Genomic DNA, 72,089 nt, shown 5'->3' on the forward strand with positions numbered 1-72,089 from the left:
CCTCTCCCCCGACCCGCAGTTCAGAGTACCTGAAAAAGAAAAAAATGGTTTCTCAGTGAGCCTGGTCTTTAATGTAGCTTCAAAGCATATGAATCACCTACAATTCCAGAAGCAGTGGTCAACTGTGAAGTGGATCATCTTTTTTCTAAGTCAATGGCAGAACACCTTTGCACACTATTCTAAAACCAAAGTGCGTTTTGGAAATGGACCCAACTATCAAGCGTTCATGGGCGTGTCCGTGGGAATTAAAGCAAATCCACTACTTTGGCTGGCAGAAAGGTATTTATGTGGGCAACGCTAACTACAGCCTCTGCTTTGCAACCAAGACCAAGGAGAAAGTAAGTCTTTATTTGAAAAGAGATTCATCTCTACATAGAAGGATGTTTAACACGTGCAAGAACAAATACGCTGTCAGCTCTCACTCTCACTATGAATAGACTGGACAGCTCCAGACCTTTTAAATGCTGTTTAAAATGTTGACAAGGAAAGAGCAGCAAAGGAAACGCTTGCACGGATGGTTGACTGAGCAGGTGTGTTGGGGGGAACAGATCCAGCATGTGATGTATGATTAAGAAGCTGGAGAAAGCCTGAGGAAATGGTGCCATTGAAGATAAATGTTGATGATAATTAAACTGATTTTAATTATTTATAACACCTAGGTATAGGATAATTGTAAAGGAGCATTATGTCTCTATATCTGGAGTAAAATAATGGAATAAAGTGTGAGTAGAAATCTTGTCAGAAGTGGATGGATTCAAACCTGTCACATAGTGCTCTGCAAAACCTCCTGTTCTATTTTAATAGCTGATTATTTGGAGTATTCCTTTTTTTTCCATTATTTCTTTAGAAGGAACACATAACTTCTCGGTCCTTACCGTGACATAATTCAGTTACGTCGACGCATGGCCCTTCTGCTGGCTGCTGCACTTTGGCTTTTTAAAGGACCTGATTTTTTTTTTGTGGCAAACCAAAAAAACGAGATATAAAAATACAATGATAACATTAACTGAAGTATTTAAAGATTTTGTAAGTGTGGATTACTAATATGAAAGCATTACTTGTCCTTCTGACACTTAGCACCGTACGAGGTGAATTCCTCATTTGAGAGCCACAGTATCACCAGAACTGCAGAGAAACAGAAAATAATGGTGAATTACGTGTCGTTACACTTGTAAATTGTCACTCTAAGCTTTTAAGAGAGAGCACAGTCCAGCTTACAGCGTAGTGCCTCACCTTCTGGCTCTGTTATCATTCTTTCATACTTTCAGTGTCACGTTTAAGTCATTGGGGGGGTCCATAAATAACATCGGGAGCTGCTGAGCTCTATTTTCAATTATTCTCTTCTTATTTCTGTGATCCAATTTTCTCCCCACTTGGAGCTAAGGAGCTTTTTGGTGAGACATAGTTTGCTGCAGCTTTACAAATCAAGCTATTCCACTGCTGTCCAATTCACCAGCAGACCCATAAATGGATCTGTGCAGCAACAAGGCTCCGCATGTTGAAACATGAGTGTGTCGTGCTCTTGTTGATGCAGTGGAAAGGCCCAACTGGCATTCTATTTTATTTTAAATAATAATTATAGCTTATGGTTAGCATTTATCTGCTTGCAGCATGCCTGTGATACAAGTTTGACGTCTGCCGTTTGTTGAGTCATTAGTTTGACTGAAATAGGTCATTAAAGCACCGCACCGACCTCACAAATCCCTACTGACATCAAGTCCAGAGGGGCTGGTTGGTGCACAAGTTGCCCTCACGCTGTAATTTCACTGCCACTCACGCATTAGCTTTACAAATCCTCGATCCACTGACGATTCACCTCTTTCTTTTCTCGAGGATTTTAGAGGCTAACACTAAGAACTGATGTCTGTATGGGACAACGGTGCTACTTTCAAAAATCTATTTCCTTCTCAGTGTGGGAAAACTCCTGCTGGAGCACCTTTTCATCATGTTTGAACATTTTTTTCATAGTACATGCAGCTAATTTCAATAAAACTGTAACACAGATGTTTGGTGAATGCTGTGGAAACAAGATGAAAGATCTGTTAAAAGGGGAAGAGAGGCATCCTGTTCCCTGCAAATCTGAACCCATCTCACTCATTTTAACACCGAGGCCCAGGAGCTGAACAATTCAACTGGACAACATTCTAAACATTCCCTGTAGGTCTCATGTTAAGTACTTTGAACCTCCTGCCTCTTCAGTGCTAACTAAGCTCTCATGGTAGCATTTTCTCACCATTATCCTGGTTTGTCCTCAGGGTGGGACTCCATTGACCAGGAGAGTCAGCCTTTGAGAGTTGTTCATCTCCATTGATGATGCCCTGTGAACGTGCTGGGGCCTGTGAACAGACAGTCTCCCAGCCCAGGAGGATGGGATGTCCTCTGGGGAAACAGAACCATGGAAGAGACAACTCAGTGTTAAAATGGGATTAAAAAAAAAGGACAAGAAGTCTTTGAGATATCACCGCACACACTGAACTGTGTATTCAGGAAGGTTTATGTGAAACTGCTTCTGCCATCACTTTCTATAGGTAATGTTTTTGGACTATAAAGCATATTTTTTAATGTTTTTGCATTTTAATGTTTCACTGCAGCAAATAAATTTCAGTATCGGCCAAATAAAATCTGAGAAAATGCAAAATGTTGGCAAAAATATCTCAAAAAGCAACACACACACAGTTGTAAAAATTTCAAAAAGAAAATAACTCTGAGCAATATCTTAGCACCACAGACCGCGTGGTTTGGGTTAAGGTCAGAGTTCACCTATAAAAATGGCATTGTGAGAAAGTCCCAAGACCAACATCTCTGCTGACCAACAAGAACTAAAAGGCTTGTCTCACTTGTGTGAAGACATTTCTTGATGATGACCAAAACCTTGGGGAGAATAGTCTGAGGAATGACGAGACAAGAGTGGAACAACTTGTAAGGTGTCGCAACAGTCAAACACGGTGGTGGTAGTGGGATGGTCTGGAACTGCTTTACTGTTTAAGGACTTTTGGTGATTTTCTGTCATTGAACCATGATTTTTGCTCTCCACCAGAAATGTTTGTCCGTTGGTCATGAACAGGTTGTTCATAGAGGAAATCGTTTCAGTTCAGATGCATTAAAACAATTATGCAAACAAGTGGGCCAAAAATCCTTCAAAGTGATTGGAGAGACTCATCATATCATCACAATTACTTCAGTTCATCTGTTGCTAATACTGTTGCAGCCTTCAGTTTGACTGGTTTACTTTTTCCAAGTCAGTTGTAGGATACAGCCTAATACCAGCTACCTTTAAAAGTACCACGTGTCCTTAAATCCTTGTTCATGACTAGTGATCAGACTTTCAAATTAAAAGTCCTTAGAAATGACAGCTGCATCTCTTTTATAATAAATGACCTGTACTTGTATAGCACCTTTAAGAGTCAAAGGACTCTAAAGTGCTTTCCACTACAGTGTATCATTCATCCATTCACACACACAGATTCACACCCTGGTGGGGGTGAACTACAATGTAGCCACAGCTGCCCTGGGACGCTGACAGGGACAAGACTGCCGAGCACAGGCACCACCAGTTCCTCCAGCCACCACCAGAAGGCAAGTTGGTGCCCAAGGACACAACTCTGATTACTGGGCGACCCTCTTTCCCCACTGAGCTACTGCTGCTCCTTATATATTCATGTCTCTGTGCTTCAATGCCTTTTTATCAATTCCAGCCTCATCTTGTTTCCAAATATGTTTTAATTTAAGCGTGATGTGCTGGATTTCCGGATAAAAGGATTCCACCTAGCTTTTGTAAACTGATATGATCACCATGTGTGTTAATCAAAACCTGGGACTTACTGCAGGAAAGTGAGAATGAAAGCAAATGTTTTAATTGGAGCACATCAGAGGGGTTTGATATGTGACCAGCACACTCTGCCTCTGATCCACTTTACAGCAATTATTATTCTTTTTTCAGAAACATTTACAAAACAAGTACAAGGTTCTGTTTTATTGGGATGAGGGGTGGCACACAGATAAACTTTAAAACACCAAAGTTGTCTTTAATAAAACGTCATTTCCCACGTCTTTTATTACACTATATACACCTTTTGCACAATAAGAAATGATATAAATCAGAACACTGAAAAAAAATCCAAACAGCATAATACTGATTACAACTGAAACCATCGTCAGCAAGAATCCTCAGCTGAAGGGTTTCATGGTCGATTTCAAGTCTTTCACCTCAGCCTGACGGACCCTAAACACAAAATTCTTCAGACTAGCACATCCAATGTGCTGGCGCCCCCTTCAGTTGTTGTGTAACGTTGTCCAGTGTTGCTTTTGCATTTGGTTGGAAAATGCCCTTGTGTGTGAGACATTGGACAGAATAAATCTTTTTAAAAAACACAAAGAAATCACTGTTGTGTTCCTGTTTTTTTTTTATTTCATGTTGCTCTGAATCCAGTCTTTGAAGTTGGAGACACGTGTGTAAACTGTGTAGAGGTCAGGATCGCACTCCCCTTGGTCATAGCCAAAGCTCACGAGTCCCAGGAGTCTCCACAAACCTTGGTCCTCCTGCCCTTGAGAAAGCTTTGAACCATAATTGTCCTGGTTCTCAGAGAGGGCAGGGAGGACCAGGATCCCCCCTGTATCAGAGGGACATATGTTGGATGGTCTGTAGTCTGGTTTTTGGCTAGCACACAGCATATTGTCTGTAACACTGACCCGCACACCGTTACGAGCATACTGCTGCTCACATGGGACTATGTCAGCAAGGTGAACCAGCCCAACCCTTGCCTTCTCATCAGGCCCTAAACCTAGATCAGGACGTAGAGACCAGCCCGTCACAAGCCCCTGACCAAACACCACCTCTTCTTCCTGGATCTCTGGCAAGCAGAGCGGCAGGATTTTTTCTCCAATTCTTGCTTTGTCCATTAACTTCATCACAGCAATGTCGGAATCAAGAATGTTAGGATCATAGTGGGGATGCACAGCAATGGAGGTCACCTGAAAGAGGAAGACATACATTAATCCCGAGTTACCTTAAAGAGGACGTACACTCATTATTTCAGTTCATCCTTCTAGTTTAATGAAGGCCTTGTGAGTCGTTCTCTGAGGGAGAAAAACGATCAGGAAAAAATACAAGTAAAAGTTATCCGGAGGGAGAAAAAGGCAGGATTCTGAGTCTTACTAATTAAAATTCACAATATTCTGACATCTTGCCTCTGACTGACTAATAACAAGGTCAAGGTCAAGGTCAATTTTACTTATAGAGCGCATTTACAGCAGCAAAGCTACACCCAAAGCGCTGTACAAGGTAAAACAAATCAAGATACACCAAATCAACAATAAAAACCTAAAATAAGATGAGCACACAACAGTCACAATCTATAATAAAAACTTAAAAACTATTAAGATGCTCAAGTCAGCCTGCATTAAAAGCCAAATCAAAAAAATCCGTCTTAAGAAGGGATTTAAAATGTTCTAGATTATGTGTGGTCCTGATGTTGAGAGGTAGCTTGTTCCACAGTTTGGGACCAACCACAGAGAAAGCTCTGTCGCCGCGAGTCCTGTGGCGGGTTTTTGGAACTGTTAAAAGAGCTTCAGAGCTGGACCTCATAGTTCTGGCAGGGACGTAAGCGGACATCAGCTCAGAGATATAAAATGGGGCCGCACATGGTGTGTGTGTGTGTGTGTGTGTGTGTGTGTGTGTGTGTGTGTGTGTGTGTGTGTGTGTGTGTGTGTGTGTGTGTGTGTGTGTGTGTGTGTGTGTGTGTGTGTGTGTGTGTGTGTGTCTGCTCTGTCTTCTCGATCCCCAGTGAGCCGTGGAGGATGGCTGCTTATACTGAGCCAGGATTCTCTGGAGGTTTCTTCCTGTTAAAAGGGAGTTTTCCTCTCCACTGTCGCTTTATGCTTGCTTGGTATGAGGATTGCTGTATAGTCACTGACACTAGTCAGTGACTTGATGCAATTTGCTGGGTTCCTTATATAGGAAACATTATTTCTGATTGGCTTAATGAACTGACCTGAATTGGAATGTTTATCATGTGAAGTGCCTTGAGACGACTCTTGTCGTGATTTGGCGCTATATAAATAAACTTGAATTGAATTGAATTGAAAGTTTGCATAACAACACGACTCTTTCACTGCCTCTGTTTGCTCTGCAACATGGATGTGCTATCTCAACAAATAACTCAAGCCTGAATGAGTTCTGCTATATTGTAGAGTTATTAATGCTAACAGTTAGCTTTTACTTTTTTTTTTTTTCCACCGTTAGCTATTAGAAGTTAATGGTTAGCTTATAATAGCCAAGATGTGCACTGCTCTCCCCTGGCTGCAAACATCAACATCAACATTCTTCCGTCACAAGCCAAGACAAGTGAGTCCATGAATGCTAATTTACAGTGTGATATAGATCTGAGTGGCTGTTCCTGACCCAAACGTTCCCTTGTTTATTTTCTGTCGAAGGCTAATGCAGGAGATAGGGGTCAATCCAACGCCCTCCATGCATGTGAAACTCAAAGTGATCATATTCCAAAAAGCACAAGTGTGATATGTTTCCCAGTGAACCTCACCTTTAAATAAAACAAAAATAAAACATGATGGATCTTACCCTCAGGTGTTGAAGACCTTTATTTTCTCTGCGATCATCGCGATAGTGCTTCCCCACAACCACTCTGATTGCAGCTGCATCCACAGGATACACTTTTCCCAGCTCTGTCACACAGTGAGCGGCTACCACCAAACTCCTCTGGTTAACCAGAGCCCCGCTGCAGACCAGCTGCCAGCCAGATCCCAGGTTTAGGATGCCACTCCACGTTCCATCGTCCTTCTTCACAGACTCTGCCTGGCTGTTTCCCTTTGTCATCTTAGCCTCTGTACCCTTACTGGTGCGGCGGTAGATGGCTGCCAGCCAGGGCCAGTGAGCCTCTTCTGGCCTCTCTGGGTCAAAGGTCAGATGCTTTCCACACACTGTCAAAAAGGAGATAACACGATGAAAGATAGAACTTTGATCATGTAATGTGGTGCAACAAAATCGCATGAAATAAGGTTTTTTGTTGAGATAATAATGAGAATTGACTGTTTTCTGTGGAGTTTCAGCTGTTTAGGGAAATCGGTGGTCCTGACAGTACATAAAACACAATTTTGTCTAACAATGTCTCTCAGGATGAAAACAATAAAGCAACTGCCTAAATGTACACTTTGCTGACAGTCCACCAATGAGGTCTAGCCCAATGAACCCTTGACTCATTCCTCTACCTTTCCAACACAAATAAATCACAAAGAGCCCCTCTGTGGTGATCCTGAGCAGAATTCAGTACATAAATACTGGCGTGTAGCCATCAGCAATCAGAAGAAAGTCAGTGATCCTCTGCTGCCCTCACCTGGTGAACATGACACATGACGCCCGCTCCATTTCCCAGTCTTCAAGCAAGTACGCCTAGGACTCCCAAAGTGATGGTAGAACTGAGACGCACACTCATACTCTATATGAGTGTAAAGGTGGTGGAAGCCCTGGGGCAACTGGGGAAGCACTGGAGGGGATATAGTGGCACCACCAGACAGAACCTTCTGACCTGCTGCAGAGTGGAAGAGCTTGTGCACCGGCGTCTTTCTGAAGGAAACAAAGGGCGCATCAGAGAGATGATCTGCATTTCCTGGATGGCATATCTTTATGGGACTTACACATTTTACTTGTTTACAATAAATTATTATTACCTGGATGGAGCCAGAGGTGGAAGAACGTTTTGTTTCACCAGTTCTGACACTTTAGGTGCACGGCACGCTGCAAATAAATGTACAACACTGAATTACACCTTTTTGCTATTTGTGTCGTTTTTGTGTGTTTGCTCTTTAGTTTTGGTCATTCTCTTCCATATCAGGTGGACACACCATTTTAAGGGTCAGACACTCTCATGGTGAATTGTTTGATGGTTCCGTCTGTGCAGATTCAATCAGAGTTTACACTCAGTGCAACACCTGGAAATTCACGGGTGCACGGTGAACTTTTGCTAACTGCAGTTTGAAGCAGGGGCGTGTCCAGGGAGTGGCCTGGGGTAGCACATGCCACACTTGGAATCTGATTGGCCACCCCAGGTGTCATCACACTAATTTACTTTTAAATAGGCTTTTCATTGTCCACAAAAGTAAAACAAAAAAAACATAACCATTGGTGCCACCCATGCACAAAGCTGTGCCTCACCTGGGCCACCCCATTTTAAAAGATCTGAACACGCCACTGGTTTGAAGAGCCCTCTGTTTTAACTACAGGAGTTGATGTGCTGAACTTTCATTCATAATGACATAATAACTTGGGTGATTGGTTCATTCCTTCTCCTATCTTGCCTTGGAAAGATTTATAACTCGGTCTGGTATTGTTATGTTTGTCATAAAAACATTAAGTTGGATTATTCAGCCTCTTTTTTGAGCCCTCTTCCACAATCCAACCACCATCAGTTTCTCTTTTCAAAATCAACCAAACAAAAATGTTAATTTAAATAATCCTATCATCTTGTAAGCGTATGCACAAAAATGACAGGAAGTGCTTTAATAGACAAATAAATAAGAGTACCTCTGACACACACGGGCTGTTTGCCACTCCAGGTCCCGCCAGGCTGACAGCTACGTCTCTTGTCGCCACTGAGGGCGTAGGAGTGGTTGCACATGAACTCCACTGTTTCTGGCTCCAGCCCCGACACCACCTGGTGGTAGCCATTAAGAAGGCGGGGCAGAGCTGGGCACTTCTTTTCTTAATGAGTAGAATAAACAGTTAGTGAGGATGAAGGGTAAAGTGTATTTGTTGTATCCTGTATTCTTCTCACCAGTGAAACTCTGGTTGACTTCTTTCTCCTTTTCCTCCTCTTCCCTGTTTTTCCCCATCTCCACCCCAGTCTCGTCTTTTTTACTGTTAAATGTTTCCTTTGATTTCCCATTCTCCCCTTCTGCTCTGTACAGGGTGTACTGTGTCACATTAACTCGAGTGGGAAAGATTTTCCTGCCCGTTGACCCAACAGTGTTATTTTCTTTCTTGGTGTCCTTTGAGCCTCGCGTAACCGTGACGTTCTTTGTCATTTCCTGTTCCAGTGTCTCCACGGTGTTGTTGCCCTCAGATATGACCGTTCTCTGCTTGGTTTCATTCGGCCCAAATTTGTCCGGATCTCTTTTTCCGTTCACCTGTTCATCTTTTCTTTCCTTTTCTTCTTGACCTTTGTCTTTCTTCACCACCATGTTGGTGATGTTCGTATTGCCTTTTTCCGTGTCTAAGCCTTCTGCTTCTTTTTCTAGTTGCTTTGGTGCTTCTGTTTGTTCATCTTCAAAGGTGTCCAGACTGTTATCGGCATCTTCGCTATCCACCTCGTTTTTCTCATCTTCCCCGGACTTCTCTGGTGGTGTTTTGTTTTCCTCTAATTCTCTTTCTTTCCCACCTTCTTCCACCGTGTTTTCTGGAGTGGTCCCAGTAAATGTGTCCTCCACGTCCACTGCTGTTGTGTTCTTTATGTCTCTCTCACCAACAGTTTCTGTTTTGTTTTGCTGATGTTTCTCTTCAGGTGTAGTGACATCTTTGTCATCATACACATCTTTGTGTTCCCCCTTTTCTGCGTCTTTGGCTTTGTTTATCTCCTTCTCAGCTTCAGTAAGTGTGTTATTAACTGTGTAAGAAAACAAAATCCTATTAAAAGCTTGATTTTTAGGATATTTTTCTTTTCTAATATTTTGACAGACCTTTAGTGCAAACAGGAGGTGTCCCACTCCAAGTGTTGTTAAGGCAGGTTCTTTGGGAGCTCCCAACGAGCTCATAGGGCTGGTGACACAAATACTGAAGAGCGATGAGGACATCGTTGGGCCCGTAAACTAAAAAGTGGTCTCCGTTGGAAGGTTTAGGTGGTAGAGTGCAAACTCTTTCCACTGGCACTGCGAGGAAAGAAAATTCAAGCAGTTGCCATGATCTGCACCAAGTGGCTCGCAAAAACAAGCAAGACTTTCTAACTCCCAAAATGTTGTAATTAAAAAGAAAAGAAAAAAAAAAACACATTATTTTATCTTACCACACTCTGGGGGAGGTGCACTCCAGGTGCCGTCACTCAAGCAAATGGCAGAACGATGTCCCCGCAGCTCAAAGCCGGGGTCACAACGGTAAGCAATGCGAGCTCCAGAATGGAGAAACAGGGCCTCCGTGGAGCCATGTGTGGGTACCAGAGGCCTGCGGCATCCCACCACTGAGCAAAGGGGAAAAAAGCAGGCATGCACAGTTAAATTACAGGCACATGCTGTGTTTCTGTTGGTTTTAATCAACCGAATGGCGGATTTTCACAAACACGTTGCACAAAGTTTTCAGAAGACATTTCCAGAGTGGAATTGTTTTACTGCAATTACACGCTGTAAAAAAAAACCCACACTGACAGATCATTCAGAGGACTTCGACACATGGAGGACAAGCTTCGGTTTTAACAAATGAAGCGTTCTAAGTCCAGCGATATAAACGTTTAGCCTGCTACCTCAGAAGCTTATTAACAGATCACTTCACCAATCACAAGGAGGTGTGAACAGCAAGACTTTAACACACGGCTTGTAAATGAGTTAGAAATAGATGCAATAAAAGTGTTGTAGTCAAACTGTTTCATTTTCCACCCTGAGAGGATTTTATGAAGTAGATTTCAACTAATTAGTCAAATGTTATTTAACCGTTAGACAACAAAACTCACTGCAGTTTTACTTTCACTAATGATGAAGAAAAAGTATGATTTTCTTATTAAAAATGAAAATCCTATAATTATCTTAAAGATTAAGTAAAAATTACATTTATGAAAGGTATTAAATCATAAAAAAATGAGTCCCCAAAACAAAAACTAAACATTAAACTTTACTGTTTCACTGTTCCCAGTTGAGAAAAGTGTTTGTGTAGTTGATGTCATTTGGCTCAGATCCATGACATGCATCATTTCTGCCTTTCATAACACCAAACTCTCTCTGTAAACCAAACATTTCCAACCTTTATGGGATGGAACACATTGGTCGACCAAAAACTTCTAAGTATTCAAAGTGTGTACATATAAATCTGAAGCTGCCTGACCATCTGCTTTTCCGTCCCTATCCACAGACTTAATGACACACGTCTGGAGTTATTAGAAAGGAATGCTGTTCATCTTTTCTTGCTTTGAAAACTTTGTCGAACATCACAACCCAGAAGTGATTGGGCTCTTAAAATATTTTATTTTTCCAGACCAAAAATAAAAATAAAAAAATAAAATAAATGAGGAACGTCTACATTTCCTTACAAAAGGTGAGAATAATGAACAATTAGATGTCATAATTGAGCTCAGATTTACAGTAGATGACATGTTCCTTATTAGAGGTTATAATCTAAGTCAGTTATATTCTAGAAATCCTCCTTCTGGCACCAGTGCAACCATTTAGAAACATTAACAGTATTAAATTGGAAACATTAATGCTAATCCAACTTTTTTATTACCAATGTGGAAAATCCAGAATAGATTATTGAGAAATATTGAATTAAATAACAGAAAAGCTTTCTATTGGCAAACTCTTTAATGGAAAAATCTAGCTACAGTTGTTAGTTTTATAAAGTGTTATGGTAACACTTTCTTTTACAGTCCCCTAATTACCAAGTACTTACATGGTAATTACGTTGTCAGTTAAAGTGTATTATTGTTTCTGAGTTCTTAAACCATTATTACCATGTAACTCAGGTTCAATTTTAGTCTTTACTTTTATTAATCATTCCCAGTAAATACTGCTTTACACAATAGTTACACTTTATTACAATTATACACTTTAATTACACAATAATACACTTTAACTTACTATGTAATTACCATGTAAATACAACTATGGCTTCCTTTTGTCCACACTCTCTACCATGCGCATCACCGAGAAAGCACATGCCTGGTTTGAATTGTACCTCACAGGACAATCATTCAGTGTATCTTGGCTTGGACAATCCTCTACCGTGCACCATCTCACAGCCTACACCTCGCTCAGGACAATCCAGACTCTTCTCATGCATCATTCCACAAATGTGGAATGACGTTCCAAGCACTACCAGAACAGGGGCTTCCTTTTCAATTTTCAAGAAACTCCTGAAGACCCTGCTCTTCAGAGAGCATCTTCCTATAGCACCTTGCCTGCACCCGTCCCCCCTCCTCTACCGTCCACTCCTTGTTCCCTCCTCTCCATGATTGATGTCATGTTGTTGTTATTGTTGTTGTTAGCCTCAAGAGCAACATGCCGATTATCACTTGTAAGTTGCTTTGGACAAAAGCGTCTGCTAAATACATAAACATTAACATAAGAAATAAATTCTTTATAAATATTCTGTTACTATGTGTTTCTATTGCTTTGGATGAAATGACTAAAATAGTTCACGTATTTCACTAGAGTCACTAAATCCTTTCAGATGCCTCGTGGGCCTTGATATGAAAATATATGAGCAAAACTTGTTTACATTTTCAAGAACCTGTAAATATTTTCTTTTCTTCTTTTTCACCATGAGTTTTGGTTCCATGACACACTCACCGTTTTCACACCTCTTGCCTGTGTAGCCAGCTAGACAGGCGCAGTGGTAAGTGTATGAAGTATCCAGGACGCAAGTCCCATCATGCAGGCACGGGGAGGAGCTGCAGGCTGTAAACACACAACACCACGCTAAAACACAAACAGAAACTCTGGTTTTATCAGTAGAGCAGGTTCACAGGAAAAACTCCTTGTATCGTTAGATCAAAGCGTTTAAATCAGAAAGCTTTTCTTTCAAAAGTTGTGTGGACGTTTTCATACAAAAAGCTCCTGTTTGCTTTTACGAGTTCTGGCTTGGCTGCTGGTAACCCGTGTGCACGTTTGTGTGTTTGCTTTTGGGTTTTAGACATTAAAAAGCCTGGAAAGAGAGGGTGTTTAGGTTTCTTAGCTGACTAATAACGAGCCTAACACCACGACGAAGGCTTGTCTGCAGCATGTAGGTGCCAGTCATGCTTTATTAAAGGCTTTTAAAATTGCAACTGGCCATGGAGCACCATGGAAACTTGTTTCTTGTTTGCATTTGTTGTGTTGCCACAGCTCCAAAGAGTCTCTTTTGTTCATTGAGTAGAACTTCCCAAGTGCCCTTTAAAAACTATCACAAACATTGGTTCTCTCGCATGGATGCTGCAGACATTGCAACAAAAAAATGAAAAACACTGTTTTTCATAAACTTTTTCAGGGGAACCCACCTGAGCTTTCCTGGAAAGTAGCAAAGAACCCGTCAAAATTTTTGTAACCGTCAGACACAAACAGAATGTGCAAACTGTTGCCGGAGCTCTGAAGTGGAGCTGGTCGGTTGTTTCCACAGAATCGACCAATAACACGAGAGTTAATGCTGTCTCCGTCTCGGACCTCCACGTAGTCGTAGCGGCAAGCATGATGGGATTCCAAGCTTAGCATCATAAACCTAAAAGGCCAAGAGAAAGAGACAGAAAATAACTAAAAATACACAACGTGAACAGCCATTTTCTTTGCTACAAATGTTTGAGGGCAGAAAATTACTGTTTCTTTTTTTTTTTGTTACATCTTTGAAGTCAGGAGAAAATTTATGTTTGAATGCACTAATTGATGGAGGCAGATGTTGGAGGCAGGAAAGCTTAGACTAGGAGAAATAAGGTAACGATAAAGGTTGTAATTAATTCCACCTGCAAATCAGTAAAAAATATTTGTTGCCTGTTATGGCTATATGATTTAAATAAACATTGAACAGAAAAAAAGCAATTCTCCATTCATTCATACTGTAAAACTACCATAATAATTTACAAACTATAAGGATAAGTTTTATTTAGTAAAATGTGACATGGCAGGGCTATTTAGTTCTGAGCTTTCATAATTACCACAACTTCAAATTTCACAATGAGCTGCATAAACACCAGGCAATCATATTTGAAACCACCGAATGTACTTTTCAGAATGAAAAAATAAATAAATAACATTTAAAAAAATAAAACAGAGCTATTAGACTGCATTAAGTTTTGTCTCTGCTGAACCTTTGCAAAAGCAATTTCCTATTAAAATCTGTAAGGATAAAGTCAAAAAGGGGCAGAAATAGAATGCACAGAAACTTGGAAAAAAAATTTCTGTTGTGCTGTAAATGTGCCGTTAGTCCACGAAGATTAATCTTGCAGAAAAACTTGAGCTGAATGGAAATTGTATTAAAGCTGACCACACTCTGATAGCTCTAACAGATGGACAGTGAACGTACAAACAGCTGATAGTTTGACTCCATGAAAATCTGACAGTGTGAATTTTTTTTATTTCCCCTCAGCAGATTGTCATCATTCCATCCATCCATCCATCCATCCTATCAACCATCCATTCATCCATCAATTTCATCATCCACCATTCTTCCTCCCATCCATCCATCCATGCATCCATTCCTCCATCCATCATCTATTTATCCATCCATTAATTCATCCATTCATCCATCATCCATTCATCTATTCATCACCCACCATTCTTCCATCCATCTGTCATCAGTTCCTCCATCCATCATCTATTCCTCCACCCATCCATCTATTCATTCATTCATTCATTCATTCATCTATTCATCATCCACCATTCTTCCATCCATCTATCCATCCATCCATCCATCCATCTGAGAATCAGTAAACTACAGAAGATGAAGCTTGTGATCTCACCTGAGTTTGATATTAAACGGCCTGTCCACCTGAATGGTCCACTCACACCGTGCATTGTTGGGGTAGCTTTCAAGAATCAAATGGCCCTGCTGTTTGCGGATTACTCCGCCACACTCTGCAAAATAAAATTAAAAATCTGCTGTGGAAAGACGGATATACTGTAGGTTGCAAGTTTGAATTTTGATTCAACTTTAAACCACGTTCAGTTTCTTTGTTCCAGTGACCAACAAAACGTAAGCAACACACACCCTTCAGCTATTTCTATCATACTGTATGTTTTAACTAACCATGTTCTGTGGGTGGTTTGTCTCTTGTTATATTTGCACAAAGGACATGGTCAGTGTTAAGGGTTTTAAAGGTTTCTTGATTGTTGATTGTGTGGAACCTCCTGGGTTTGTGGCAGCTTTCCCAAACGGCTTGGTATAACTAAGCAGGGAGGGAAGGGATAGTCCACTCACGCTCATGTGACTCAAAGGAAAACACTCCCCTTACAGTAAGTTATCTCGGTAACGGTGGTGAGATGAAAAGACTTACTCATGCAATCTCCACCAGACCAGCCGGGACGACACTCAGAGCAGTATTTGCCACTATTAAAGAAATTATCTTGAGGCCCCCACGTCCCATTGTTGCAACGCTTACAGTTCTCAAAAATGCTGCAACCTGAAAAGAGAAAAATAGAAGCTGGATGGCATGAAACTGTGTTTGTGTTTGGTTTGCAGTACATTATCAAGGTATACCGTCATGTTATGTAAGGAAAGGAAAAGCTTTTGTTCCCAGAAGGCCTGGGTTAAATCTCTGCTCCTGAACAGACCTCCATAAAATTTCTTTTGCATCAACTCTGCTAAACACATTAAGCTCACCCGTCTCTACAACAGAAAATGAAAACATACCGCTGCTTCCTGAAATAGAAAAGTATTGAAATTGTTTCCTTTAAATATGGATTTTCACTTAAGAGGCTGTGTGTTAGGAGGCGAACAGCAACGCAACCGGAGTGTGAGTTAAACTTTTAACAAAAGAGCCTGGCTGTAGATCTATAAATGTTTATTATTGCAAACTGTGCTTACAGAACATTTTTAAGGTTTACCAGTAAAAATTAGATGTACGTGTTTCCTTTTAATTTTGAACAGCTGTTCTTTTCCCCATAAAAGCAAATAAGAGCATGTTCAAACTTTGAAGGAAACATGGCACACTTGTACAGGCAGAAACAGTAGAACACAGGAGTTTAGAGCTGGGGTTCATGTATTTGGAAGTCTCAGATATGTTATGGACAGAATATGTAAGTGGAAACTACACCATTTACTCATTAAACCAAAAACAAACATCAAGATTTTCACAAAAACTCTTCCTAAATCAAAATTCCTGGAAAGTTTATTTGCTCCTGCGTCCTGACAATCTAAGAGGTCTCTACCAGGGAGTCAAAAGAGTTTGCTGAAAAAAATCTGGAACCACTTAAGATTGATGGCATGAATGTCTCCAGGTCAGTTTTTGTCTCTGCCAAATTTAACTTTTGCAGCTTTGGTCACTTTGCTAGACTTCTGGATCTGAAACAGTGACTAATCATGGGAATGGATTTATTTCTGTTTTTGACTATAAAATAAAGTGCAGCTTGCTCTTGTGTGAGGCTCCATAGAGCTGGTGCCTGTAATAATAAATGCGGGGACATGTACATAGGTTATGTGGTGCAACATGGTGATCATTTAAAGGGCCAATGTGTAGTTTTTATTGTTGATCTCTGGAAATATCCATTAAAATATTGTTGAAATCGAATGAAATGGTGCCCAGTTGTTGAGAAATATTGGCGGCTTCGTAACATATAAATCTGGTCTAAATTACATGGGAGCGGGTCTAAGTCTCTGGGTGACACCATATTAGATGCCATGTTTTCTTCTACGGGAGCCCATGAGAACAAAACACATTTACTGATTTGTAGTACGGTAACAAAACCTTCACCATTAATAAACATTGTTTTATACATTAACCCCTTCACTCATTGCCTGTGATGAAAGGCAGTCTAATGTGCTCGTCATTTTGCTGAAGTTTGCACCCCACAAGCCTTTTTGATCCTAATGAGCATCCGTTGGTAAGGTCTTACTCCAACACAAAAATACAGCTTGCTTGCAATTATTTAGGTATCTACTGCCCCATCGCCAGGAAAAATACACACTGTCACTTGAAGTCCTAACTGGTATGAATTTTCAACTAGTGCTTCATCCATGGATGAATTGATAAACAGAATATCTGTTAATACTTCATTTTACTTTTATTTTTTAAGATTTCAATATGGTGGTGGTTACTGGAGTACTAGCGCAGAGAGGTAGCAGCTGGTGTCATTTGTAAATGAACATATTACTTCTAAAAAACAGGGAAGCGATGAGTTTTATGTTTTTTTCAAAATAAATGAACGGAAACAGGCCAGAACCGGTGGGTACATATAACAAAATATGAATGAAAGGGAAACTGGGGTCTAGATCTACAGCAATTGCTGATAAGTAAATGAAAGCACCTGAGATATATGTGGATGCAAACATAAGGGACAATGATGGAACACAAAGGCTACGAGAAAAAATGCTTCAAATATAAGTAGAAAACTGAAACTATTACAGGAGTAATATGTGAGAATTCTACCATGAAATAATCACTAAAGAGCCTTATGTCTCACTCGCCTTTGTTTCCATTGCCTGAACTTCAGGGTAAATTCTGGCAGGGGAAAATTGATTGGGAGATACGATGTCCCAGTCCTCTCAGCTGTTGTGTCTCCATTCAAATTCAGCCTTTTCTGGATTTTGCACAAAGGTCATCATGTTGCAACTGATTCGGCAATGAGTGATGTCACTCAGCGCTATAAAGCACCCACAGTAACATTAATAACATTAAAAACATTTATTCTGTTGAATTTAATCCATTCAGAGCACGAGAACTGCTGTGTAATGTAAAATGTGTCGTTCAATGACCAGAAGAAGTGCAATTTTTTTACAGCACTCTGTAGCACAAAAGAGCCCCGTTAATTAAGTCATTGTGGGGGAATTCGGCTGTGTTTTCCGGTGTCAGGAGTTTAAATTTAAGTGCACTTGGTGCTTATTTCTTTTACTTTGTTTGCTTCACCGGCAACTCTTCTCATTCTACTAATGCTGGTTGTTTTGGACAACATCTGCTGATGTAATTTCCTACTGAGTTACAACCAATCAGCATGAGTTAACCAAAGTTCCACTCAGCTACTCCACTAGGCCATTCTGAGTACCTACCCCTCATCAGATACTCCAAAAATTCCCGAAAACAGCCCGGAAAATGGCCGTCCGGTCATATTGGGAAGTTCCTATAAATTTACCCCTAAGTTCTGATCATGGAAACAGGGCTAACAAGACACATTTAATACCCAGCCAGCTAGGTAGGTTCAGTTTTTCTGCTTACAAAACAACTAAAGAAGGGTGTAGTTACTGTTTACAACCTGTGAGCCCGTGAGGTGGCCGAATCTGCTTTGAACCAACGCTGTAGCACCGGCATTTGGAAATCAAAACTGGCAGGCGAAAAGTCAGCAAACAGGAGCAACCAAGAAGTTTTTTCTCATACCTCTAGGAAGCCACAACATCTTTTTGCTTTACTCTAATTTCAGGTGAAGAAGGCTTTAGGCTAACACTGAGCTAACAATGCTGACGATGATTTAAAAACAGTCAGGTCTAAAAATATCTCAAGCTACTTTTTCTATTACCAACAACTCAATATTACAGTGAAATGTGTGCGTGAAGTGAACAATGAGTCAACCGTGGCGTTTTACTTCCTTTAATGGGTCGTTCAGAACTATAACAGCAAGACGGCTAACAACCACACTTCCTCTAATGCTTGAAATATTACCATAATATGTGTAGTAATTGCTCTCTACCGTAAAACACCTAAGAGTGCTAACAACAGATATGACAATGTGTTTATCTACTTATCTAGTTACTGTGTGACTCATCTTTGCTTGTCATCTAGAATCATCTGGCGCAGATCAGCAACTGGCAACAGCCACGAAACTCACAGTAAACAGTAACTTTTTGCTTAGAAGAATGGGCTGCAGTAACAAAATTTGATCACATGGTTTCATTCTTGCATGTTGCACCTTAATGCAGTCAAGCATTTCATTAAAACTCACACAACCACGTCAAGGACAACACAAAACTACAGAAACAGTATCACAAATACTGAATTTGTGGATCCCTTCATTGCTAGTTAAACTAAAAGTGTATTATCAAAGCAAAACGGGTGGTCCAGTAGCCTGTGTGACTAAATTAAATGCAACCAACAGCTACTGAGTTGTTACCTGGGTGGATGATGCAGGGGTCACACTCATTGATGGCGTTGCGGCAGCAGGGTACAGCATAGCCCACCTGAGTCCCCTGGAGAGGACATTTACAGCGGATCACGTCATACTCACAGCAGCCCCTGCACATAACGTTCCACTCGGGGCCCGGACAATGGCTGGACAAGTACCTGTAATCTGAACACAGGGATACATCAGATTTTCAGCTGTGATCTTGATACACGTGAACAAATACTTGAGGATTTCAGTATTTTTTAAATCAGAGCTGCAGCTACTTCTTAAAAAAAAAGATAATTTAACTCCCAGTAGTTTACCTCCTCTGAATTTTATTACATCAGAAAACATGCAATGCTGTGAAGTTACTGTCATGGAAAACAGACTTGGGTCCTAATCAGAAAATGCTGCAAGAACTCAAGTGTAAAGACTGGCCTTCTTTGTAAGGTTTTAATCAAATAAACGTGACGTTTAATTGGAGCTGAAAACCAGCGATTCAAAGACCTTTGAGCCTGAGTGGTTATATTATGCAACAGTGGATTTTAAAAGCAAAAACAGACAAGAAGAAATGCTCTTGTGACAGATGGAGATTGAGAACAAAAAGAGGCGACTGGCAACATTTCAGCCCGACATTCAGTCCGTCCTCCTGGCCCTGCAAACATAATTACTCCTTTGCTCTTAGCCATGGATTTCTCTATTTACAAAGCCATAACTACACACTAGCTTTGTGTTTCCTTAATGTGGGTTTTGTTGAGTTATGTCTCTAACACACAGATGCAAGCACAAACACTGACACACAATGGCAACAACAGCTGATAAATCTCTCAGAGGATGATGGAGAGAACCACAGATGTCCTGGAATGTTGTGAAGCCACCCTACTACACGCGCCTCGTGATTTTTATCTTGAGAGGCGCTAAAGAAATGATGTTTTCTTCTTCTTCTCACACTGCTCTTCCACATAAATGATATCGTAAATTGTGTCTTGGCTTTGCAACAGTCTGGTTTTCCTCTCAGCTATCTGAGTTTTGACATTAGTCAGTGAAAGGTAAATTGTGTAAGGCTGCTGGCTCGATGTCAGCAGGTTTCCTGAGGACAGCTGCTGTGGGCTGGTTTCAGCACTCCACTGTTTTATGTTGTGTTGTTTTTTTTTTTTCTGAGATCAGTCCATTTTTAATTGCTGGGTCAGCTGCACTTGTGTGTAAACCATGACAGCATCCACACTAAAAATTTAGGGTACCCTGTGGGATATGTGTGTGTCAGTCTGGCTTCGCGGACCATTGAACTTCCATACACAAGTCTTTTTCACAAAGCTCATTCCACCACATTAACTCAAAGTCCCTCGTCATGGAACAAACTTATGTAATCTCAGCTACAAAACTTTAGTTTCAAAGCAAATATGATGTTCCTTTTTTCAATATTTTTCTTTTAGTTTTATTTTCACCTTCCCATGAAAATAAAACAAGAGATGACCACAGTTTCTCCTCAGATATTCATTTTTGTGGATTTCTTTCAGAACCACAAACATTCACATGCTTGGGCATGGCCTGCAAAGGGATGTTCTCTGAGACAGGGTGATATAGTGCACAGACGGGGGTTGTGCAAACCCTACTACACACCCAGCTGATCGCGGGGATCCCCGAGCACTACATTGGAACGAATTAGGTACATTTAAGGCCCTGTTTCCACAAACCATGTCCCCCAGTGGTTTACACAACAAAAATACATTTGTTATGGATGGAGAAGTTCTCATTGTAAGAGATGTTTTGGCAGCTCTTTTTGTGTTTGTTTTTTGTTTAAATAACACTTTATACAATGCATATATTAGAAAAATAGCTTAAAATTTGTTCCTTTTAGCTGATTTTTCCAGCTTTCTGGCGTGCCAAAGTCCCTCTGAAAATATGTTGTTTTCCTCATACTTTGGATGAGAGGCACTGCCGAGCTCTGCAACTTGGTACTCCGCCCTAACCTCTAAAATGGTCAAGAAAATAAAAATATGGAAATTTGAGGAGGAAAAAATGCAAAAATGCAGATTTTTGGGGGGCCAAAGATGAATTATATTCATGTAAATTAGATCAAAATAATCTTCTGACTGTTCGTTCTGTGTTTTGGTTCATAATCATCTTCTTTTTTTTTTATTTAACACAGTGTAGTTGTTTGACGATAAGCGGAAGTGACGCCACAAACAGCCAGCGGCTCTGACGAAGGCGGAAGCTCCGGCCAAAACATGTCAGCCAAAGGTAAAAGAACATCAAATTACTACACTGTTAAATAAGAAAAAAGAAGATCAAAATAATGTTTTTTGTTCTAACTGGATGATTTGTCCTTTTTCTCTACCCCTTCCTTGTGATAATTTGTTCCTACTGCATGTTGAACACTTCAACAGTGCAGGTTCAGTGCTTCCTAGCTGATGACACATGGACCGCAGGGACCGTGAAACCAGATTTACTGGACGTAAACATCAAACAGTTAAAAGGCTCTGAATGAGTAGAGCTGGTAATGCCGTTATGTTGTTTTGTCCTTTACTGTAGAGATGAAGTCCTGCTGAATTAGCACTCTTTAACAAAAGGATCCAGGTCAAAAAATATCTACAAGTTTTGTATTTTCTTCATCTGTTCACCAAATCTTTGCATTTATGGTAGGTTTAGTCTCCATAAGCTGTTTTCTTAGTGCTTATTTGGGTTTTAAATGATCACAGGCAGCATTTTCTGTTTATTTTCTCTAACCGGATTCAGTTTGCTGACCTCCAGTTTTGCTGATAAAGCTGTAATGGTTCTCTCTCGGGCGTCTCCCCCGGAGCTGCACACAAACAGGAATGCATCTCCATCTTTCTCAACTATTTCTTTGAAAAGCATTTACTAAAAGTAGTGTTTTAAACCTTTTTTCTTCTTTAATTCTCGATCATTTAATCTAGCTACCTTATAACATGTGAGGCTCATGGTTCCTTGTCTGCAGATATGTATAGATTAACGTTCATTTACAGCCGTTTTGTAAGGTTGGAACAGCTCTGCAAAAGTGACTGCACAACTTAAATGCACTAATACTTGTTTAAATCTGCAAAGTTCAATGATTTCTTATTTTCTTTTACATCTGATATTTTTTGACTAAATCTTATTGGGTCTGGGTTTTTTAAACAAACTCAGATGCAGGAAAAAAATTGCTATTAAATCACCCCAGTGTGAAGTTAGAAATGCTGAAAGTCATCAGAGAGGTGCCATAACTTTTGTTTTGTCTTCTCTGGCTAATATTTCTGTACTTTTATGTGCGTGAGGGTGTCTTATCTCTGCACACATGGAATTGCAAGTTTGTACAAAGTACATAAAAGCATTATAAAACATGGTGATCAGGATGGTTTATTTTACTGTAGATTTTTTTTTTAACTTTAGCTCAATTTTTTTGTACGGGAGCAGGGAGCTTTATCCACTCCAAGTGTTGCACTCCTCATTTATGTCAAGAGGAGGTCAATAAAACCTGTAAATGCTGCCATTTTGTTATTTAAGACTTGATTTAGAAGCTTGGTTTAAATTCTATGAACAGCTTGGATGGATCTAAACTCCACCGTGACCACTGATTCGAAATCTATGTGACTTTTTGACCTTCTTGGCCCTTTAACAACCCTGTCTGCCAAAAACCTGCTAAACAGAAAATGACTTTGATGTTAGTCTGAAGAAAAAAATAAACGCCTTGTAAATTTAACTCATCAAATGTGTTACAGGTGGTGATTTTGACCGTGTAAGTGACTTTAGAGGCCACATCTGCTCTGAATGAGAGCTATCGTTTTCTAGATTTAACCTAAGAAGCCCAAGGCTAGGATCTGATTTTTCTTTCATTTGGATTTGCCAACAAGATCGGTTTTCCCTTCAAATCTATTTACAATTTGGTGTGTTAGAGGCTGGAAATAGCTTAGAAAACTGAGCTTGAAATGGACACATAAATTAGACACACGAATGTTGATCTGTCTACAAAATTTAGATTGATCAATGTCAAATTGCTCAAAAATGAGTTTGGGAAGGCTTCATATGCTATTGTAAACTTTACTTGAATTAATTAAAAAAATAGCAGTAACATGGTTGTTATAGTACGGAAGTGTATTGCTGTCAGTGCGAGGAAAAAATATAGGTTCAGTATTACGTAACAACTAGAAAGTTTCTCACTTTAACATGCTTAAAGCTGTTATAGCAAATCTACAGAACAAGCTAGGTTTCCAACACAAACATCACCACAGAACATTAACCCCTCTCCCCAGGTATCGTCCCTAAGTGTCACGCTGGGATGTAGTTGGAGGCGGACCATGTGTAGTGGAGCTGACCAGGAGGCAAAAAAGGCAGGCATGGATAAAGTAAAAAAAAAATGATTTAATGGTAGAGCGGGAACGAACAGCACAAGACAACGATGTCAAACAAACCACAATGATCTGACACAGGACATACGAGACGGGAGGTATAAATACACAGGGGAAAATCAGGAACACATGGGCAGGTAACAAGGGGCAGGTGAAACCAATAGGGACTAATCAAGGGCAGGGGTAGATCATGACAGTACCCCCCCACCACCCCCCCCCCACCACCACCACACCCCCCAAAACCCCCAGGGGCAGATACCAGACGCCCACAAGATCCCCATGACTCGGAAACACACTGGAGACTCAGATTCGGGTACGCACTGGAGACTCTGACGAGGCTGCAACAGCCGAACCCAGACGAGGCTGCAACAGCAGAACCATGACAAGGCTGCAGCGCGGGACACTGGAGAGGCTGTTGCATGGAGGACCTGCAGGCGTGGACCAGGAAGTCGAAGAGATGAAGCTGAAGGAGCGACGCAAGGAATCCAGGATCGGCAGCAGGTACTCGACAGACAGTCCGAGCAGGTGCATAACAGGATCCACTGGGTCCACAGGCGGAGGCTCGGTTGAAGGGAAGCCGAAATGGAGCGTGAAGACCAGCCCTAGCACCCCGGAGACTGTTGGCGTGCGTAGGGGGGTTTTACTCCACATAAACTCCAGGATCCGCAGCTTCTGTGATAAAACAGGACGAGGCGAAAATAGCAGGAGAAGAGAAGGATGTAGACCACCCCGAGAACATGTAGGATGCGTCCAAACCCCTCAATGGGCTCGACCACCCCGAGAACAAAATAGGATGCGCCAATAACCCCTCAAGTCCGAAATCTCCCTCCGCTGAACAGGAGCAAAAGGAAAAAATTATCCTCCAGGCAGAATGGTTTGGAGCTAACCACAAGTCCAGGTTTGGTCAGATCATTCTGTCACGTTGGGATGTAGTTGGAGGCGGACCATGTGTGGTGGAGCTGACCAGGAGGCGAAAAAAGGCAGGCATGAATAAAGTTAAAAAAATGATTTAATGGTAGAGCGGGAACGAACAGCACGAGACAACGATGACAAACAAACCACAATGATCTGACACAGGACATACGAGATGGGAGGTATAAATACACTGGGGAAAATCAGGAACACATGGGCAGGTAACAAGGGGCAGGTGAAACCAATAGGGACTAATCAAGGGCAGGGGCAGATCATGACACTAAGGCCTAGTCCACACGTAGCCGGGGTTTTTTGAAAACGAATATCCGCCCCTCCAAAAACTTGCATCCATACCACCGCGTTTTAAAAACAAACTCTGTCCACACGTACCCGGATAAATACGTTGTTAAGGACATGCCAGACCTGTAGGCGGCAGTACTTCCCTCGTTCTTAACCTCGTCCTTCGTCTGTGGTCTTCCGCAAGGAGCAGTAATTCCGCTTGTAAAAACAAACAAGCAGAAAGCGCTTGGACAGTTGATGGATCGGGTAGTGACAGAGCGCAGCTCTGAAGGCTTCCATGATGCCGGCTAGTGTAAACACAGGTCGCACACGTGATGTCAGCATTTTTTTGTCGCGGAAAGTGACGCTGCGGACCTTAAAACTCCGGTTTTGTCTGTCCACACACAGACACCCAAAACGGAGAAAACGCAGATCTTCACTTTGGCCGGAGTTTTTAAAAAGATCAGTTTTCGTGTGAAAAAACTCCGTTTTCGTGTGGATGACAGGCCAAAACGTAGAAAAATATCTACGTTTTGGCAGATCCCCGGCTACGTGTGGACAGGGCCTAAGACACATCTGCCATAACCGGAAACTCTCATTTCCAGACAAAACAAGAGCGCTTAACTGAAGGTTTACTTTAAACTTTCATTTGAAATGTATAAAAGTTTTATAAAAACTTTAGTTTTGAGCTATGGGAAACATTTGCCTGATAATCCATCCATCCATACCCATCTGCTTAACCAGGAGCGGGTCGTGGGGACATCAGTCTAAGCAGAAAGGGCCAGACTTCCCTCACCCCAGCCACTCGAGTCCGTTCCTGCTGGGGAAGGTGTTCCCTGGCCATATTAGAAACATTGTCCCCACAGTGTCCCTTCTTCCAGTTGGATGTGCCCATATAATCTCACCAGTAAGGCATCCAGAAGGCATCCTAACCAGAAGCCTGAGCCACATCTGGCTCTCTAATTTCCTAACTCTAATTTCCCTCTGGGATTAATAACTCTAATTTCCCTCTGGGATTAAAGAAAGTATTTTTGAATTGAATTGAATCGACTGGCTCGTCCTGATGTAAAGGAGCAGCGGATCTACTCTGAGCCCCTCCTGTATGACTAAGTTTCTCACCCTATCTCTAAGGGAGAGCCCAACCTCCCTGTGGAGAAAATTAAATTCAGCTGCTTGTATCCGTGATCTCATTCTTTTGGTCACTACCCACAGCTTGTGACCATAAATGAGGGTAGGAGCTTAGATTGATAGATCATAGACCAATCACTTGAGAGCTTTGCCTTTCTGCTCAGTTCTCTGTTCATCCCCAACAGACTGGTACAATGCTCGCATCACAGCAGGCACAGCACCAATCCGCCTGTCGATCTTTCATCCATCTTTCCCTCACTTGTGAAAAAGACCTGGAGAAACTTAAACTCCTCCACTTTAGGCAGGACCTCATCCTTGACCTAGAGAAGGCATTCTACCCTTTTCCAGTGTCCAGTCTTCCACGGCCAGGACAAAAACCACATTGCTTTTCCTTGGTCAGAGTTTCCACTATCCGATGAACCCTCCTCTCCAAAACCCCCGAATAGACTCTACCAGGGAGGCTCAGAAGTGTGATCCCCCAGTTGGTGGACCGCACCATGTAGTCCCCCTTTTTTTAAACAGGAGGACCATCACCCCGGTCTGCCAGTCCAGTCTGCCCCTAATTTCCACACGGTATTTCTGAGCCGCATCAATCAACACTGCCCTACGACACCTCCAGGGCCTTGTCACCAAGGAGCTTTTTGACCACCTCAGTGACCTCAGCACCAGCACGCCAGGATAATAGGAAGTGTATTACTAACATGTCTACATCATTTCTTCAGTTATGTTATTGACATTGCATTGCGACTCCTCACCGTTCTCAGAGGAATTGTTGAGAAACATTTGGCTTGTTTTTCTAAAATGGCATCAAAGTACTGTTTAGAATCTAGGAGAGACAATAAGCCCTGTAGAGCTGAAATACACTTTATTTTTGGTACATTGGTTCAACAGTTGGTAGCTCTTATAAATAACTCTCAAGCTGTCTGTGTGTGAAATCTTAGCCATGTATATTCTCGACCCTAACGGTGGTCAAAGGTAAAAAAAAAAAGTTGTAGAAAGGATCTAATTCTATTCTGCTGTTGTTGCTCACACATTAAAGCTGATGCAAAATTAGATAACATGCTGGTAGGTGGTTTCCGTTATTTGTTTAATTTTTTTAATTTAGTTGTTATTTCTTCCCTTTGAGCCTAACTTTCCAAATTGGCAGCAAACGACAGAACTGCAGTTCTAAAGCACACCTAAATTTACTCACAAAAGCTACATTTTCCAAAATGTGTTTAACCAGAAGTTCACCTAAAGTCAGAAAAACATGTTTTTATGAGCATTTTTCTGACATCCATAAATAAAGACACTTTCCTTCTATTGGGGTTTGCTCGAGCATTGCAAAAATCACAAATCCCATTCTCTTCCATTATTAGGTGATAATTTGTGTCAGAAAATGACAGCTCCCTGCTGAAAATGCCAAGCATTTCAACTACTAACTAAATACTTTCCTGCTGACTTACTGATGTATCGCGGAAAAATAACTTTTTACAGCAGCTGTGAGTGGAGGTGCAGGGCATGCAGTGTGAGTGTACGATTTCTATTTGCTTGCTGCCCACAACAGCTGTCTGGTATTTTGAGGTCAAAGCCATCATGGAAAAGGGAAAGTCCGCGGGGAGCTTTGTGGTTACAGTATGTCTGAAGGTATCCAAATCCTCAATAACCGGTCCGACATGCCATCTTCTGGATTAATTTAAACAAGTTTTCTTGAACTAAAAACCACAAACGCTGAAATACCTCATCAGTTTATTATCCGGTGCGGTTACACAGTGTGATGGAATTTCTATAAGTGAGTTCAACAGTCTGAGGTTGGGTGCCAGCATTTTGTTTGGGCTCTTGACTCTGGGGATGAACTTTGTAAGGAATACCTGAAAGGCTACCCAAAAAAATAAAGGAAGATGATTTGTTTTTCTAAGTTTGAACATTTTCTTCTACTTTTCTTGACCTGTTGAATTATGAAGAGGTAAAACTGGAAGTAACTGAGTGGTCATCTTAAAGAAACATAATTTTTACCTTTAATCTCTGGAAATACCAATCGAAATGCTGTTGAAAATGAATAAAATGATGTCCAGTTGTTGAAAAATATTGGCGACGTCGTGACATATAACCATAAAAATCTAAAGGGTCTAAAGCAGCTGCACCCAATAGGCAGCCCATGGTCCAGGACCGGTCCTCGAGCCCCCTCTTTGTTGCCCCCGAACCGCATATCCCCACCCCCCACCCCACCCCCAAACCAGTCCGACCACTGAGCGGGAGGGGTAGGAACGGAGGTGGTATGCAGTTCTCATTATATTGTAAGCTTGTGTGTTGTGTGTAAAACCGCCAGCACCCCCCACCCCCCCCAGACCAGACCTCGCGATTCAAGTTCGTTTTGTGGAGTGGCCCTCGGACCACTACATTTGAGTAGCCCTGGTCTAAAGTACGTAGGGCGCGGGGTCTAGTGTTTTTGGCGACGCCATATTAGATGGCATGTTTCCTTCTGTCCAGTGGCCCATGCGCCTGCCGATGACATCACACTAGGTGATTGGCTGGGCGTACGACTTAGGACGTACAACTTACTGAAGTTACAAAACTATGTTCCAAAATAATCAGGCATTAAGAAATACAAATTTAATAACAACAACAAAAAACCTGCTAAACTATTTCCAAAGCTTTTGTCAAAGAGCAGGAATGGAAAGAGGTGCAATTTACTGTATTTTGGCTGAGCATTATTGCTGTGGTATGATGACGTCATCAACAGGCGCATGACCCCGAGCGGATCTGAAATCTTCGACAGAAAACTACAATCAGCATTGCGTTCTCTCGATGGAATTAAGTGAAGGACCATCAAAGTCTGAGGAGTCATGCTGATGTTACTGGTGACAACATTTACTGTAATGTTTTTTTTTTTAATGGAGACAGTCAGAATGACATGGAGTAAAACTAACCTGAAATGTATGTACGTACTGCCCCTAGCGCCAAGAAAATACACACTGCTACTTTGAAGTCTCCTCAACAGTTTCCTTTTTTTTTAGAGATAGGCATTTTTGAGACCTGAAATGTTAACAATATTTCTTCTTAAATGAGAAAAATCCAAATTTAACGTAGCCTACTTTCAATATTTTTCTTCTATATGTAAATAGTATTTTCCAAAAAATAGATAAATAAATAACTGTTTTGGGTTCTTGCATCACTAGTCCAAAACACTTTTTTTCATTTGCTTATAAGATGTAAAGAAACAAAATAAGGAATAAAAATGTTCACAATTTTAAAGTCCCTCACATTTCATATGTTTTCCTTAAATTGCCTTCCAGAGCTTCCATAAAGTTGAGAATTTTCTTTCTAAATGTTTCTCTGTTCAGATTTTCCTTATCCTCCCTGATATTACATCTGATGGACTGACTTTGTTTTCCAGTGATCAGGAGCTCAAAAACAAAAACCTTCTGTGTGGGCTTTTGCTAAACAAACCCTGAGGCAAGTGTCTGAGCAACAGGAGCCAAAATTACTGGAAATCCCAAACAGGAAGACTTGGACAGACCCGAGAACCTCAGAGGGACACCGAATCATGCTCAAACTAATGTCGACAAAATGGAATACATGTGTCTAAACAGACTTCAAAGACACGATTTACACACATGTGCTTTGGCTTAAAAACAAAAAATGTTTTATGTTGTGCGATAAAAAAATTCTATCATCAGCTGATTGTGAAACCAGACAAGCAGTGAGTGACTCAGCTGACATCAACATTTCAAGTTGGATCTGCCAAAGGGAACTCTCTGAGTCACAGCAGCTGCTCTGGCCAGCTCTCTACCACGCTCAGCCACATTACAAATTCAAGGTAATATTTTACTGCATGATAAACATCGGGGAAAGGAAGGGTAGAGGCTCAGTAGGGTGTCTTGGATGCAGTGTGAGGCACAGACATTACCACTGCCCAGTGATCGAGTCAAAACATGACTCATGTCTTCCAGTGGGTCGAAAAGTCACGGCAAGCAGGCAAAGTCAGTCTCACAGCATGCAGAGAGGATCTTAAACAATGGGGAAAGCGTGTCGAGATTCAAGAGCCTCATTAGGACTCCTAAGGTTAGGTCCACCTCCAGGAATGTGTGGCAACATCCAACTTTTGTTGTGTTGTTGATTGTTTCATCGTGTTTGTTCAAACAAAGACAAACCTTTGTGAGCGTTGGAATATTACTCCAGAGATGAATTAAGAAAAGCGCCTTTCTCTTTGCTGCTCTTATTTATCTTTTACCAGCATTGCCAGGATCTGTCGCGGACAGTGGGAATGCTGATGCCGGCTTCTTGAGAACAAAGAGCCAAGAGGCTGTGTCGAAGCCTAAGACATGAGGAGGAAGACAAACAAGTGCAGTAAAAGTAGAGTCTCTGCAAAGCTCTTACCGTAGGGCCAGGCTGTTCCCAAGGGCAGGGAGATGAAAATAAAAAGGGAGACTGAGAGGAGCCAGCTCCTTTCTCTAGAGATAAAGGTGCTGGTGCCCCCATGGGTTTGCCCCAGCTGTGGTCCCCGTCCCACAGACAGCATGCTGCAGTCTGGACCTCTGTTTACGTTCTGATCTCAGCTGACATTACCTTCTGCCTGCCTTTCATTCCTTCCTTCCCCCTTTCTTCCATTTCTCTTTTTTCTTACTCAATGTATTCCCCTCTCTCTCTCTCTCTCTCTCTCTCTCTCTCTCTCTCTCTCTCTCTCTCTCTCTCTCTCTCTCTCTCTCTCTCTCTCTCTCTCTCTCTCTCTCTCTCTCTCTCTCTCTCTCTCTCTCTCTCTCTCTCTCTCTCTCTCTCTCTCTCTCTCTCTCTCTCTCTCTCTCTCTCTCTCTCTCTCTCTCTCTCTCTCTCTCTCTCTCTCTCTCTCTCTCTCTCTCTCTCTCTCTCTCTCTCTCTCTCTCTCTCTCTCTCTCTCTCTCTCTCTCTCTCTCTCTCTCTCTCTCTCTCTCTCTCTCTCTCTGCTCCTCAGGGTTCAAGTTACAGCCCAGCCTCGCAAAAAAGGAGTTCCACACGCAGTGGTCTCCCAAAAAAATTCCCTTGCTCCGCTTAAATGACGACGTCACTGCTGCTGAGTGGAAAGCAGCTGCCAATGTTTTATGTTTAACTCATTATGATCACACACACACACACACACACACACACACACACACACACAGAGGGAGTGCACATCAGACAGTTTATGTTCCACGCTCTGCCTGTCACAGTCATGATCAATTATGAGGTGATAGAGTGTGCGTCTCCTTCAGCGCGCGTGTGTTCATGACTAAAAAATCCTGAGGTCAGGTTTGTTCAAGTTCACACAAGAGCAGCTGTGTTTAGTCTCACAAATCAGTTTAACAATAGCACAAAGTTATGAGATTAACTAAATGTCGTATGAGCAAGATCGTGATGAATCAGGAGATCATTACAGACTGAACTGTAAAAACAAGAATTATATATTAATAAAGGACAAGTTTAAAACCATTTGCTACTGGCCTCAGCTCCAAACCTGCAACACTGATAAAAATTTGTGGGATTTGATTCAAGATTTTTTTTCCTTTGCCAAATTCAAGCAATCATTTAAATGTGAGTTTGGTTTCAAGCACAATAAATTATTCATGATTTAAATATTCATGAACAATTCAAATGCTCTAAATGGCTTTTTCACTTTCTTGTCTGATAAAAGTAAATGTTTTTTTGTGATTTAAGCATCCAAGTTACCGTTTGTACTACTTTAGTCACTTCGGATGAAGGCATCTGTCAAATAAATGTAAACTTTATTGAATATAAGAGCTTTCGTTACCTTAAAAATTCCACATTAAAATTCAATCAGTTCTTAAGCACTTGTAAGAAATTTGTATTTTTTTATGTAAGAACAACAAATGAAATCTCCAAATTTGGCAGTTTTTTTATTTCCATTTCATTAAAAAATCCATTGGTTTTAGATTTTAATGTATTCCATTTTTGCAATGTTTTCAAGTTTTGTTTTCTATTTTATTTCTTTTGAGGAGGTGATTCATGCCAGAACATTTAGCTTTAAAGAGGTCCTTCACTCATATTTTTAATACATTTGCACTGTTCGATATTAAGAATGAATGTCTTAGAACTTGTACTCTGGGGAAAAAAAGCTCCGGTGCACCTGTTTGAGGAACTAGAAAATTGCCAGATCAGAGGAAAGCTTTAGGCCCAATCCCCATTCTCACCCTGTGCTCATCGACAAAGTGCACTTGGAGAAAGTGTGCAGTAAGGCTTTAAGTGTGTGGTACACAAGTGTGCAAATAATGTCTGAATTGAAAGAGGGAGTATTGCGTCATTGATCACATCACATGCTGGAGTGCTGGTCGCTGTGATACTTTTTAAAAATTTTACATTTACATTTGTTGCTGCTTTGTTTAAAAAATTTTGAGCATCAACTAATCATCTTAAAATTAACTACCTTCATCAGAAAATTTATATTGTCAGAAAAGGAACTTCCGCCTCTTCTCCCCCAGCAATAGATTGTGGGTAATACAGTTCGCACCAAGGGCACAAAGGGGAGTGATCAACTTCCACACTTGAGAATCGGGACACCCTGCGCACTTGCACCCCTGGGTCGGAATCGTGCAATTGAAAGGCGCAAGTGGGGAAGTGCGAGTATTGGGACTGGGCCTTCAACGGCAGGATTGGGAGTCTTATTTCCTGATATTTGGACATCTCGCCTCTGATTGGCTAACAGCAACGTGGCTCTACCACTGAATCTGTTTGCTTTGCAACATTGATGTTATGTCTGCACAAACAACTGAAGCCCGGAGGAGCTTTTGCTGTGATGTGGAGTTGCTAATGCTAACATTTAGCTTCTACTAGCTAAGATGCCCTCTGTTGTTTCCTGGATGCTAAACAAACAACAACCTTCTCCATCGTGAGCCAAGATGCATTGTGAACTCTCAACAACTCAATTCATGACATTTTCTTTCCTATTTTTAAAGAAATTATTATATAAGCACTTGTGATGAATTGGCATCCCACTCATACCTGCTGAGAGACATACAGAGTCTCTGCAGGTCAATACAGCACAAATTCCTTTGTGTGTTCTTTTGTGAAACAGACAGAAAGTGGTCTCATATCAAAAGTGATGTAATATGCAACAAGAACAACTGTAATGCAGTAAGTGTCTACAATCATTTCAACATGGAAAAAAAAAAGACAACTCTGGCATGTTTTGTAAACCCCCTGGGTTTAAAACTTTGTTTTCTTTGGGCCTGACTGGCCTGTCCCACCCCCAGATCAGAGTAAACACACCCTTCCTCCTCATCTTTATTATAACCCAACTTCAACCACAAATTATACATCATTCATTACACATTTTACATTAAACTTCCAGTTCAACTGAAGAGAAAAGGGCTTAAGTTTTGTTCTCACATATCTGATTAAAGGGTTCCTAATTGCAAGTGGCTTAAATCTCTTGAAGTGATTTAAAAGTTTGCTAAATCAGAAGAAAGAGAGAGAGAGAGGTTAAAATGGACTCCAAATTGTGATGCAAATAAATAAAGTCATAAATTTAAAACTGAGCTGAAAAATTATTTGACTAAAGTAAATCAAACTTTTGATTGAAGGTCCTAACGTATTTCTGCTTAGGAAACACACTGATGTTTTTGAATTTTATTGTTTGCATTCCTTAAACTACATAAAGACAGTAGAGGTCTACGTATGGCTGTGATTGTCTTGATGTCTTATCTAAGAACTCCACAGTGAAATTATCACAAAAGAGTCTAATGTCCTAATCACATTGAATGGAAGGTTACACTGAAACAGATTTCATTCTGGCTGTGGGGTTACCAGTTTTCCCATTTAAAGAAAGCTAAAAAGGGACGTAGTTGCTGTTAACAATCTGTGAGCCTGCACCGTTTAGTAAAATTCCTAAGGCAGTAATAGGGGCGACCCAGAAGTTATTTCCACAAGTTACCCCTAAGAAGCTACAACATCTTTCTCTTTACTCTAATATCAGGTAAAAAAAAGGCTCTTGGCTAACATTGAGCTAACAATGCTAATGGCGAATTAGAAGCAAATAGTCGACTCTAAGAATATCTCAAGCTACTTTGCTTGCCCAACAACTCGATATTACAGTGAAAGTCATTTATCTACTTACCAGCTTAATGTGTTTGACTAGTTGTCGTCGTCTTCCTCCGCTTATCCGGGTCCGGGTCGCGGGGGCAGCATCCCAACTAGGGAACCCCAGACCGTCCTCTCCCCGGCCTTCTCCACCAGCTCCTCCAGCAGGACCCCAAAGCGTTCCCGGACCAGATTGGAGATGTAACCTCTCCAACGTGTCCTGGGTCGACCCGGGAGCCTCCTGCCGGCAGGACATGCCCGAAACACCTCCCCGGGGAGGTGTCCAGGAGGCATCCTGATGAGATGCCCAAACCACCTCAACTGGCTCCTTTTGATCCGGAGGAGCAGCAGTTCTACACAGAGTCCCTCCAGAATATCCGAGCTCCTCACCCTATCTCTAAGAATGAGCCCGGCCACCCTACGGAGGAAACTCATTTCGGCCACTTGTATCCGCAATCTCGTTCTTTCGGTCATTACCCAAAGCTCATGACCATAGGTGAGGATTGGGACGTAGATCGACCGGTAAATCAAGAGCCTGGCTTTCTAGCTCAGCTTCCTCTTCACCACAACAGATCGGCTCAGCGTCCGCATCACTGCAGACGCTGAACCAATCCGCCTGTCGATCTCCCGATACCTCCTACCCTCACTCGTGAACAAGATACTTAAACTCCTTCACTTGAGGTAGGACCTCTCCCCCGACCCGGAGTTGGCAAGCCATCCTTTTCTCGTCGAGAACCATGGTCTCAGATTTGGAGGTGCTGATCCTCATCCCAGCCGCTTCACACTCTGCCGCGAGCCTACCCAGCAAGAGCTGAAGGTCAGAGCTGGATGAAGCTAGGAGGACCACATCATCCACAAAAAGCAGAGACGAGATTCTCCTGCCACCAAACTCGACACACTCTCCACTACGGCTGCGCCTAGAAATTCTGTCCATAAAGGTAATGAACAGAACCTGTGACAAAGGGCAGCCCTGGCAGAGTCCAACCCTCACTGGGAACAGGTCCGACTTACTGCCGGCTATGTGGACCAAACTCACGCTCCTCTGGTAAAGGGACTGAATGGCCCTTAACAAAAAGCCACCCACCCCATACTCCTGGAGCGTCCCCCACAGGTTGCCCCAGGGGACGCAGTCCTAAGCCTTCTCCAAATACACAAAACTCATGTGCATTGGTCGGGCAAACTCCCATGCCCCCTCCATCGCCCTTGCAAGGGTATAGAGCTGGTCCACAGTTCCACGGCCAGGACGAAAACCACATTGCTCCTCCTCAATCTGAGATTCAACTATCGATCGGACCCTCCTCTCCAGTACATTGGAGTAGACCTTTACAGGGAGGCTGAGGAGTGTGATCCCCCTATAGTTGGAACACACCCTCAGGTCACCCTTCTTAAAGATGGGGACCACCACCCCGGTCTGCCACTCCACGGGAACTGCCCCCGATGACCACGCAATGTTGCAGAGATGTGTCAACCATGACAGCCCTACAACATCCATAGCCTTGAGATACCCAGGACGAACTTCATCCGCCCCCGGGGCTCCGCCGCTGTGTAGTTGTTTGACTACCTCAGCAACTTCTGCCCCTGAGATTGGACAGTCCATCCCCAGGTCTCCCGGCTCTGGTTCCTCCTCAGAATGCGCATAGGTGGGATTGAGGAGCTCCTCAAATTATTCCTTTCACCGTCCGACTATAGCCCCAGTTGACGTCAGCAGCTCCCCATCTCCACTGTAAACAGTGTGAGCGAGTTGCTGCCTTCCTCTCCTGAGGCGCCGGACAGTTTGCCAGAACCTCTTTGGAGCCGATCGATAGACTTTTTCCATGGCCTCACCAAACTCCTCCAATGCCCAAGATTTTGCCTCGGCAACTGCCACTGCTGCACCCCACTTGGCTATCCGGTACCTGTCTGCTGCCTCCGGAGACCCACAGACCAGCCACGCCCTGTAGGCCTCCTTCTTCAGCCTGACGGCTCCCCGAACCTTTGGTGTCCACCAACGGGTACGGGGGTTGCCACCATGAATGGCACTGGCCACCTTGCGGCCACAGCTAGCAACAGCCGCCTCAACAATTGCAGAGTGGAACAAGGCCCACTCGGAGTCAATGTCCCCCACTGCTCTCGGGATGCGGTCAAAGCTCTGCCAGAGGTGGGAGTTGAAAACCATCTTAACAGGTTCTTCTGCCAGATGTTCCCAGCAGACCCTCACTATGCGTTTGGGTCTGCCAGGTCTACGCGGCATCTTCCCCTGCCATCTGATCCAACTCATCACCAGGTGGTGATCAGTTGACAGCTCCGCTCCTCTCTTCACTCGGGTGTCCAAAACATACGGCCGCAGGTCAGATGATACGACTACAAAGTCTATCATCAACCTGCGACCTAGGCTGCCCTGGTACCAAGTGTACCGATGGGCATCCTTATGTTCGAACATGGTGTTCGTTATGGCCAAACTGCGGCTTGCACAAAAGTCCAATAACGAAACACCACTTGAGTTCAGATCAGGCGGGCCTTTCCTCCCAATCACACCCCTCCAGGTCAAGCTGTCATTGCCCACGTGAGCATTGAAGCAGGACAATGGAGTCCCCTGATGGAACACTATCTAGCACTCGTCCCAGGTACTCCAAAAAGGGTGGGTACTCTGAACTGATATTTGGCCCATAAGCACAAACAACAGTCAGGACCCGTTCCCCGACCCGAAGGTGCAGGGAAGCTACCCTCTCGTCCCCCGGGGTAAACCCCAACACACAGGCAGAGAGTCTTGGGGCTAACAAAAAGCCAACCCCAGCCCTCCGCCTCTCACCCGGAGCAACTCCAGCAAAGGAGAGTGTCCAACCCCTCTCAAGGACTTGGGTTCCAGAGCCAATGCTATGTGTCGAGGTGAGTCCGACTATATCTATCCGGTACCGCTCAACCTCTGCCACAAGCTCCTGCTCCTTCCCCGCCAGAGAGGTGACGTTCAATTGTCCCAAAAACCAGTTTTCTTGTCCGGGGATCGGACCGCCAAGGCTCCCGCCTTGGTCTGCCACCCGATCCACATTGCACCGGACCCTTCATGTTCCTCCTGCGGGTGGTGGGTCCACAATTGGATGAGCCCATGTATCTGGTTCGGGCTGGGCCCGGCCGGGCCCCGACCCCAGGCCTAGCTCCAGGGTGGGACCCCGGTAACCCTCCAGGCCGGGTAGTCAGACTCTTTGAATTCACTTCCATGAAAGATCCTGTGAATCGCTCTTTGTCTCACCCTTCACCTAAGACCAATTTGTCATGGGAGTCCCTACCAGGGGCACAAAGTGCCCCAGACAACATAGCTCCTAGGATCATTAGGGCACTCAAACTCCTCCACCACGATAAGGTGACGGTTCAAGGAGGAGTGTATGACTAGTCATCACTCATAACCCACGTAATTGACACACCTTGTGTGAGCTCCCCAGTTAGTGGACTTTCCCCTTTTAGAGGAACCCAGACCTGCTAATGAGCCAGCTGTTGTTGCTCCAGGTGGAGTGCTGAAACATTAGTCACTGTTGCTTCAGTGTTCAGTCTTCTCTGTCAGTCTTCAGTGTTAACCTTGCTAAAAGACGTCACTTTAACTTATCTGATGGTGAAGTTGATCCACTGTTCTCTCAGTCAACCTGAGAGGAAGAAACTGAACTGTGCCATTTTACAGGGCGGTACTTTTCCAAGGTGCAGGAGTGTTGGTAAGCTGCACTTTGTTTTCCCTCAGTTGCCAATGGAGCCAAGTTACTGGTTTTATTTTCTAATGTTATACTTGGCATCATAGTTCCTTCCTTTTGCCTAACTGTGGACAGAGTTAGTGTTTGTGTATGTGTCTCTACGCATCGGTGAGTACATATTCATTGATCCACACTGATTAGCTGCATGATTCTGTGTTGCTTGGCATATTTTTTTGTGTGTGTTTTGAGAGATTAGACAGAATGTTGTTTGTTTTCCCATAATTCCTGTCTAAAGATGTTTGATTTAAGCACTTGTTTTCTGATGGGAAAAAAGTGTTTGGGGAACTCAGCTGAGCAGTTAATCAATTTGTGTGAAACAAAGATAACTGAGAATTATGTAGGCCTAATTAAGAAAAATGTGAATTGAAACCTCATTAAAATTCTGTAGAGAATTTAAATGATTTCAAAAGGTTTAGTATTAATTTGTATATATGTAAATAGTAGGATTAATAATTTCCCTTTCTGGCCTTGTTTTAGTTCAGTAGTTTTTTTGTGGATTTTTTTCTTCAGCTCATCCCATTCACCGTCTTGGATTTTCCTTGGATGGCGAGCCACCCATGAACCAATTGAATTGTGGAAAGGCACTGAATTGTTGTCACAAGGAAATGAGCCCTTATTAATGTGGATGAATCCTAAAACTTCAAGGAAACTGATGGATGGTTTATTGGTTGGTTGTATTTTTCTTGTAAATATATCACTGATTATTTTGAATGGAAGTCGTTTCACCTTGTGACTATTCATAATACACGTTTGAACCAAACTCTTTATCAGTTGAATTTTTGCCCACACATTTTATTGACTCCTCTGCTGAACTTGCTTCTGGTTACCATTCCATCTATTGATTAAAAGTCAGACTAGTGCACATCTCTTACAAAACAGTGTTACACTCATCATCTGGATCCATAGTTGGCAACAGCCATGAAACTCACTAAATGATAGTCACAAGTTTGTTTGGGAAATGGGCTACAGTAACAACATTTGACTACAGGATGTCATTCTTACATTATGCACCTTGAATGAAATGTAATAAACATGACATCTGAAAATGTATACTGTTATTCAAAATCATTTATAGACATTCATTTCTCCCCTGTGATGTAAAATGGGTGTAATCTTATCTGAGTTTGGCCCAGTGAGAAATCAGTTCCCCTCTTATGTGTTAAATGGTTATTTTGTACCGTCTCATAGGAGGGTTTCATTTCATCTGAACGCAGAATTGTTTTATTTTGGCTCGTTGGAATTTTAAGCTCCATGAAAAATCTGATCTTGAATACAGATCAAACGGCTCCAGGAAGGAGAATCAAATAACCTCAAGTTTTTAAAAGCAGCAGGATTTTGGGACCAAAGCAGAGCTGTCGTTCATGTATAGGAAAAAGTAGGAAGAACATACATAAAAACGGAAAACAAAACACAGCTAGGAAAAAAAGGGAAACCTCAGGAGGAAAGAGGGACGAGTAGGGAAAAGTAAATAATGGGCCTCAATCTATCCAGCTCTCCCTGTGTATTTGTTTTTTCAGATGCTAAATCGTTTGGTATGAGAAACTCAATGTTTTGAAGTCAATATGGACAGTGACTACAGCTGCTTCCTTGACTAAGTACACACCATGTACACGTTTTTATTTTATTTTTTTCTAAAAGACATCATGCTGTTGTGTTTTTATTTAATCAGTCAGACACTGGCTTAAAAACTAAAGCTAAAACCTTACAAAACACAAGATAATTGCTTTGTTCTGGATGTTTTATCTTTGAGGATCAATCAGCCAGGCAAAAGAAAAAAACACCAAAACTGCCTGAATTAATCTGAGATGCCCTTTAAAGATTTTCAGAAACACTGCAATCCCTTTTCTGGATGAAAAGCAATACATAATTCCCAACGAGGCTGTGCGCAATGTGTTAGGGTTAGAGCATTAGGGTTAACCTGGCCATCATCTTTTTACCCAAGCATAATCAAAAATGTTACAGTAAACAAAAAGAAAACTAAGCCATACCTGCAAATAAAAATGACTCTTAAATTGTATCAAATTGGAAGCTAACCTCTGCCTCATGACATTAAACATTATGGTTGAACCACCACTCTGTGTGGCTTTTATATTAAATGTTTGAACGGCAACATTTCAGATGTAGATCTTTTTCCAAACCATATTTCCCTTAAATTAGAGACTCAATTACAAGTTTTTTTTTTTTTTTTGTTGTTGTATGAACATGGTGTTCAAATGAGCAGCGGGCAAAAGCATTCATAAGGAATCCATCTTGGTTAGGGTTCCCTCTGGTATATATAACTTCAAATGAAATGGAAAAACAAAAGTAAATTATATATATAAATAAATGTATCACAGCCATTCACACAGTGCATGCATTACCACGGCTGCCCAGGTATTTATGAGTTAACACGTTTCTTTTTATTTTTACACTTTTATAAGTACACAATGACAAGGATAGTCAAGAAAGTGTGTTTACCATGTTTATGTCAAAACGGATCCCAAAGCATTCAAGTTTACTTCTTTTCCTTTATCTTACTTCTCTAATGCCCATAATCCCCAGCATGCTCTCAAACGACAAGCCTATGTCTTTGAAATCGAAGGTTTGACGTATTGTGTAAAAACGTGTTTAGCATATTTTTAGGTCCGATGTGTTGCTACTAGGGGTTGCATGACTTAATTTTTTTTAAAGTCGACAGTCAAGTAATGAAAATCGAGTCGACTTCGACTAGTCGTTGATGATGTCATACACCTGAAGCCGCACGAGGGGGGGGGGGGGGGGGGGGTTGGCAGGTTCGCTGGAGTTTTGGACAATTTAAATTGCGCCCACATTTTCTAAGTTAACACATCTCTTTTAACAACGGTAGTTTCTGCTTCAGTCCTCCCCCCCTCCCCCTGCACAGCAGCCGCAAACTCACTGATGCGCCTGCAGCCTTTCCTGCTGCTCTAAACATTAAAATAATTATTTCATTTTCTGTTCCTCACTTCTGATTACCTTCAATGGTGTCTGTTTGTTGCAACCACCAGGTACAAAAACTAACTTGTTTTTATTTGACTATTGTTCTGTCCTTTCTGTTTATTATCTTCCTGCATCTCCTCTCAATCCTAAAGAAAAACTGCTACCTGGGTTCATATATATTCACCTCATGAGTTACCTTTGAACTGCAGTTCTAAAAGATCTACCAACCGCAAAAACAGCGGAGTGCCGCTGCTCGCCGGCCGACTACAACAGGACCGTTTTTGCTGCAGAGTTCGTGCCGGAGCGGAGCGAAGCGGAGATAGTGGAATTTTGGGGGTGCGTCCCCGGAGGACAAAACAGGTGATGCGCCTCGCTCCGCAGCAGCAAAACACATCAGGCACAAATAACAGACAGAAAACATTAAAGGAAATGAGCCGACATCTGGGACGTAATTTGGGGGGGGGACGGGTGGGACATGTCCCCCCCACTTTTTCAAAAGGCAGTTTTGGTCCCCTGCACTTTTTTCTGTCCAAAAACAATGTTACGCTCCATTAAATGGATTTGGTTGAGCACTAGGATCGAAACGGAAACCGGTTTACTATTAGACCCGCCCAAAAGCTAATCTATTGGCTCTGCTGATACTTGCTAACGTATTATTGGCTGTTGCTGCTGTCACTCAAGTTGTAAACAGTCAGAACGTGCTCACGTTGTTTTGCTAGTTTGGAGCCGCTAGGGAACACCGGTACTGAGTCACATCGTCAACTAGACGCTGTGTAATATCAGAGCTCAGCTCAGCTTCCATTACATAACATTTGAATAAGTGTTCATTTGTGAGTCTTTGGTAGTTAGGCACAGCCAGGAGGCAGCATGTCAAGAAAACGAAAAGTGGATATAAGAGACTTCTTTCAAAGTCAAAACGTAAGTTGGACATGTGACACCCCTGCATTAAGCTCAGACTCACCTCCTCCTTCACACACATACTCAAAACTAACTTTTACAAACTCATCTCCTCCACATAACTGACTCCTCAGACACAATTTATTCGTATTATTATTATAATTATTTTTTTATTATTACTATTATCATCATAATTATTATTACTAGTAGTAGTAGAAGTGTAACTTCAAAACTTTTATCATTTAACTTTATTGTAAACTTATCTATTGCAATGTATATTTTCACATTAAAAAGCTCTGAAAAATGAACAGTATCATCATCGTCAACAGATTTTTTTAAGCTTAATGTCAAAGATGTACACTTTTCATTAGATTTATCTTATTTTTTCCATTTATTTTTTGTGTGTTGAAATGCAACAACTGTTTAAACACTTTTAAGGGAAAAACATATTTAATATGTTTTTATACACTCAAATGTTAGGGTGATGATCATGTGTAAAACATTAGTTCAGCATGTCCTCTAACACAGCAAATGAACAAACGGCCAGATCTCAGGAGGGACCGTTTATGTATAAATAATTTTTATACTTTTGACTAGGCCTGGGAATGTAACAAATTTTGCTGGACGATATTTTGTCCAACAAATTGTTGATGATAAGCGATATTGTGTACATTATCTAGACCAAAATAACCACTAATATAATGTTAATATATCATAATAATGCAAGTACACCCTTTAAAATGCAACAAATAAACCTTCATTTAACATTGAAATGTCCAGAACCAGAACTTCTAAATGAATAAAAATAACAAACAAAAATTGAATAAAAAAAATAATCTCACTCCCTGTTAGAAAATGTTGCACCAAAAACAATAAAAAAGACCCAAAACAATAAATACAATGGCCTATCCATTGTCAACAGCCAAAACTGCACTTCAATAATGATAATAAATAAAAATAATAATAGAGTTGTACATTTTTTAACTTTGATATATATATAGAGAGAGAGAGGATGGAAAAATTATTGAGATGGGCACGTGACGTGTCAAGGGGTCTTTACATAACACCCCCCACCCCAAATCCGCACAAGCCTGCTGTGTCCCCCCCACTTCTGAAATCAAAATTTCGTCCCTGGCCGACATGAATGATCGCGTGTTTAATTTGTTTTTGAGGTGGTGACACCTGATTTGGCGGTGCTCAGGACGCAGATGTCTGGAGCGCGATCAGAGCTTTGCATGCGCAAACTGGTTAAGATTATGATGGGGGTGAGGGGAAGGTAAAATTTCAAGAGAGAAAAGGTCACAGTTTGGTTAAATGTCCGTTTTACCGCCGGTGTCAGTACCGACGCTCTGGCACAGCGCGTCGCCTCCGCCTCCCGACGCGCAGGGGCTTATCACCTGCTGTCTTTTCCAAGGACTGCATCTTGTCAGTCATTATCACGTGACAGCCACTAGTCGATGACAGGCATAAAAAAATCACTACAGCGCCGTGAAGTCGACTAGTCGACCAGTCAACTAGTTCATACAACCCCTAGTTGCTACCACATGTACAATATGGAAAGTCAGGTTGCATCCAAGCATTGGATAGGTCGTACAGTGTGAGAACATGATTCATGAGCTTTGCTCTGCAAGGAAGTTGTATAAGGTGGAGCTAAATGATGCAAATGGATGCAGTGTACCCTTTAAGGTAAAGTAACTAATGGTTTAAATTTAGGAAAATTTGCCAAGAGTATTTGATTGTTAAATTTGACTGGTATTGACGTGGTGTAGTATTTTCTTATGAAGTACAAATTAAATATAAGAGGGCCAAGAAGTTATCCTTTAGGGACCCAATTGTGATAGAAAGGCAAAAATCCATAAGTAAGGCAGAAAAAAAGTCCATTTAAGAACATTTTCTTATAATCTAAAAATCATATCTAATTTTGAACAACATATAACAACGTGGTGTATTGGTCAAGTTGACACAGTCAAGTGACAGTTTCTATTTATGTGGGTTGTGTTTGAGCTCTCACGATTCTCAAAGTGATACATTTACATTCCTGTCCTTACAAACTTGTTACAGTCTTTATGGCCTTTTCTGGAGTTTTGTGGAGAAAAACTAGGCCATCCATTTCACAGGTAAGGCAGATGCTTCATGCCTATAAATCCACCTTTAAAAAACAATTTTTGTGAAGTCTGCATGAAACAGATTAGATTATTATGAACTGTCAAAGAGCTGAGTAACATACAAGTCTATCATTAAAATACTCACTGACCCACTTCAGATGAAGACCATGCTACTGCATATTAATTCTCTTTGTAACCTTTCAAACTTGCCTACAGGCATGCCATGCTAAATTTAATAAGACACTGCGGCTCATGAATTACATTTTTGTTGATGCAACTGTCTTTCTAGCTCTAGACACTTAAAATTAATTGTTTGAATTGAAACTCGTGTTATATTCAGGTACTCAATCTGCTCACATCCAACCTTGATTTATGTCCTTACACTTGCTTATTTTTCACACTTGAAACCATTGCAGTCTCTCTTTAATTTTTCATAATCAATAATTCAGGTCAAATACATTTAAATGTTACTTCCTGCAAGCCTAGACTAGACGGTCAGTTTGCTGAAGCTAAAGGATGTATAGTCATATGGGATGGCATGCCATCCTGAAACGGACGGACTTGGATTTCACCTCCCATTGAGCCATCTTACCTCAACAGAAAATGGTCAAACAGCAGTGAAAACATTAAAAAATTCTTCACTGAGAAACCATTTCTCAACATTTTTGAAAATCAGTTACTCTGAGTCATGCAGGCTGAATGTAAAAATTGTTTCCTACGTCTCTTTTCTGCATTATCTCTGCGGATTTGAAAGGCCTGACAGATCTACGTCACACTGTTACCTAACATTCATAGACTCACCCATCTTTACTCGTGACGGGGAAGGCTGTTGTTGGTTTAGAGTCCAGGAAACAGCAGCGAACATCTCGATTAGTAGAAGCTAACTGTTAGCATTAGCAACTCCACAAAATGGCAGAACTCCTCCAGACTTGTCTTATTTGTGGTGATAAAACATCGACATTGCAGAGTAGGGCTGCAACAACGAATCGATAAATTCGATGAAAATCGATTACTAAAAGCGTTGGCAACGAATTGCGTCATCGATTCGTTGTGTCGCACAACTCTTCCAAAAGCGCCCCCCCTTCCCGCCCGCCGTTGCGCGCAGACAGATCAGCGCGAAGGAGAGCCGGCAGGTGTTTGGAAGAGGAACATGGCAGAAGCAGCGAGAGTCAAAAAAGTAAAAACTTTTTAAGTTTGGGAGCATTTTCAGTTAAATCAGGCGAAGACATTCGTTACCTGCAACGTTTAGGTCAGACTTAGCATGGCACGGGATGATGCAGCGTCTTAAACGCAAGCTTGTCGGGATCATCAGCGAGGAAGGAGAGAACTCTGTGTCCGGGTAAATTAAAAACTTTTCAAAAGTGATTCATCCAAGTCCCGGATTATTACACAGGCTAGACATGCCCTAAGCTCGTAAAAAAAGAGTCTAAAGTCGTGAGCGCGACGCTTATTAGATGAGCGGGGGGACTCGCGCTGCTGTGAACCGGTTCCGCCCAAGGCCGAATTAACTGGGCAATTGCCCAGGGCCCACAAACTCTAAAGGGCCCAGGGCACGAGCACAATACTGTATCTATAATTTCCCGCTTTATGAGGACTATGGTGACCGTACGTTCTGTTTTCCCCGGACGTGTCCACTTTTCACTCTGTCCGGCGCGTCGGGACTGCGAGTTCTTGTATTGATGAAAATGTCCGGCTTTTCATCCAGGAGCAGGGATCGAATTATGGGGGAAATGGATATCCTACACATCCAGGGAGCCGGAAAAAAGTTTTCTATATTATATCATTTTTGGACTCTTTTGTGCAGAGAGCGGCACAGCGCATTGTTGTGCAGCGATCCAGGCAGCTGCTTCCGGCGCACGGTCCATTCTCAAAGTGGCGCAACCAAAAAACTATAATTAGCACACAATCGTTCATGTCTGCACATGTTGTCTATTTTCTGTCTTATTTGTGCCTGGCGCTCTGCTACTGCGGAGCTCATCACCTGTGCTGTGGTGATGTCACCTCACGCAGCATCGAAAACGCGCTCTGCGCTTTACAGTCAGGAGATCCCTTTGATCTGCTCAGAAGTAACTGATGAGGTGAAAAAGTAAGAATCCAGGCAGCAGTTTTTCTGGAGAATTAAGAGGAGATGCAGGAAGATGAGAGACAGACAGGACAGGAAAATAGTTAAATAAAAACAAGAAAACAAAACAAAGTGTTGAAAAGTAAAATGTAGGTAGATTTATCTCCACTACACGTTTTTACCTATAAAACAATAAGTTACACACATGTAATATTTATACATTTGATACTATTCAGATCACCTTCAACACTCAGTCACACACCCAGGGCCGTTTCAAGACATTTTGGGGGCCAAGGCAAAATGCCCCCCCCCCCCCCCCCCCATAACTGGGCTCCCCAGAAGCCTCTGTGTAATTCATACCCTCTCCAGTAGTGTTAGTTATACAGTGTTTATAAAAGCCCCTCAGACATTACTGACATGTTCTAATATTATCAGATGAAGAACTAAATTATCAGACATGCTGTCTCATCTGCTGCTTTTCTAAACTTGCAAAAAGTAACAAAACCATTTGAAAGCCACTATTTGTGGATTCTCTGAAAGTTTCCATGGAGTGTGTGACAACTTATTTTTTCAGTCATTTTTGGAAATAGTGATCAATTTTGATTAATTCACAGCCTATGTTTAATTACATTTAAAAATTAGTTGTTTGACATCCCCAGTTATAATAAATGTCTACAGATGAGATCAAACAAAACAGATGAGAATTGCCCTAAAGCTGTTTAACTTGGACCAAGCATTTTAGGTCACAGATAGATGTAGCTTAGGGTCTCTGTCTATACACCTTATAAGACAATTTAGGTGATGGCATGTTGTTTTTCTGCTATTGAACTGTTTTCTAATAATGTTGTGTTAAATAAAGTGAAGGAAGGAGAGAAATAACATTTCCCTAGCAGTTTTTAAAAATTTCCCCATGTGATCCGATTAATCGATTAATCGTGTCGAGACCCCATCCGATTAATCGATTATCCAAATAATCGTTTGTTGCAGCCCTATTGCAGAGCAAACAAAGTTAGTTGTAGAGTTGTGTTTTTGTTATCCAATCTGAAGAGAGAGGTCCAAATATCAGGAAATAAGACTCTAATCCTGCCGTCTGAAGTTACTTTCTCCTCTGGCTGAATTATTTGTGCTGAAACAGATGCACCAAAGCTTTTTTCCCCAGAGTCCGACTGACATTCCTACTAGAGACCACTGCAAATGTACTAGAAATAAAAGTGAAGAACCGCTTTATTGTTAACAGAATCATAGCGCAGAAAAGGGCATATGCTGTGAATGCAAGACGTGCACAGATATAAAGCACTTTTGAGCCACTGAGATCCAAACTCCTGCTGGATCCTTCCCAAAAATATGCCCAAGAGCCCTGTTAGTCTCCCCTGCATTAGGCCACTGTTGGAGCACAGTGCAAACTATCCCAATACCTGTATTCAGCCACTTTGAAGTCAATTGAGAGTATTTTTCCTTTTTTTTTCTGAGTGGCAACACAAGCTGGCAAAGCTTAAATGGCCTACAACCTCCTTTTTAAATGAGAAACAGCCTCGTCCAAATTACAGCATGCTTAAGTTATTTGAAAAACCTCAGGTTTTTCTGCTAACTTGGGCAAAACCACACGTAAAATTAGTGCTGGCAAACTTCAGAAAACATTGAAAACACACGCTCTCTCATTGTTTAACTGCTCAATAAAGATGTAAATGACTGAAAAAATGTGGTGTTTAAAGCCAAACAGGGGAAAATGTGACAAGGTTGGTTGTATTGAGCTATGGTTTTGGCTGGTTAATACTACTTTTACTTAAACAAAAATTATATACATACATTTCTATGGATTGAGGATCCATGCATGTCTTTTTGTAAATGCAAGAAATTGGTTGTCTTCATTACTTTTTGCTTTAATCTTTCTTCTTTTTAAATCTACAATCTACTAAAGATGTAGTTCGCATAGGTCTCTAGTAGTAATGAATGCACTGTCAATCGTATTTGGGGATAAAAAAGCTCAGGTTGGCCTGTTTCAAGAAGTACAAGGCCCAGTCCCAATACTTGTGGTGCACCCTACATTCCTCATCAAAATGCACTTGCAGTGTTGCCAACTCAGCAACTTTGTCACTGTTCCTAATGACTTTTTGACCCCCCTCAACGACTTTTTTTGCCAAAAAGCACCTAGCGACAAACCTAGCAACATTTCTCAGACGATGCACGTCTGCTGCTGCTGCAGACTCACGCTTCTACTGGAGACGGCGCAGGCGTCAACCTGCGACCTCTGGTTCAGATACTTTGGTTTTTCCTGCATTTGGCAAATAAAGTCAACGGGAATTTCAACTACCGTCCCGTTTACACACGCAGCCCTGTGGCTCATCTGAATTTCCTTCAGTGTCACAGGGATGGTTATACCATGAGACACCCGCTCCCTTCTGCTTGGTGCGCCGTTATTATCACGATTGAGAGAATACACAACAGAGAAGTTGAGAAACTATGAGGTGTAAAAAAAACTGCTCTTTCGGAAAATGTCTGTGAGAATGAGGAGAGCAGGAGGTCTGAGTTATATCCTACAACAGAACTGTTTGGATCACCACACCATATCTGTCTTAATGTAACTTTCTTGATAGTTTTGGAATTTATTGTACATATCAAAGCAATTTGGGCCATTTTAATCATACTAATTAATAACTTTAACTCAACATAGTTTTTATTTTCCTCCCTTTTATATGTATATATATGTATATATATATATATATATATATATATATATATATATATATATATATATATATATATATACATATATATATATACATATATATATCTTTTAGATGCTATGGGGAAAATGAACGGCAATGTGGCGTGATTACGTCAGCAATATGTAATTTAGCACATAACGTCATCTGGTGACATCTAGCGACTTTTGGGGGAACTTCAGCTACTTTCGGTCAAAAACAGTTGGCAACACTGTGCACTTGAAGAATGGCTTTGAGTGCAAATAATTGGCGAATTGGGACCGTGCGTATTGCATTATTACAATATTTTTCAACAGACATGGAAGGCATCTTTCCAACAGAGAAACATTTGATTGTAATCATATATACAATAATAAAATACTCAATATTTTTGACAATTATACTTGAAAATACGTATTTTAAGAAATGGCCCTTCTTCTCAAAATGTTCATGTAGCAATGGATTGTGGGTAATACACTTCAAGTGTGGACGGATGCAAAAGGGGTGTGGTCAACTTCCACACTTGAGAATCAGGAAGATGGTAGCTTTAGTCGGTAGAATTTTCTGTCTTATTCCTAATATTTTGGACATCTTTCCTCTGATTGGCTAACAGCAAAGCAACTCTGCCACTGACTCTGTTTGCTTCGCAATGTTGATGTTTTATCTCCACAAGTAACTGAAGGAGATCTGTGGCATTGTAGGGTTGCTAATGCTAACAGTTCTGCTATCGAGACGTCCTCTGCTGTTTCCTGGATGCTAAACCATCAACAGCCTTCCCCGTCGCGCATCAAGATGGGTGAGTCACATGTTAACTGACAGTGTGACATAGATCTGTCAGGCTTTTCAAATCCTAGAGTTTGACCATCTATTTTCTATCTGAAGCTAATACAGCAGATAGGTGTAGGAGACTATTTTAATGAAAAACTCAGAGTGACTTATTATAATCAGAAATAATAGTTTAAATATGGTTTCTGAGGTTTCCACACATTCAAATGAAACTACATTTGGTCGAGGTGACTTCCAGTTTTGGCAGGGATTTGAGTCAGAATAGACGCCTATTCAAGATCATAAATCTTATCAGCTCCAGCTGAGTTTAAACATGATCGTAGGCTCCTGCTTTGACATCTAAGACACAAGCTTAGCATCAAACTCGGACATTTAAATTGGTGGATATGGAAACAAGTCTCTCCCACAATGGAAACATCAGAAGGAACAGAAGTATTTGGAACAGTATGGCAGGAAGTAAAAGGTCTAGATTTCAGTCATGAATTCTTTGATTTGAAACCAAATATCTTGAAGACTTGGCTCTGCTTACTGTCTTCCCTTCATGTGTGTTTTCAGAAAGTGACTCTTATTGTGTCGTTGCCACTAGAATTCGCCACAAGGATAGTCAGGCAGACAGCTGTCTCACGCTATGATGACTTTGTTTGGGTGTGTCATGGAAACAGGCTTTCTCTACAGTTTTATCCTCACACCCTCTTCCTGTCGCTCTGCAGTGGATCAGCAAAGTTGTGTCACTGTGATGGAAATTATATAGTCGGAGAGACTCAATGGAAGCAAAGGACACTAAACAAACCATAAAAGGTTGGTCTGGATTAGGTTATTATTATAAACCACAACTAGAACAATTTAAGGACAGAATTCTGCCATTTAAAGATAAATTAACATTTCATGGGACATTTCACCATCGTCTTTCTCCTTTCTAGCAAAGCGTTTGGAGGCTTCTCCAGTTTTATTTAATGCATCCCTAAGAATGCCCAGTCCAGCCAGGAACCAATGATCTCAACATCTCCTCAGTGACCTAAGTGGCATTTTAGACTTGGAATGGAACGGATGACGGCAAAAGTTTTCACTTTTAACAAAGACAGGGCCCCTGATGAGGCGTGACATGGAAAACAACCGGAGAGGGATCATGGGCGATTGTGCTGGCTGTCAGGATGCAGGGTGTGGGTGTCAGGCTCCACCTTCACATCATTTGATCTGCTGTACATATTTATAGTTGTCTTTGGTCTGGATTGTGTGTCATTGGATGGTTTAGGAAGAGAAGACGGAGGAGATGCAAGATACCGGACTGGAGAAAAGAAGATATCATATGGGGGGGGGGGGGGGGGGGGGGGGGGGCACTAAATAAAATTGTACATTATTGATATTCATAGATAGATAGATAGATAGATAGATAGATAGATAAAAGGTGTGCACCACCCTCTAGTGGTAGAAATGATAAACACACACTGAGTCTGAAATTCTATAAGTGGAAACAAACTGAAATTGTCTCTACAAATTAAACCAAACTCCTCCTACCAACATTCGAAACTCAATATTTGCTATTTGAATCTAATTTACTATTTTTAGAACAGTTACCTTGAAATATGTGATCATTAAACAGGAGATTTCAGACCTTATTTACTAAAATATCAAGCAGAATATCACGTCTTTGATTTAGCAATAAAAGCGTGTCATCCTATTTTTTTCCAGACATTTCATCAGAACGAGTGTCGTAATCTCAAGTAGCTTTGGGTCACATCAAAATTTCTGTTGCCTCTGACATGTGTCATCCTTGCAAATGTGTCACACCACTGGTTTACTCGAACGGATATCTGAGTTCATCAAACACAACCAGTTGAAGGATTGAGAATGTGAGTGTTTAACATCAGGTTGACGAGGAAGCAGACATCTGTTAAATTAGTGAGCTGTCAGTTTAACATCTGATGTCTTGTTTCGGCTTCCTTTACTTTTGTAGATATGAAACGAGGTCACATATGAAAGTGTTTTCCTATCTAAAATGTATTCTGCATCATTGTTAGTTTTATTTTCTGAGTTCCGATCACAAACGCACAAGAAGACTGACTCACATGAGTCAGTGATGTGAACAATTACTGATTTTTATTAAGCTAGCAAACTATTTCCAGTCTTTTCATACAATAATTAATTTTTAGATTCAAATAAAATAAAAAACACCCCTTTTCTTCTTTTATTCCCTTTCATTTGCAGTTACTCTAGTTTTCCTCTAGAGGAAGTCAAAACACACAAATGTTTTTTATTTTCAGAGACATGAACTGAAAGGCCACTGGAATCCGATTTCTAGGAGAGACAGTTGGAATTTTTGCTAATTACTACATCGAAAACGAATCCAAAGGTAGCGCAAATCAAACCTTTTACCACCAATTACCTTTTAGATTACACATGAAGCACTTCTCAACCTCCTTGCTTGAAAACCTCATTCGGCTTTTACAAGCAGCAAGATGGAAACGATGCCCAGAGTCAGAATCTCTGTGGGAGAGGAAATTAAGTAGGAAGCACCAGCAGTGCATCACAACTAATCACTTTGATCCTACTTTATTATTTATACCATCATGGCTGGGTGAGGCCTGACTGTTTGATCAATCCTGCGCTTCTTTTATCAGCGTCCAGCCACTGCCACCGCTTTGCTAAATTATTCAATCGAGCACGCTTTGTTGTTAATGGCAGTGATCACTCTTGCTTAAACGGCATAATGTATGTGCTGACAGCCAACAGTGATACAAAACCTGTCCCATGGGACACAAATCTCTCAGCGGTGAGCGCCTATCTCCTGCATTAGTAATTCCAGGCACCAGCGAAGCAAGGGCAGGTAAAATATACTCAATCTCAAGGCCTGCGGAGAAGGCTTGCTCCATTAGGTGACAGCCATAAATGATCCGGCTTTAACTCTCAGGACAACTTTTGCAGATATAAAGCTGTTATCTGTGACACAAAACCCAGTTACGTTTGACTTCTGTTGTGGTTTTTCAAGCTTTGGTTGTTAATGCACAAATGCCCTTTGTTGTGTACGTCATTCTCTCATGTTCCACTTTAAATCAAATGTGCTCACCTAGCAGTGTAACACTTCTTTTTTAATTATAACATCAGGGTCAGAGAGTTCAACATCTTTAACATGTGGAGGTTGAACCGTTGATTTTCAGCGTGAGCAAAAACCACTCATTAATAACATATGAGGTTCAGCAATAAAAAAAATAAAACAACTAAATCCAGTTTACCTATTTGATAATTTCTTCTGATTTGTAGAAAAAGGCCACTTTAAAGGTGCAATATGTAAGAATGAAGTATGGCATCCTGTGGTCAAATTTGGTTACTGCGACCCATTTTTCTAAGCGAGAAGTAACTTTTTCACCATCGTTCTTTGAGGTTCATGTATGTTACCTATTATGGATCAGCGCCAGAAGATTCTAGATGAGAAGCAAAGATGAGTCATACACTGTAAGTTGATAAGTAGATAAACACATTGTTATATCTGGTGTTAGTACTCCTTAAATGTTTTACGGTAGGAAGCACTTAACTACACTTAATACAATAATATATCTCTGGCATTAGAGCAAGTGTGCTTGTTTGCTGTTATAGTTCTGAACGTTAAAGAAAGTAAAACGCCACAATTGACTCATTATTCACTTCACACACACACACACACACACACACACACACACACACACACACACACACACACACACACACACACACACATTTCACTGTAATGTCAAGTTGTTGTTAATCGAAAAAGTAGCTTGAGATACTTTTAGAGCTGACTATTGTAGGGGGGGGGCTCTTCATTTTGTGATGGGGAAAGTTTAGTAATGGCTATTTTAAAGAAATTAAAACTTTGCTAATTTGCTTGTGCTTCCATTCTGATTCACAAGCAACTTTTCTAATTTTGCTAACGTGAGTTATTTTGGACGACGTCTGCTGATGAGTTAACCAAAAGTTCTGCTCAGCTACTTATCCGGATCTTTTCGAGTAACTGCCCCTCCTCAGGTACTCCAAACGTTCCTGAAAATGGCCCTGTTAATGGCCCATTCAGCTGGCCTGGTGAAGAGGAGACACAAGCATATCGGGGAGTTTAGATAAAATTATCCTGAAGTTCCAACAGTGGAAACACAGCTGGCAACTACGTCCCTCTTATGCTTTTTTTGAAAAGAGAAAAACTGACAACTGATGAAATCTGTTTCAGAGTAACCTTCCTTCCAACACAATTGAAACTTTAGACTGTTTTGTGATTATTTCACTGTAGAATTCTTACATATTGCTCCTTTAAGTTTTTTTGTTGGCCTCAAAGCCGTTGCCTGGAAGTCCTTTCCATGTGGCCTGTTTGCTTACCCTCCCCCACCAGGAGTCCCATCAACACCCTCAGTCTCATGGGTTGGAAAGGGGGTGAAATTCCAAGGGGTCCTTTTTTTTTCATGATCCTTTGACCTTTTTGTCTTTGTTAGAGTCCCAACATGACTATTACTTCAGCTGAAAGGCCATATAAAAACACAGTGGAGCATAAATCTTATGCTAAAAAAAAAAGATCATGATAAATATACGTCATGTGAAGATTTTTCTAATGCATTTGTTTGGTTAACATTTATATTTAACACTGGCGGAGCTTTCAAGAGGTTTCTGTTCTCCATTGACATTTTTTATTTTGCTGCCAAGTTAAAATAGATGCCTATCAACTCAAGACTAAATGGTGCAACATGTTTTGTTGTTTTTCGTCAGCTAGCATGCGTTTACAGTTTGCTACATATGGCAAGAAATATTAACAAGGCCCACCACATACCCACAAATCCAACGTGAGACTTGTAATTTAGTCTTTTGAATTACTGACAGTGGTTTTCTCTTGTATCTTTTTTCTTCCCATCGAGCCCCCAGGAAATCTACCCCTGGTGAAGTGAATCATGTAAATCTTCTCATCCTCCTACATCTGTTCAAAATGTGACTGGATTCCCTTTTCCCTCCATGAGCCTGGGTCACATGCTGAAAACACTTTTTTTTTTACTTGTGGTTATTTAAACTGGTTGAAAATGTGGAAAGGGTGGGGAGAAGTTGAGCACGAAGATGCGAGTGAACCGCATCTCTCTTTGCTTACAGTTTGCCTGCAGGAGGTTCGCCCCATGATCTGTCTGCAAGTATCTATATGTCGGTTAAATTGATAAGTACCAAATTTCTCACAGCAGGAATCTCACTTCCATGCTTAATCTTGTCTCACATGAGCTGACTAAATGTCGTATCACATGGTGATAATTCATTTTACACAAAGATGCTGCGAGGCTTAAAAAGTCACGACTTTCCACACAAAGTTTAAACGTTCATAAGCTTTTTTAAAGGGAACCATCACCACATAGCACTGAGCAGACTTTAGTCAATAAGCCTGTTAGCAGAAAAGAAAGAAAAGAGAATTAAATTCCTGACTTATTTAATAAGGGATTTGGCGTGCCAGGTCAGGGGTTGTAATCCAGGAGATTGGACACTGATTCTTTAATCAAGTTGCTCCACAGTACATCTCCTTCCTCCCCTCCTGATTTCACTCTTGCAAGAGTCCCCCTTGTGTAGCACTGAATTTCAATAGCCCACCACTCTTCTGATACCACCCCCCTTCATCCACCCCAACACACACACACACACACACACACACACACACACACACACACACACACACACACACACACACACACACACACACACACACACACACACACACACACACACACACACACACACACACACACACACACACACATGCACACAGAGAGAGCCTCCCTGTGCTGCATTGGAACCAGATGGAGATGGGGAGTACAGTGCATCAATAAACCAAGCCGCCTGCTTTTCCTCTATGACTACGAGAGAAATCCAGCCTTTATTAACAATAACTCAATCATCAGGAAACTTTGGTCAGACTTCTAAAAACTTTGAGGAAATTGGTGAAGAGGGACCCAGGAAACCGCAGTGAGTGTTGGGAAAAGGAAGCCATATGGTGGCTAAGTACCACGCTCAGGTCTCAGCAGTGCACTGCTTCTCTTGTCGTAGCAACAGCGTTGACTTTTTTTGCAGGACGTTTTTCCCGTTCACGACTTAATTTTTGCCATTACAAAACCAGGAGTGAGGCAGTTTTGAAAACTGCATCGCATTTCTATTAACTGATGCCAAAAAATAAATGGCACACAGAACAAAAGGTCATTTTGGGGGTAATTTAAGCATTCCTAGGGATAATTACAGTGATTTTCAACTAAATTATCACTTTGTCAGCAGTAGCCTCTTCATTATTTATTGTGCTTGCAGTAGACACTTTATTAGGTACACTAACAAAAATAGCTAATCAGCCAATCATACGTCAGATACTCAAAGCACTATGGCATCTCGACGTAGTGAAGATAACAAGCTGAAGTTCAAATTCAGCATCGGAATAAAAAAATACAAATAAACAATGGTAAATGGTAAATGGCCTGTATTTGATATAGTGCCTTCTAAAGTCCTGGAACCCCCCAAGGTGCTTTACAACACAATCAGTCATTCACCCATTCACACACACATTCACACACTGGTGGGGATGAGCTACAATGTAGCCACAGCTGCCCTGGGGCGCACTGACGGAGGCGAGGCTGCCGAGCACTGGCGCCACCGGTCCCTCCGACCACCACCAGCAGGTGGTGTGGGTTAAGTGTCTTGCCCAAGGACACAACGACAGCGACAGACTGAGCGGGTCTCGAACCTGCGACCTTCCGATTGCGAGGCGAGCACTTAACTCCTGTGCCACCGTCGCTCCATCAAGCTAGAGAGTGGCATGGCCCTTTATGACCACGTTGACTCATCTTCTGATGGATACTTCCAGCAGGATAATGCACCTTGTCATATAGCTCAAATCATCTGAAATTGGTTTCTTGAACATTAAAATTAGATCCCTGGACTCCAAAGGCCAGGGAACAGTTATCTGATCTTAATCCAATCCACCAAAGGGAGTGCTGCTGATGAATCTGCAGCCACTGATTCAAGCTATCAGGTCAATATGGACCAAGATGTCACACGATTGTTTCAAACACCTTGTTGATGTAACACCATGATGGTTATGGCTGTTCTGAAATAAATAAGCTATGAGGAAAGTATGTCTAAAAAGTGACCAGGGAGAGGAGCAAAGTGTGGATGTCTGAAACAAAGGTCTTGGGTTTGAAAATGTGAAAATAAAAAAGCAAGCTGTCAGATTCCCTTTTCTATTACAATATTTATTTTATTCTCTCTCCCCCTTCTTTCAATAAACCCACACATTCTAAAAATCACACATTCATAAGGATATTTTCACAGCAAACAGGAAGCAGGAGATGCAGATTAATCCTCGTGGAGCTCTCCCCACCCATCATCGAATCCCAGAGCATGAGTAATCGTCAGACCCTGTGAAATGATTGTAGCTTTCAGCGCTAATGGAAGCCCTGCACATTCATTATTCAGTCCAGGAAACTGCAAAGTGTCGAGGGACCTTTGAGTTATTACTCTGCATGAACTAACCTTAGACTATGAGATGACATAAGCCCACTGCACTTTCTACTCCTCTGTCTCCGTCTCTTAATGTCTTCGGCCCCTCCCTTGTGTCCATCTGCGCCGGCAGACGGGAACCACACAGCGAAGACAAGATTGTATCACAGCTGTGGCGTTGTCAGACAGCCAGTGACGGGTGTACGGTGTCGCTGCAGACAGCATGACAGACGATCCAAGCTCTCTTGTGTCATGGTGGCGCTTGACCACGGACAGCCATGACTGGTGGGGAGAAACGTTCCCAATGTTATGGCTCTCTTGGGGCTGCTGGAGGAAGAATGCGGCAGGAGGGAGTGCAGCAGAGCAGAGGGGGGTTGGTTGACCTGCAGATAACACAAGTCATGACACAGATAGGTTTGATATGTGAACATGCCCACGCTTGTGCTTGTGGAAAGGGAAACTATAGGCCACGCTGCAGCAGAGGGAGGCAGTAAAGTCTGCCTTCCCTGAAAAGCAACATGCATTAAACAGAATTCCAACAATGCACTTAAGCCGTCTGCAATATCCTTGTCTAGACGTCTCAAATTTTACTTTCATTTGGTGTTAAACATGGTATAAGGAGTGGTATTTGAGCCACGTTGGTGTGGTTTACATTAAAGTAACACTAAAATATATAATTTTTTACTTTAAGCTAGAGTTTTAACATTGTTGTAGATTTAAACTCTTGACTAGTTTCATACCACTCTGCAGCTCTCTACCAGATACTGCACTTAACAGTTTTGTGGAGCCAGTTGGTGCTCCTTACCTGCTTTGTTGCTGTTAGCTGTTACGCTAGCAGTTAGCTTTTTCAGTTTGTCAATCCTCAATAAGAATCACAAGAAGAAGTTTGCTTTTCTGTTGGCATCATGGCGGAGCCTGGAAGTAAGAGAGTAGCGTTGTTGGAGGCGAAGCAAAGAGCTAAAACTGGCTCACACTAGTTTGAGGAAGCTAAAGGAGGCTACAACATCACGGACTGATGGTGACCTGGCTTTGTTGCTACTGGACTTGTTAGTAAAAAAAATCTCCAACAGTGTGAATCTTTTTACTGTGTGGTTAATTTCAGTATTAATTGGCTTGTGTTAATGTTAGCTCATTGTTAGCACTCGCTACAGCAGGCTGCTGCAGGGTTGTTAACCCTCTCAGGCTCAAAATAAGTTTTGATAAAAGGACGAACAACTAAGTCTTTCAGAGGTACTTCTGAGTTAAAAAAAATGCTTGTGAAATACGTATGTGGAGTAACCAGGTAGGTAGGTTTTAACTGTTGCAAATATGCAACGCCTGCCTCCAGAGGGTTAATGAAAGTTGTAATTCCACTTTTAACCAGTAGGGTGGAGGAGATGAAAACTGCTCACTGTCACTGTAAGGTAAAAATAAGACATGACTTAAATTCAAACAAGAGATATCCTTTTTGCTAAACAGCAGCCTGAAAAATCTGCCTCCAGAGGGACTATAACTCTTTTCTCTCAGGTTAGGAAAACGTTCAACCACCCACAACGACACAAAACATTTCTTGTGATTCTAACACGTGTACATCCCTCTCTGCTCATGCACAACCAACGGATTTTCTTCCTTCGCTCCCTTCGTGCTGTCATTTCTGTCAGTCTCCAGTGCAGGGTAAAACATATGCTTGAGGCGAACAGACATTGTGCAGGCTGTAAAATAAATAAATAAAATCTAAATGAACTCATCCAACTTGACAAATCTCAGAATAAAAAAAGATAAAAGAAAGCCCAAGCAATATGGCTGCATCAGAGTTACTTAACCTGACTGCTTATGCAAAGTTTTCCCACATCTGCTCTAACATTCTGGATTATAAAGAGAAGAAATAAAACACACCATAGAACGACTGTTTTTGTGCAGCTCAGAATGTCTTTCTTCAAGCTACAAAATCTCATTAAAGTCCGCAGAGAGATAAGACATTTCCAGCTCAAAGTGCTAAGAGCTTACATTAGTGTACCTGTCGTTTATTGGGTCTAGTCACACATCCTGTCTGCTGCTGTCTTTTCAACTCGGCCAATTTAGCATGCCTGCATGTGGCTACAAAATGACCCAATTAATTTGATTGGGGAAACCAAGGTTCTAGATGCAGCGTGTGAAAACACGAGTTGAATTGGAAAGCGTGCTGAGGGATGATAATGAGAAATAATTCAGCGACGGGGATGTGAGGAACAGAGTTTACATTCGGTTCAACTAGAGCCTCGAACAAAGACGGAACAACAGCAACTTGACTTTTGTGCTCCAGATGTTTGCAGGGTAACGATCAAATACTCAGCGCATGTTCAGATGAATGAGTGAACTGTTAAACGGTCAAATCTGGAGTGTTTTCTGTTAAGTTTTATGGGTCCGTCACCATCTGCTAGGGATGGCTGAGAGCCAGGAAGTGGACTTCATAATTGAGGCGATTTGGAAAAATGAATCTGAAGAAATTAATGACTCATTAGTTGGGGAAAAAAAAGATATTTTCAGATGGTAATGAGTGAAAAAAAATTTATGTTCGTATCACCCACTGATATGTTTGTGCTCATGATTTCTCAGATTTAAGAGGGTTGTTTGTGTTTTAGCTGTTTGGTCACAAGATAATTGGTTTGTTTGCATGTTGGGAATAATAATGTGTTTTAATGTTGATGAAAACTTGTTTCCAATCCAAAATGCAAGCATAATTATGATGGAATACGGAGCCTAAATCTTCTCAGCTCATGGGTGCCTGGAAGAACGAAATAAATAAATAATGAATGCAAGTCAATGGGGCTAAAAGAGTTATTTTCTAATCCAGTTTGCCTTACGCCTTAAAATGAAAAGTAATGGTGTGTTTTGACCATTCCTGTCACGTACTTCAACATTTATCAGTTTGTAAAAGTTCGGAATTACAGGTGCTGGCCAGTAAATTAGAATATCATCAAAAGGTTGAAAATATTTCAGTAATTCCATTCAAAACGTGAAACTTGTACATTATATTCATGCAATGCACACAGACCAATGTATTTCCAATGTTCATTACATTTAAATTTGATATTCATAAGTGACAACTAATGAAAACTCCAAATTTGGTATCTCAAAAAATTAGAATATTCTGAAAAGGCTGAATATAGAAGACACCTGCTGCCACTCTAATCAGCTGATTTACTCAAAACACCTGCAAAGGCCTTTAAAAGGTCCCTCAGTCTTGTTTTGAAGGCACCACAATCATGGGGAAGACTTCTGACTTAACAGCTGTCCAAAAGACAATCATTGACACCTTGCACAAGGAGGGCAAGACACAAAAGGTGATTGCTAAAGAAGCTGGCTGTTCGCAGAGCTCTGTGTCCAAGCACATTAACAGACAGGCGAAGGGACGGAAAAAATGTGGTAGAAAAAAGTGTACAAGCTCTAGGGATAACCGCACCCTGCAGAGAATTGTGACGACAAACCCATTCAAAAATGTGGGGGAGATCCACAAAGAGTGGACTGCAGCTGGAGTCAGCGCTTCAAGAACCACCACGAGGAGACTCATGAAAGACATGGGATTCAGGTGTCGCATTCCGTGTGTCAAGCCACTCTTGAACAAGAAACAGCGCAAGAAGCGTCTCGCCTGGGCCAAGGACAAAAAGGACTGGACTGATGCTGAGTGGTCCAAAGTTATGTTTTCTGATGAAAGCAAGTTCTGCATTTCCTTTGGAAATCAAGGACCCAGAGTCTGGAGGAAGAGCGGAGAAGCACAGAATCCACGTTGCATGAGGTCCAGTGTAAAGTTTCCACCGTCAGTGATGGTGTGGGGTGCCATGTCATCTGCCGGTGTTGGCCCACTCTGTTTCCTGAGGTCCAGGGTCAATGCAGCCGTCTACCAGGAAGTTTTAGAGCACTTCATGCTTCCTGCTGCTGACCAACTTTATGGGGATGCAGACTTCACCTTTCAACAGGACTTGGCACCTGCACACAGTGCCAAAACCACCAGCACCTGGTTCAAGGACCATGGTATCCCTGTCCTTGATTGGCCAGCAAACTCGCCTGACCTTAACCCCATAGAAAATCTATGGGGTATTGTGAAGCGGAGGATGCAATACGCTAGACCCAACAATGCAGAGGAGCTGAATACGACTATCAGAGCAACCTGGGCTCTCATAACACCTGAGCAGTGCCACAGACTGATCGAGTCCATGCCACGCCGCATTACTGCAGTTATTGAGGCAAAAGGAGCCCCGACTAAGTATTGAGTGCTATACATGCACATTCTTTTCATGTTCATTCTTTTCAGTTGGCCAACATTAGAGAAACAAACATTTTTTCATTGGCCTTTAGAATATTCTAATTTTCTGAGATACCAGATTTGATGTTTTCATTGGTTGTCACCTATAAATATCAAATTTAAATGTAATGAACATTGGAAATACATTGGTCTGTGTGCATTGCATGAATATAATGTACAAGTTTCACGTTTTGAATGGAATTACTGAAATATTTTCAACCTTTTGATGATATTCTAATTTACTGGCCAGCACCTGTACTATGACTATAAATCAGACGTCGGCACGTTGCGCATATGACGTCACCACAGAATCTCCTCCCCGTAGCGGAGCTGCCCTAACCCTAACCCCTAACCCTGCTTACCTCATGGCCAGATTTATGGTGGTTCTTTCCTCCCAAAGGAAGGATTTGAAGCTCGCTAAACGTGCAGCCATTTTTCCTCTGCTTTTCTCTGTGTGTGTGGTTTGATTATGTCAATTTGGTGGTGTGCATTTGTAGTCCTGGACATATTTTCACACAAAATCTAAAATAAAAAAATTCCCCCTTTCAAAATAAGTGCATTCTTGGCATCAGAATGTGTCTTTAAAACTTACAGACATCATTGTAATGTCACGAAATGGCCTGATTTTGAGATCCCACAGGTCAAATGCACAGCCAGGTCAACTCACCCTGGCTATGACACATCCTACAATCTTTTCCCCTCACAGGAGACTCGAAGTCTGCATGTAGTCCCTTTAACCAGAGCCCACTTCCTCACTCCAGCTGGACTGCAGAGATAATAAGAGATAAACAATAAACATTTTCTCCTCCATGGGCCATCACAGAGGAACTCTTTAAAATAAACTCCTTTACTCCCAGAAAGAAGAAGAAAGAAGATTTTATAGTTAAAGATGATCATTAAATATTGCCATTTATAATTATAAATAATGAAATGTTCATTAATCTGTGCTCAATGATTGTTTTAGTATGTTTACTTGACGAGGTCGTAACATTTGCACTCACAAGTAAAGTTAAAAATGCATGACACATAAGTTAACCTTTTTCCTACATTCAGAGTCTCCATCACAAAGGGTGTGTTTCTGCGATGCTTGGTAACATCTCTCAAACTTGTCAGCCCCTGATTGGCTGGTCAAACCATAATATCAATTCTCTAAAACTAGATGGCTTTGAGTAATTAGTCAGTTCTAGAGCGAGCTTCAGACCGGCCATCTTTAGCACCTCTTTAACCAGAAGGATCTTGACACGTCGTCAAAACCTTAAACCTTTTTCGCACCTGCGAAGCTGAACAACAAGATAGTTTTCCTGCAGAACAAAGCTGACTCCAACCTCCTTCAGAGTTATTTTTAAGACACTCAGTTTCATCCATCTGTCGTGACCTGAGAGACATCTCTGGACCGGTACCTCGGTCCTCTACAGCCCTCCGGTGCCAGTGGTTATCCAACCTCTCACTTTCGGATCCACCAAGAGGGTCTCTTAATCCGGGTAAAATAGACACACAGATAGCGTCTGAATGTGGTTTTGATAATAACAACTTTATAGCTATTTGCAAACCAAATTCTTTCCATCCAGAACTCAGCTCTGAGAACGGAGATTCTGAATCCATTATATTCACACATATGTTCCAGACTATCCTTTAGTTCGAATCCACTCACAGTAAATAGTAGTTTAAACAATTTGTCAAGTCTTAAAAATAAATTCTTATTTTGTTTATAAACCTGACTGTTTCTTGAATCAAAGAGAAGTGTGTACAATCCCTTAATGAATAAAAGAATCTTAGAATCTTCTGACTAACAAAAATAAAGACCAGCAGGCAAGGTGACATTCTATTTATATAGAGTAGCACAGCTATTGGTCACAAGTAGTGGTAATAATATATATAGCTTTTCAAGCTATTTACTTAACCCAATTTACCCTCTATTATCATGACATCAGAAATATTAGCTTGTATAGCCCCAATGACCTTCATTCATTTTTTTGTTCTCCCAGGGACCCACGACCCAGAGGATGGGTGTGACTTAGACTATATTTTGGTATTTTGTGCTTCATTTTTGAATTAGTTTTAAAAGCTGCTAAATGTTTTCCACTCCCCTATCCCTTATGTAAATATCTGACAAATTAAAGTCCAACCAAGTCTAATACAATACTCAGATGCTGTAAGCTCCTGCATGCTTTAACTACAAATGCAACATGAAAAATGAATAAATGGTGCAAAAGTTCATTTAATTGAGTAATCCAACATAGACCAAGAGCCCATCTAAAGGCTTAGGAACCCGTTGCAGGTGTTTTGGATAAATGAGCTGATTAGAGTGACACTTTGAGTCTAGAATATTGATTATTATTCTAATTGTCGGAGATTTTAAATTTGGGGTTTTCATAAACTGTAAACCAAAATCATCACATCTGTGACGAAAAAAGGCTTGAAATATCTGGCTTTGCACGGAGTCTATCTCATTTATTAGTAACTTTTGAACGATATTCAAATTTTTGAGTTTCATCTGCTGCAATACTAACTGGTCTCCCAGCCTGTGAGGTGAGCATCTACTGGACTCTCTTTGTGCACGTCCCTCTATGCTCGCACTCTTATTTCTACACTGTCACCCACCTGCAGAGCCTCATTTTTATTGTTAGCCTCGATAACTGCCTTGTTCCATTTTACTTGTTAATCACTTTGGATAAAACCCTTTGCCAAACACAGAAACGTAAACATTTTTTGATTAAACACAGATTTGAATTTCCCTAAAATGTGAGATTAAAATCAGGCCGCATGTGCATTGTATTCATTATTATAATGGCCGCTGACACACACACACACACACACACACACACACACACACACACACACACACACACACACACACACACACACACACACACACACACACACACACACACACACACACAAAACGCGTTACGGAAGGTGCACTTGCTCCTCTCCTTTTTGAACCCCCCTTCCCACGATCCGCCCACCACCCCAGGCTAAAGTCACGTGTCTAACCGCCTGTGTCTCTCGGCGAGCCTACACCACCACAAATCAAACTCAGTCAGCGCCCGGTGGAGAGAAGAGGAAGATGAGAGGTAGAGAGGCGTCAATGGACGGAAAGCCCTTGTGACGCCAATGGGCAAAAAAGAGAACATCTATATTTGATTACATCCACCATGGACTCAACACGTTCCGTTTCTGTCGCCATCTGGACAGATGAGATCCGCGCAGGACCGGAGACCTGCTCCTTATTGTGATCTGAAGCAGTCCGCCAGCGTTTCAGCGGTGCGTCGAGGCGGTCCGGGACGCGGGGCGCACCGCTCAGAGCCGCACCGCTTCAACTGCGGACCGAAGAGGATCGGCTCCGTTTGAGCGCAGCTAAAACCCGTGGTCTGAAGGTTATCTTCACCATGAGGGCTCTTTCAGCTAACTTGTTCGCCTTGCTCATACTGTGCGCCCTCGCCAGTATTTTCTACGTGTGGAGCGCACTGGAGAGCCGCTTGGAGCAACACAAGCGGAGGTTCTCTGGAGCGGACGGAGGGTCTGTGCACCAAAGTCTTTCAGAGGACCTCTCCACGAAAACTTTCCGAGCTCTGCTCGCTGTTCCAGCGGCACACATACCGCACTTGGGGGCGAGATTTAAGGTTCACAATCTCACTAGTCAAGCTGCACCCGCGGAAAGTCGGAATTATCACGCGAATGGTGAGAAGATGTCAATTGGATGGGAGGATCCGGTTGATGATGGGATATTTTGGAGTAAATGGCTGGAAGATCTCTTCTCTGTCGGGTTCACAGAGGAATATGCTCGGGATTGGAGGCAGAAAGCTAGGGCATCACGAGTAATGAGGCTTGAGCCTGGATGCGGCAGGATATCCAATCAGCTGGCCACATTGGCTGACGGGACCAAGGCGTGTGTGCGTTATGGGATAAACGCGGACCAGGTGCAAGGAGAAACTTTGACGTATTACCTTGCCAGTTTGCTGGGGATCACAAACCTGCCTCCTCTCATCCTGTCCCGGCTGAGCAGAGACAGCGAGCAGTGGGCCGCCGTGAGGACGCGGGTCGGCGGGCTGCAGTGGAGTGATGGAGCCGTGGTCTCCCTCACGGAGTGGATCTCAAACCTGACCGGGGTCGTTACTCCTGCGCCGCTCAGGCAGCAGAGCAGCGGGCTGCATCCTGCGCTGGAGGGGCTCAGGAACAAGTCCACCCAGGAGCTGCTGCAGCTGATGCAATGGACCGACCTGATCATATTCGATTACCTGACTGCAAACTTCGATAGACTCGTCAGCAATCTGTTCAGCCTGCAGTGGGACTCGCGCGTGATGGAGAGGGACACGAACAACCTCCTCCAAACCCCCCGCGGTGACCTTGTGTTCATAGACAACGAGGCCGGACTCGTGCACGGCTTTCGCGTGTTGAGCATGTGGGAGAAATATCACAATTCAGTCCTGAGCTCCGTGTGCGTGTTCAGGAGAAGGACCACGCAGCGCCTGGCAGAGCTGCACAGGCGCAGAGACTGCAGGCAGCGGCTGCTGGAGCTCTACAGAGACAGCGAGCCTTTGTCACAAGAATTAGGATTTCTCTCCGACGAGCACGCGGGGGTTCTCCAGGACAGGATAGACAGATTGTACAAACACATTTTGCATTGCAAAGGAAAGTACAGCCAGCTGTGAGGACTCTGCGTGCACAGGTGATGGATTTGTTGCCTGCACGCTACGATGAGCTTTGGTTCACCTGCGCATAATTGATTATACAGCAGTCTTGAATTATCCAACTTAACTACCTCTTGTGAATAGAATGCGTTGCCTACTTAATGTATAATAAAAATTTAAAAAGCCTCCCATTAGATATTTTCTCCTGGCTTTAAGCCTCCTGCATTAAGGAGAACTCTGGGTGATGCATTTGTTTTATTCTCACCTCAATATGAACAAATGTGGAGTTGTATGTGATGCAGCTCGATGGTCTCACCTTGTGTTCTGTGCATCCCAGTGACACACTCCTAAGCCTTAAACTATAAGTTGAGTTTTTTTGTATTTATGAGGAAAGTTAGCTTTTTTTTCTTGACACTAATTTGCACACATTGTGATAGCTAGCACCTGCACTCTTGTCAATGTGTTTGGATTGTATTTTCAGCCTTAAAGTCACACGTTTGTGATGAATTCTTCCTGTAATTATTGTAAATATTGACTGGCAACAGGTTTTTATGCTGAAGTAATTTAATGTGCATTGCAACATTCCAAAATATTTTCTTTTTTTTAAATACATAGTGGTTTAAACTTGTCTCTTTGTGTTTTTAACTACTTGAAGTTTGGTGTTTCATCCAGGCTAGAGGGTTACAGGCTCCACAGATGCTTAAACTCTTATTTCTCATTATAATCTTTCGTGCAGGCTGAGCATAAAAATAGTCTCCTACACCTATCTCTTTTATTAGCTTCTAATAGAAAACAGACAGTTAAACTGTAGAAAGCCTGAAAGATCTGTCACACTGTCACTTAACATTCATGGACTCACAGATCTTGACTCACGACGGGGAAGACAGTTGTTTTAGCATCCAGGAAACAGCAAAGAACGTCATGGCTAGTAGAAGCTAACCGTTAGCATTAGCAACTTCACCACAGGGCAGAACTCCTCCAGACTTGTGTTATACAGAGATAAAACATCAGTGTTGCAAGTCAGTGGTAAAGTTGTGTTGCTGTTGTCCAATCTGGGGCGAAATGTCCAAACATCCAATCCAGTCCAATTTTATTTATAAAGCGCATTCAACATGGCATTACAACCAAACAAGGCGCTGTACACCAAAAATGTTAGTGCATTTAAACCACGTTATACAATCATGTCGGACCAACACAGGTAAAGGATAAAAAAGAAATACAACAAAATCCCCCAAACTAACAGCTAAAAATCAATAAGACACAGGGAAATTAAAAATTAGAGAAACATTTTAAGAAGAACCTCAATAGTACGGAAGTTGATATTGTGAATTCCATTTTTTAAACAGTGCAGATGTAAGTGAGGTTCATAATTATGTGGTATACGCTAGGTTGAAGTAGTGAGTTTTCAGGCGTGATTTAAAAATGCTAGCTGTTGGTGCTTGCCTCACTAGCAGTGGTAATGCGTTCCACAGCTTCGGTGCACAGACAGAGAAAGCCCTCTCTCCACGGCTTTTTAAACGTGCATTCGGAACAGCTAGGAGGAGCTTATCTTCAGACCTGAGTGCACGCGGCGGGTTGTAGTAATGGACAAGTTCACACAGATATGGAGGAGCTTGATGGTTCAAGGATTTGTAAGTCAGAAGCATAATTTTGAAGTTTATCCTGAAGTGCACGGGCAACCAGTGGAGAGATTTCAGAATTGGAGAAATGTGTTGTCTTCTGTCAGCTCCAGTCAGCAACCTAGCTGCTGAATTCTGGACCAGCTGAAGTCTAGAAAGAGCTGCTTTACTGATGCCGTATAAGCAGGAATTAGAGTAATCCAGCCTTGAAGTGATGAAAGTGTGGACCACAGCTTTCAGAAGACGGACACTGAGGATGTGTTTTAGTTTTGAGATGCGTCTTGGTTGGTAAAAACATGATTTAACTGTGTTATTGACCTGGGCATCCATCTTCAGAGCCTGGTCCATTTTTACTCCAAGGTTGGAGACCTTATATCAGCAAACCTGCCGTCTGAAGCTCAGCTGTGATGAGGCTCACTTCTAGTTCCTGGAAAAGCTGCACCAGTTTTTAATCCCCAGAGTACAATTTACAAGTCATTCATTCCCACTAGACCACTGAAAATGTATTGATTAAAAGAGCTTCCTGCACCTTTAATTTGCCAGTAACATGCTGGTGCACTGTTTCTCTAAAGCTTTACTGTCAGCCACAGGCCTGCTACAACACCAATCTCTCTAATCCCCTTTATAATCTCACACAGAGTGATAAACTGAAGGAGACAACTGACATTTTTTGATATGATTTCTAAAGGGTTTTACTGTACTCTATAGATTTTCTACTTTTTTTTTTCATGTTGGAGAATATTTGTCACAGTGAGGTTTAAACCAAAAGGCTCAATTTAGCTAAAAAGTAAAAACACTCCCAGTGGATGCGTGATTGGATAAAGAAGTTAACCTCCAATTTAATGAGAGTGCTGCTGTCAGAGCAGAGCTGTTTCAGTTTTCCACTTAATTTCAACTAGAAGATAGAAAAGGAAAGGAAAGTTTTATTTTATTTTAAATAAGTGTTCTCATTTTACACCACATCTCTTTTAAATTTGGAATCATATTTTTCACATTGGTTCCAGTGCCTGTTCGCTGTTGGAAAGATTTCCAGCGTATAGAGAAAAAAAAGTCAAATATTCCAAGACCTAATTCTTTCCAGCTCTTTGCTATCCTTAACTTCATGTGGTGAATTTTCTTTTTGACAAGAAGTCATAAAACAAACCACAAGCTACTTCTGAAAATCCATGCAATAAGTACTTGTGTGCATATTCCACAAAGGAGATAAACCAAAGGTGTCTTTCAGAGTTTGTGCTTGTATAAAGGAAGCAGAGATGTGCACAGAGCGCTGTATGGGCAAAAGCAGGTCATGTTAATGAGGTGTGTGTGGGGTCATATGTGAACTTTTTTGTCTCAGAGGGTTTGCAAAGGCTGCACTTGCAGCTGGTCTCCTTTCTGTTTATGCACTGCACCGGTTTATGACACGCTGCACACACCAGAGATTAAAAACAATGCCAAACTGGGTTATGCATGTCCAAACCACACTTCCAGCCCTCCGACGTTGCTTTCTTATGCAATTTTCCTTATCTGCATTTCATTCTCGGCTCGCTCTTCCTGCTGAGCATCTGTCTTTTATATCTCATCACTGTCAACCTCATTTCTTGCTTAAACATAGAATGAGAGTTTCATTTTCTTAATTAGCTTTTTGTCGATTCTTTTGCAAAAGAAAGTCTTTTTCTTTAACCAGAGGACCAAGCCAGCGGTAATCACACTAATGGGGAGAAATCAAAGGGGCTGCTGAATCACCCTTTAAGTGCTCACATATGTTCTTCCTCCGCTCTTCCTGCTCAATCATCTTCAGCCTCTCTTTTCTGCTCTTCACATATGATTTTAGCAAGTGGGCTGCAACCTGTGACATCACTATTGTGCAGTAAATGACAAAAATGGGTGCCTTCGCTTTTATATGTGCTGCTGTTTCCTTCCAGATGTGCTTATTATCAAAGCAGGCAGCTGTGTAGCTGCAGGGGCCCAAGGCAGGTTTGAGCATGGACCCCAGGTCTGAGCTTCTTCCTCTGTGCACACTGCAAACATTCCAGGCAAGCTGAGGGAGGATCATCTCCATGGACACGCCAACACACACTCACTACCCAGACAGACAAGGAAAAAAGAGTCCCAGCTGTGTACACAAATCTCTAAATGCTATCCGAGGTAATTTGTTCATTCTAGTTCTAAAAGTTTGTCACAGATTGGATATTTTGAAGAAATGTTTCTAAAGATCATTTACCGTTAAATGAAATGTTTGAGATTATGTCAGAGTAAAGATAATCCTCATCTCGCAACACGAGCAGCTGGTCAGATTTAATTATCTTAAATTGTGAAATCAAATTGTCATCAAATCTACATTTCAGCACAACCGTTAATATATCCCGCAGCATTTTTCATTATTTTATCATGTTATTGAATCCTTACAAAAGGTCACTCGTAAAATATCATATCATAGATTTTAACGACATCCTGAATGAGCTCAGGCACCTAAAATAAAATCCAAAAACACAGAAGAGGAGGGTTAATGGTCAAAGTATGCCTTTTAGAATCTTTCGCTAATTTTTGCTGAAATTTTTTGACTTCTTTCAAGTAAAAATTATGCTGTCATTGTTCTTACATGGAGTTCCATTTATAAAGCGATACTCTGACAAAAATAATTACATTTAGTCCTGTTTAGCTCAATGGGTGTGACATTCTGAGTAACTGTAATCCCTCATTCAGTCATAAAAGTTTCTATTTGAATACAGATATTAAAAAAATATTCTATTCAACCCTGTGAATATTTGAAGCCTATTCCTCAAAAAAATGGTAAAAATGGTATTTAATGGTAAAATAGTTTAAATGGCCTTGTGGTGCTGGGTTATTAATTTGATTGGAATTATTACTATTTCTTCTGTAGTGTGAGGGTTGTTTTGGGCCTGTTAAGGAACTAATGTCACAGGGTCCCCCACCTGGAGGACCCTAGGCTTAGGCCTTGTCCACACAGTGAAGTTTTTTTTAAACGAATATCCTCCCTTCGCCCTTTTTTATTTTTATTTTTTTCGAAAAAACTCAATCCATTAATCCACACTTAACTCATTCATTGCCAGCCGTTTTCTGATCAGAAAAGCCCTTCTCTGCCAGCGTTTTTCAGCATGTACTGTTTTTTTAAAGAGTCACAGAGCGTTGTGCTCTATGATGATGTCAACGCCAAACCTAACAAAACAAAGCGGAGACTCACCTCTTACATCAAGAAGAATCTGTGCATTTCGAGCGTTATCCATTCTTTTATAATCCGTTGTCGAATTGTGATCGGCAGAAGCTTTTCTGGTTCGCGCCTCACCTTATTTTACAGCAGCGGCCCAAAACGATCTCCTAACACATGGATTTTCTGCTTCCTGATCACGTGACATGTGATGTATGTGGATTTTCTGCTTCCTGATCACGTGACATGTGATGTATGTGGATGAAGATCGGCTTTAGAGCTGAGATGTTTTTTCTCACAGTGTGGGGACTCGTTCCAATGCCCACACAGTAAAACTATGCAAATGACGATTGGCAGTGAATGAGTTAACTGCATAAGTTGCCTGACCAGCCAGCCCCATGCTTCCTAATGAGAAGCATTGGGTCTGGGAACTCCTCTTTTCAAATAACCCCACCCCCTTAGAATTCTAATCGAGCCAATCAGCGCTGAGCAGCGTAAGTCACACACAAACATCACAACGCTGAGTTTCTCACAAGCAATGAAGATGGCGTCTGAAGCAGAGTTCGCAGCAACTCTTTCCTCTGTTCTAAATTACTTGAACATGTCTTTAAAACAGCAACAAGTAGAAGCGCTAAACGCCTTTCCTCTAAAAAAAACATGTTTGCGACGTCGCCAGACGCCATTTTGGACTACAGCTAAAAAAACTACAGCATCACGCGGCACAATTAGCATTTCTGCCTTTTTTTGCCTGGTTATTTTTGAGCTGGCTAGTCCCGCCCCTCATGTGCCTCTCCACCTGTGAGAAACCAGACTAGTTCTCTGTGCAGAAACGGAGGACGGGTCTAGCAGGCCAGGCTGCATAAGTGCATTAAAGCATATTCGTAAGCATGCCAGACCTGTAGGTGGCAGTGGTTCCCATTTTGTCTTCCTGCTCAACTTCTACAAAATATGAAACATGGCACCTGGTTCGCTTGTGTGGACAGATAAAGAGGTAGAATTGCTCTTAAATGTAGTTTAATAACTAGTTTAACTAATGTTGTTTGATAACACGAGCACAGCTCCGAGGGCATCCATGTTGGAGAGTAAACACAGGTCACACTTGGGCCGTCAGATTTTTCGTCACAGACAATGACGTTATGGAACCTAAAACTCTGGTTATTTTTGTCCACACAGAAATGCTTAAAATGCAAATCTTTACTTTAGTCAGAGTTTTTAAAAAGATAAGTTTTTGTTTCGTAAAGATGCGTTTTCGTGTGGATGACAGGCCGAATCATAAAAAAATATCTTTGTTTTTGAGAGATACCCAGCTACATGTAGACAGGGCTTTAATATGTAGAATCTAAAGTAAGAAATGCATATTATTTATATTTATTCTAAATATTTAAAATTAGATCAAGATGCATCAGGTTAAATCAAATACTACAAATCTAAATTAAACAATGAAGTTTGCCTTTAAATGTTAAAGTCTAAGAGTGGCCATGGTCATTTTAAACACATATTTAGCTGACACACATTTTCAGATATAAATCAAAAACCTGGCAAGACGAGACCCCTTGATTGTATGTTTGTGTGTTTCCTGACACATTAGGAATTATTTCTCATTATATGAATTGGCACGACCATGCAAATAACAACTGTCTGAGTTGTAAAATATGGGATCTCCTGACTTTTATTTTGGAAGGACTTCATTTTATGGAATTTTTGATTGGAATTTAACATTTAAATTAACCTTAACATATTTAAAGTTGGTTGCAAAAATGTATTTTTACTCATTTTATTTTAAACTAAATTGAAGTTCCTAATGTATTCTTTGCAACCAGCGCTCCGTACTTTTAATTTACTTCAAAACATGCTATTGTCAATTTTTTTAAGGTGTTAGAAACACGTTTTTCGTATTTGCACAGATTTTCCACATCTCCGGCTTCCTGTCATGTTAGTGTTCAGCAGAAAACAGTTTTTTTAAGGAGGCTACTAAATCTGCTGGATTATATTATGTGTAAAAGCAGAACTTTGCTGCATACGCCCAGATGTGGCGAGACCTTTTGCCAGACATCAGATGATAAAGCGACTAAATACTCTCTCTGTTCTAAAGAACTGGTGAGACATAACTGGCATTCTTTCCTGGCTCCACAGTGTGAGGG

The 72,089-nt window shown here is 41.6% G+C and overlaps 2 protein-coding genes across 2 annotated transcripts; one reads left to right on the plus strand and one right to left on the minus strand.

Annotated features, from left to right (window-relative positions):
- Positions 1 to 3,958: 3,958 nt before the first annotated feature.
- On the minus strand, positions 3,959 to 30,189 carry pamr1b (peptidase domain containing associated with muscle regeneration 1b). The gene is made up of 14 exons (XM_015964826.3): positions 29,946 to 30,189; positions 18,934 to 19,110; positions 15,171 to 15,296; positions 14,637 to 14,751; positions 13,185 to 13,402; positions 12,499 to 12,606; positions 10,011 to 10,181; positions 9,688 to 9,876; positions 8,787 to 9,614; positions 8,537 to 8,713; positions 7,684 to 7,750; positions 7,350 to 7,579; positions 6,578 to 6,936; positions 3,959 to 4,971 (listed from the first exon to the last, which is right to left on the minus strand). Exons 1-14 carry the CDS (start codon positions 30,085 to 30,087, stop codon positions 4,405 to 4,407), a joined length of 3,474 nt encoding a protein of 1,157 aa, XP_015820312.3. The 5' UTR covers positions 30,088 to 30,189; the 3' UTR covers positions 3,959 to 4,404.
- A 33,357-nt stretch (positions 30,190 to 63,546) lies between these two features.
- On the plus strand, positions 63,547 to 65,809 carry fjx1 (four-jointed box kinase 1). The gene has a single exon (XM_015964827.3). It carries the CDS (start codon positions 63,940 to 63,942, stop codon positions 65,200 to 65,202), a length of 1,263 nt encoding a protein of 420 aa, XP_015820313.3. The 5' UTR covers positions 63,547 to 63,939; the 3' UTR covers positions 65,203 to 65,809.
- Positions 65,810 to 72,089: the final 6,280 nt, after the last annotated feature.

This window comes from Nothobranchius furzeri, chromosome 4 (assembly GCF_043380555.1).
Source record: "Nothobranchius furzeri strain GRZ-AD chromosome 4, NfurGRZ-RIMD1, whole genome shotgun sequence".
Classification (NCBI taxonomy): domain Eukaryota; kingdom Metazoa; phylum Chordata; class Actinopteri; order Cyprinodontiformes; family Nothobranchiidae; genus Nothobranchius; species Nothobranchius furzeri.

Coding starts and splice junctions, on each gene's coding strand:
- pamr1b (XM_015964826.3), bottom strand. CDS start 30,087: ATGCTGTCTGTGGGACGGGGACCACAGCTGGGGCAAACCCATGGGGGC. Junction 19,111..29,945: donor GGGAACAGCCTGGCCCTACG/GTAAGAGCTTTG, acceptor CCCTGTGTTCAG/ATTACAGGTACTTGTCCAGC. Junction 14,752..15,170: donor GTCTGGTGGAGATTGCATGA/GTAAGTCTTTTC, acceptor TTTATTTTGCAG/AGTGTGGCGGAGTAATCCGC.
- fjx1 (XM_015964827.3), top strand. CDS start 63,940: ATGAGGGCTCTTTCAGCTAACTTGTTCGCCTTGCTCATACTGTGCGCC.